The sequence below is a fragment of the Danio rerio genome, chromosome 5 (genome assembly GCF_049306965.1).
Source record: "Danio rerio strain Tuebingen ecotype United States chromosome 5, GRCz12tu, whole genome shotgun sequence".
NCBI classification, from domain to species: Eukaryota; Metazoa; Chordata; class Actinopteri; order Cypriniformes; family Danionidae; genus Danio; species Danio rerio.
This window is the reverse complement of record NC_133180.1, coordinates 52385379-52457467: the sequence shown is the minus strand read 5'-3', so window position 1 is coordinate 52457467 and position 72089 is coordinate 52385379.

Here is a 72089-nt window from a genome sequence, read left to right as displayed (position 1 = left end):
ATCTAACTATCTAAGAAACAATCAAATTATACCCTATCCTTATGAACAAAAAAAAAAAAAAAATGTAAATATTTAAGTGGAATTATATGTCAAATATTAGGTATAATTTGTTTCTGACATCAACAGCAATTACTGACTGTAGTGTTTACAAATTTAACAGATACAAAAATCTCATATTGCCATCTAAAATATTCAGTGTTGTGTTGGTTGAGTAATTGGACTTTTATAGCAATAAATTGGTACTTTCCTTTGCATCAAGTGATCAAAACTAAAAATATGACACTGATAAAAAAATAAATAAAATAAAAAACTTCGAAGAAAAGGTCAAACATCACGTAGACCCTGATCGCACCTCAGAGAAACCTAAGATGCATTTTCATCAATCTAATAACAAGTGGACAATGCTAGGTACAGGTGTGATTCTTCAGTCTGCTTTCAACTGAAAGTGGGCTGGGCTGGACACCATGGGGAGGTATATATATATATATATATATATATATATATATATATATTGTAACGAGCGCACACATGCCACGTCGCCCTGGTCGCTAATTCAACCCAGCTGGACCATCATCAACTCAGGATCACTCACAGCTGGACGTCATCACACAGAGGCATATAAGCCAAACCTACGCCAGGAGAAGATGAGCTTCATTCACCCAATGACTCCCTGTGCTAATGTTTGTCTCTCTGTCTCTCCTTAGCAGACTCCAGCTCGTGACGATCCTACACCCGACTACTCACTGTCCTTCACCTACTTCCTGGAGCACCAGAGCACCTCACGCTGAAGAAGAGCACCATTTACACAACCTTCACTTTGTAAATAAAGCACCCTCCGGGGACTTGTCTGTAAACTTATCCAACTGTGTCGCTGTTTTCCCTCTGCCTTGCTACAACTGGTGGAGAATGCGCGCTATTTCAGAGGGAAAAAATTCAGAAAACAGCACTTACCAGTAAGAAGAAATAATCGCTGAATTTTTTCTGTTTCTTGTGTTTACAGACAGGCATCCGCTCTCTCTCTCTCACTTACGCTCTCTTGCTCGGCTGTCATCCTCTCCTGAGTCATACATCGAAGAAGTAGTACGCCATCTAGCGGAAATCTCAAGAAGACAACAAGTGATAACTGAACAGCTCACCGCCAGACAAGACCGAATGGAACAACAGCTCTGCCAAGCGGCCGGTTCCAGCCAGTTTCCTGAGGTGAGCGCTCACAGCTTTATCACTAAACTCAGCGACCTGGACGATATTGATGCTTACCTGCACACTTTTGAGGTAATCGCTGAAAGAGAGAGATGGCCGAAGGAAAGTTGGGCGAGGATGTTGGCGCCATTCCTAACTGGAGAAGCTCAACGAGCATATTTTGCATTAGAGACACCGAAAAATGATGACTATAAAGCATTGAAGAAGGAGATACTCGCCAGAATGGTACTCTCCAACATAAGCGCAGCACAACAATTCTCTCAGTGGTCATACGACGAAAAGCAGCCGGTACGTACCCAAGCAGCTAATTTATCTCGATTGGGAAGACTATGGTTGCTGGGAGGAGATCCTACCGCAGTCCAGGTCGCTGAGAAAGTGGTAATTGAAAAGATGATGAGGGCGCTACCCAGACGGCTCCGCACACTTACCAGCATGAGGAACCGCTTTGGTGGTGGCGGTGGAGCTGGCAGAAGCTCACGTGGCCCGGGAGACTGGGGAGAGAGCGGCTCTGCCACCCCGGAGGGTAAATGCGCCATGGCGACCGGTGGAGGGCACAGCACGACCAGGCAGCAGACCGGCGGTCCCCAGCCCAGTCGACGAGCCGATGCCCACAGAGCCCACATCACACTCGACCCCGGCCTGGACGGCAGGGTGCGTGGTACATCGCAACGTCCCTCCCGAAGCTCCCACCGGAAGAGTATGTGTAGACGGGAAAACGCAAACAGCCACGTTGGATACAGGAAGCGCCATAACCCTGGTTCATCCAAAAACATTAAAGACCCATCAGGAAGGAAAAAGCCGAATCCCTATTACGTGCGTACACGGAGATACCCGCCACGTACCCTCACAAAGATTGACCATCGCGACGAAGTCGGGCAGCTGGCGCATCGAAGTAGGAGTGGTTCCGGATCTTCCCGTACCCCTCCTTCTGGGCAGAGACTGGCCGAGGTTCGATGATCTCCTCACCCAACATCAGGCTCGATCGGCTCGTCCGAAGAGAAAAAACAAAGGACGGGCTCAGCGGGACCGCCAACCAGCGCTGATGGCCACGGAGAGCGACAGAGGGGGTGAGTCATCATCGGCTAACCTTTACTTTGATTTATTTCAACAGATAACTGCAGGTGGCGATTTCGGAAGGGCACAACGGGAAGACGAAACATTGAAACACTGCTGGCCACAAGTCAGGATCATTGACGGTAACGACCGGTTTCCCAGCCCTCACCCCCTCCCACATTTTATTGTGCAAAATGGTCTGCTGTACTGTGTCGCAGAGAGGCGGGGGGAAACGAAGACACTATTGGTCGTCCCGAGGACCAAGAGGGAGACGGTTCTGGAACTGGCACATACTCACCCGATGGCAGGACATCTAGGAGCAGCCAACACGATTAAAAGGATCAGAGATCGGTTCCACTGGCCCGGGTTGGATGGAGAAGTAAAAAGTTATTGTCAGGCATGCGACATCTGCCAAAGAACGTCTCCCCAACAACCACCCCCCAGCCCTCTGATACCATTACCCATCATCGAGGTGCCCTTCAACCGCATTGGCATGGACTTGATAGGGCCTTTGCCGAAGTCGGCCCGGGGACATGAGCACATCCTTGTCATCCTCGACTACGCCACCAGATATCCAGAAGCGATTTCCCCAGAGAAAAGCCACGTCATCGGCAATCGCAAAGGAGCTGTTTCTATTATGCAGCCGAGTAGGAATACCAGCGGAGATACTGACCGACCAGGACACCCCATTCATGTCCCGGTTGATGGCAGACCTCTGCCGCCTCCTAAAGGTAAAGCAAATAAAAACATCCGTTTATCATCCACAGACTGATGGCCTGGTGGAGCGATTCTACAAAACACTGAAGCAGATGCTCCGCAGGGTGGTGGCAGAGGATGAGCGCGACTGGGACCTCATGATCCCGTACGTGCTTTTTGGGATCAGAGAAGTTCCCCAAGCATCCACAGGTTTCACCCCCTTCGAATTGCTGTTCGGCCGCCAACCACGGGGTCTATTGGACGTGGCTCGTCAAGCTTGGGAGCAGGAGCCAGCCCCACAACGGTCGGTAATTGAGCACGTACGGGACATGAGAGGACGAATTGAAAAAGTCATGCCCATCGTCAAACTACATCTGACCGAAGCCCAGCGCGCCCAACAGAGATTATATAACCGGCCCGCCCAACCCAGAGAGTTCCACCCAGGGGACAAGGTAATGATCCTCATACCTACCACTACATCGAAGTTTTTGGCATCTTGGAAGGGGCCATATACAGTGGTAGAAAGGGTAGGGCCGGTAAACTATCGAGTCCGTCAGCCGGGACGAAGAAGAGAGGAACAACTATATCACATCAACTTGATGAAGAAATGGGTTGCAGCTCCAGGTCATCTAGTTGCCTTCTCAGAAGAAACTTCTCCCGTTGTCCATATAGGTGAGCAACTCTCACCGAATCAGAAGGCGGAGCTGCAAGCCTTGGTCGGTCAGTTCAAGGATGTGTTCTCAGAGAAACCGGGCCGAACCACCATCATCCAGCACGACATCATCACCCCACCTGGCACCATCGTCCGGCAGAGGCCTTATCGAGTACCAGAAGCTCGCCGGCTGGCTATCAACGAAGAGATCCAAAAGATGAGGAAATTGGGAATCATCGAACCATCTCGTAGCCCGTGGTCCAGCCCCATAGTGATGGTCCCCAAACCCGACGGCACCCTCCGCTTCTGCAACGACTTCAGGAAGCTAAACGAAATATCTAAGTTTGACGGGTACCCCATGCCTCGGGTGGACGAGCTGCTGGATCGGCTGGGTGGAGCCCGATTCATATCCACGATCGACCTCACCAAAGGCTACTGGCAATTACCACTAAGTGAAAGCGCCAAGGAGAAAACCGCCTTCTCCACTCCCGGTGGGCACTGGCAATACCGGGTTCTTCCCTTCGGGCTCCACGGGGCCCCAGCCACATTCCAGCGAATGATGGACATCCTGCTGAGGCCCCACCAGCCGTATGCAGCAGCATACCTTGACGACCTGATCGTCCACTCCGAGTCATGGGAAGAACATTTTTCCCGGTTACGGAGGGTGCTCCTTGATCTTCGTAGGGCTGGGCTCACAGCTAATCCCAAGAAATGCCACCTGGGTCTAGCAGAAGCCAAGTACCTCGGATTCCACATTGGTAGAGGTCTCATACAGCCACAACAGAACAAGATCAAAGCACTACAAGAAACTCCACAACCCACCACAAAGACCCAGGTACGTGCATTTCTGGGGTTAGCGGGCTACTATAGATGTTTCAATCCTAATTTCTCATCCATAGCCAGCCCTCTGACAGACCTGACCAGAAAGGGGCAGCCGGAGAGGATACAGTGGAACAGAGAAGCAGATGGCGCGTTCCGAGCCCTGAAGACGGCACTCACATCCTCACCGGTACTGCACGCACCTGACTTCGGCTGCCCCTTCATTCTACAAACAGATGCTTCCGACTCGGGCCTGGGCACGGTCCTCTCCCAGGTCCACGGCGACGAAGAACACCCCATCATGTACGTTAGTCGGAAGCTTACCCCTGCAGAGACCCGGTACGCAACAGTGGAAAAGGAGGCCCTGGCGATTAAGTGGGCAATCCTGGAGCTCAGGTATTATCTACTTGGAAGAAGATTTACCCTGGTGACCGACCACGCTCCATTACAGTGGATGGCTATGGCTAAAAACAACAACGCTCGAGTCACCAGGTGGTTCCTGTCGCTCCAGGATTTCAACTTCACAGTACAACATCGAGCCGGGGCCTCCCACGGAAACGCCGACGGGCTCTCAAGGCTCTGGTCAGGATGGGCAGGTCTGTCAAGACATTCTACCCCCCCTCTCAATACTGTACCTTTCCTCCGCAGGACACCCAGGACCAGGACGACGCTAAGGGGGGGGGGGGGGGAATGTAACAAGCGCACACAAGCCACGTCGCCCTGGTCGCTTATTCAACCCAGCTGGACCATCATCAACTCAGGATCGCTCACAGCTGGACGTCATCACGCAGAGAGGCATATAAGCCAAACCTACGCCAGGAGAAGATGAGCTTCATTCACCCAATGACTCCCTGTGCTAATGTTTGTCTCTCTGTCTATCCTTAGCAGACTCCAGCTCGTGACGATCCTATACCCGACTACTCACTGTCCTTCGCCTACTTCCCGGAGCACCAGAGCACCTCACCCTGAAGAAGAGCACCATTTACACAACCTTCACTTTGTAAGTAAAGCACCCTCCGGGGACTTGTCTGTAAACTTATCCAACTGTGTCGCTGTTTTCCCTCTGCCTCGCTACAATATATATATTGTATATATATATAATTATTATTTTTATTTTTTGTCACTTTTATTCCTGTTTATGTAAAACACTTTGAATTGCCACAGTGTATGAAATGTGTCATATAAATAATGTGTCTTGACTTGCCTTGTCTATTTAAGGCATTTTTATTGGTCTGGTAGGCTACTATTAATACTATTGTTATATTTAAAACAAAAATATGATTTTAGATTTTGTTTAGAATGTTAAAGAGAGTAATCCAGCCCCTGCCCAAAGACAGTCCCCCATTGGAGAAGTGGTCAAATTTGGATAAATGAGACACATTTAAATCCCAGGTGTGAATGGTCATGTATCTTTTTTTTTTTTTTTTTTTTTTTTGTCGACTTGTGATATGATTGGTAAAAATGATTGATAATACCTGGTGAGAACAGGGCCTAACTCTTGAAATATTCATCAATTCATTCATTTGGCTTAGTCCCTTTATTCATCAGGGGTCGCCACAGCAGAATGAACCAGCAACTTATCCAGCATATGTTTTACGCAGCAAATGTCCCTCCAGCTGCAACCCAGTACTGGAAAACACCTATACACTCTCATATGCACACACTCATATTCTACGGCCAATTTAGTTTATTCAATTCACCTCTTTTTTTGAACTATGGGGGAGCACCCAGAAAAAACCCATGCCAGCACAGGGAGAACATGCAAACTTCACACAGAAATGCCAACTGGCCCAGCATGGACTTGAACCAGTGACCTTCTTGCTGTTCGGCAACAGTGCTAACCACTGAGCCACCGTGTTGCCCTTGATCTATTTTTTTCAAATGATTTGCTTTCTGTTTCATACTAGAGGATGGCATGAGGTGTCTTTTAGCTGGTTCCTCATTATGTCGATGAACAGCATCAGACAGAGGTTTTGCCAGCTTGTTAACAGCTCATGCAGCTCACTCGTCCTTCTCACCATGAGCAAGCCAGACACGCGAGCGGAAACAGTAGAGGCTAATGGAGGCTCTCGTTTGGGGCGGCAGGGAAATGAGGGTCTGGGGCTGGGCAAAGGGGCTGATCCCAGGAGGCTCTGAAAGACTTTAATAGCGGAGCCAGGGAGATGCCTGCCTGCTGTGGTTTCTCGGTTGCCGATGATTTTAGTTTCAGGTGACGTGCATCATGCTCTATTAGCGGCCTCTTCCGACCACAGTTTTCTTTGGCATGTATAAGGCGCGCTGGAGCTCCGCTCTGGACGCGTAGCTTTTCAACACACGTACACACACATACACACCCATACACGTTTACATAGATGCAGGCCTGCATCTCTGCAAGCAAACACAGGAACGATAGACGGACACAAACACACACACGCACACATACCTACTGTATGTGCACAAGCTTTCAGCTCCTCGTATTTCCAGCTACCCCTAAAACACACATACAAACCGGACACATATATATGCACTGTTAGGAATATTTCTATCACTATTGACAAGATCTATCACTAAGTCAATCAAAAAATAAATGAGTTTTAAAAGTGACCTTAAGTCATCTTAAAGGAATAGTTCACTTAAAATATAGGGCAATTAGTCTCATTTTCTATCAAGAATACAGTTCTGACTGTACAAGCACAGTTTAGCCATTTTTTACTCATATATGAAGATTCCATTTTATAAAGCATATATGCAAACACACACTCACATAGGCTCATTAGAAAGACTAATAAACTATATGCATAACTAGTGTTTTTCAGCCAATGATGAACTTCCGTTAAAAGCTTCGTGACTATTTTCAATTTCATTTAGGTTCCATTTAGAGCATCCATGTTGTAATGTAATTAAAATACATTCGTTAACGCTTTCATTTAGTTGTTCAAGTGTAAAAAAAGGCGGAAAGGCTGTAACCACTAGCTGTCAGGATCAGCAGGCTAGCCCAAAAACTTAGTTGAAAATACTGAGGGAAAATAAACTGTCATATTTTAAGACATGACAAGGGAAAAACTGAATTGAATGCAGTGCTTCTTGTCTGATCTGAGACCCACTTTATATTGAATGTCTATCAGGCAGTGAAGATCACTGAAGAAATCGGACCTTAAACATGGCAGTTTTATAATGCAAAGACAGTTTACCAGGGGCCTCATGTATCAACACTGCATACGCACAAAAATGTTGCGTACACCTGATTTCACGTTCATGTTTGGATTTACTAAAGATGAAATTAACGTGAGAATGTGCGTTGTTCCACGCCAACTTCATACCAGGCATTTTTGCATTTCTTGTGTGTGTTTGTTTTATTTCTATTTGCGACTACTAGAGGCAATTGTGTTAAATTGCACACTACAAAGTATCTTTGAGCCATGCAAAGGCAGCTGTGTGGTACGCGATCATCCGCATGCCTAGCAGGTTTCTAAGGTTTCCTTACCATGCAGTTGACTAGCCAAACATTAAAGCGCAATTTGCAGCAATCGCCGGTTTTCCCAATGTAATCGAAGCAATCGACTGCACGTACATTGCTCTAAAGGCATCATCTGAAGACGCATATGCATACGTGAATCAAAAACATTTCCATTCAATAAATATGCAAATAAAATATGATGCTTAAATGCACTTAACATAATACAGGCACTTATTAATGATTTCTACTTGTCTTCCTTGTGATGAAAGTTGGCAAAATCTGATATGTAGCGGGGGAAAAAAAGAAGAATGAGTTCATCAGACGCTGGATTCAAACCGAGATCATGCTCGAACGTGTCAAAACATGTTGTCATGCACTTTACGAGCTACGCCACTCACGCTGCTATAGATACTACAAAATTTTACACCTTTACATCAGACCATTTCTTTTTTAATTCTCTCACAGTGTGATGTTCAGACCCCACTGCATTAACCGCGTCAGCTAAACTCTCCCCACTCTATTTTTTTTTTTCTTTTGTGATTAATTCCTGAGGACAAACTTGCAAATAACACTGTTTTTCTCTGGTCTACCTCCGAAAGGAGCACCTCCAATTCACATTCTGTTCAAAGTTTCTGTTTTTGCTTGCTTTTGCTATTAATTTTTCGTTTGGTTTTGCCAAAGTACAGTCATTACCATATTTATATGGGAAGGAGGCAGGGAGGGGTTTTCGTGTTAATTCAGATGTACAAAGAGAATATGCATGGGATTCGGCGTACGTAGTGTTTCATAGATTTGTATTTTTTACTGCGTATGCACATTTACAGCTTTGTGCGTATGCAATGTTTTAGTATGATTTCAACGCAAGTCTTCGTACATGAGTCTGTGTGCATATACCCTATTGTCATCCAATGTATGCACTTTTTCTCTCCAAAATCTTAAGGCAACGCTCTGCAAATTTCTCTTGTGACCCCTTCTAGAGCATAATTGGTTTATTAACCAAACAAAAACTGCATAACCTGACAAGTGGATTGAAAAACATGACCAGATAAAATAGTATGTGCTTACTACACAATGTTCAACAAATACCATCTGATGACCTTCAGTTCTATTTCAGAATATACACATTATTGAGTGTAAGAATTAATTAGTTCAATCATTTTTTATGAATGAATGCTTTTATTTATCAGCGGGTGCCACAGCAAAATTAACCAAATTACCTAGAATATTTTTTTTTAAGTAGTGGATGCCCTTTCAGCTGAAACCCAGTACTGGGAAACACCCATATTCACTCACATTCACACACATACACATCAATTTAGTCCATCCAATTCACCTAAAGCGCAAGTCCAAAATCAGTGTTTTGAAATGATTATTCAAAAGTTCAATCTACTATCATTCCGAGTATTCTATTCAATCTACTATTTTCATTAGAAATTTCAAGTGCAGATCCATGCATCATCTAACTGCTGATATTGCCCACTTTGGACATGAATAGAACTTAAAAAGGTAAAAAAAAAAAAAAAAACTGCAATCAAAGATTATGGTTAAGAGAAAGTCTTTGGTAAAGATGTTTGAATTTTTGTTATTTATTAATATTAGCCTAATTTAATAATAGAAAATGCTTATTTTTCCCTTCATCATCATCATCTTAAACAACAATGAAAAATTGTATAAACAAATGTTTGCTCAGTAATCTCTGAATTTATCATTAGAATCATAATAAACAGGAGCATCTCCAGTACAGCAGGACACAAATGTGGATGATGTGACAATATTAATTTTATCATGAAGGGACTTTGGTAGTATGTCCCAAAACTAGCATTCTCTGTTACAAACTCTTACTCAAACTTTACTTTTCCCAAATGGTAGGCAGAAAACTTAATTTAGTGGGTGATTTAAGATTAAGATTTAAACAATGTGACAACCATAAGTAGCACACAGCTTAATTCAGTATATGCTTTGTTAATAGTGCACAAAATCACTCCCTGAGAGCTTTCACCAACTTACAAGTGCCGATAAGAAATGTTATTTATTCAGGGAATACTGTTGAACACAAAGACTATACTACTACTACTACTACTACTACTACTACTACTACTACTACTACTAATAATAATAATAATAATAATAATAATAATAATAATAATGATAATAATAATAATACAACTGTTATTGTATAATACATAATGACTTCTGTCAAAGAATTATAGGATTTTTTTATTGTGTATTTGAATTAATAGACATTAACAATTGATATATATTCACAAGTATAATTTTTATTTAATGTACAGAAGCCTTTGCTAATGGGAATAAAAAGTCAAACCTGAAACACTTTCCAAAACATAGAAACCAAAGGATATCGGCATCAACTGTTAGCCAAAATGAGTTTAAATATAAATATCTATGTTTAACTTCTCTATTAGCTTTCTCTTAGAACATAAATTATGTTAATGAAAGCCACTGTACCAATGAGGATAAAAGACCAATCTCACATGCACAGGAATGACTTAACCTCTTGTCTTTGGCAGTGGAGCCAGATGAGGGATCAGACACGAGTGTATTTACACCACACAGAGGTGTGTCCACACGTCCCGTAGCGGCTGTGTGAAGTGGTCGGATGTTGGTACCTCATGTGGTCCTTGCGAGTCTTCCAAAATCCTGGGTGGCTATGAATTTCACTGTAGCTCTTTTTCCTTCCCCTTCTTTCCTTCTTAAAACTAACTCATTTTTTTCTTTCAATCGAAATGAAGGAAATTTCCTGTCTGAGGCATTTCTTTGTTTGTGTCCTCGGATGAGGTGGGAAAAAATAGTCTGAAAGAGGAGGCAGTGCTCGTATGACACTGCCCAGCTAAACATTAGAGCCTAATATGTCATCTGAACGGACCCTGAATGGAAATTTACAGTGGAACACACTGTAATGGGCTTCCCTTTTTACTTTATTAAGGCCAACTGTAGAATTAAACTCAGTCATTTAGCCCTCTGCCAATATTATAAAAAATGTACCTTTTTACGCAGCTAAGATAATTAAATATACATCTATACATAAGTATCTATACAGTACTTTCAGTATATAGATTTTAGGACACTTTTACACTTTTTAGGACTACATTCCAAAGCTAAATATTGTCGTTTTACTTAATTATGATTTAAAAATGTAGTCCAGTTGAACATTATTTTGGACTGGAGATGTCATTGCTTATTTAATTGTAAACAAAAATCTGAATCTTAACCTCTTCTCCTAATTCATGAATCATACTAAATTGATTTACTATAGAATATTAATTAATTTGTGAAATAGACTGATCTAATATCATCTGTTGACAAGTCAACAACTCACTGATTCAAATGTTTTGTTTAGGGGGAGTCACTGATTCAACTGAACCATTCAAACTTTACATTTAACAACTGGATGACTGAAGTGATCTAGTCAAAGTAAGTGTCTAGTTTACAGTTCATTGAATTAGCAATCAGATTTAAATTTTAGAAAAAATCCAAAGTAGTTCATTTACACATTTATGCTTGCGATTGATGTGCAGAAATGTAAATAACGGGGGAAAAAAACAATGCTCAACTTTAAGATTTTTTATGATAACTGTGAATCATATTTACAACACAACTGGCAATAGTTTGTGAAATGCAAAGCTTTTTTTTTTTTTTTTTTTGAACAATGTGTTTATTGTTTTTGATTATGCAAGACAGGTAACAGAAAAACACAATTCCATTTCGTCGCAATTATTTCCCACCCCAACAAACGAACATCACTCTCTTCTCCCCTATACAAACACACAGAATTCTCTTACAAAAACCAACTATACCTTACTGTACTTTACACATAAAAGTTACATTATCCAACAAAACAAAATAAAAAACACACAAAATAAATAAATAAATAAATAAATAAAAACACTATACTTAGTTACACTTCTTGTAATAAATAACCAATATTATTGTTGTTAATGTAGTAATTAAACGGCTTCCATATTTTTTTTATATTCATCCATTTGGTTTTTAATAAAATGTTACTTTTTCCATGGCCATACACTGTGCCATGGCATTAATCCAAGTTCCAGTAGATTGTGGATCAGGTCTTTTCCAGCTAAGAGCTATCATTCTTTTAATATAATTTATAATAATATAAATTGTAATATAGCATAATTTATTCATTTGCGCTGCTGAAGATTTAGTTTAAGGTTCTTTGGGGATAAATGTCGCAAAATCATTTTTGCATCTAGTGGAAAATTATATTTGTAATAATAATCACTTCCACCCAAAAGTCTCTTATAATGTTGCATTCCCAAACACAATGCACAAATGAACCCTGAGCCTCTCTGCATTTAAAGCATGTAAAAATGCAAAGTTTTGTTATAAAACTATGTGCACACAGGCTGATAGGTCATCTAATCTACTCCTGTGTCATTAACTACAAGGTGCAGGTGATTGGTTGTTGTTGCCTCAGCAGCCAATGAGCTTGTTTGCCAACTTTTTTAAACATACCAGTGTTGTTTTATTCTAGCATAAATCAACACTTGTGACACTGTGGTTTTAATGCTAAGCCAGTCAGCAAGGTAGCCCAAGCTCACATTGTCTAGTTCACTAATGTTAAACTGGTCGGGAAGGTGGCCAAAGCTCACATACAGTTTAGTTCACTATTGATAAGCCTGTTGGAAAGGTAGCCTAAGTACGCATAGTCTAATTTACTAGTTTTAAGCCATTCGGTAAGGTACCCCAGGAACATATAGTGTAGTTCACTAGTATTAAGTCAGTTGGCAAGACAGCCCAGGTACACATAGTCTAGTTCACTAGTATTAAGCCAGTTGACAAGGTAGCCCAGGTACACATAGTCTAGTTCACTAGTATTAAGCCACTTGACAAGGTAGCCCAGGTACACCTAGTCTAGTCTATTATAATTAAAGCAAGTCAGCAAAGTAGCTTACACTCACACACAGTTTAGTCCACTAGTGTTAAGCTACATTACACTGGTTGGCAAGGTACCCAAGGTGCACATAAATAGAAAAAATGTGGTTACAAAGCCATGGTGGGAAAAGCAATCATGTTTTGACAATAGATCTGCTTGTTTTGGGAGGTATTAGATTTATTTATTTCATTCAACTTTTGTGGTTAACTGTGTGTTGATAATACGATGGTTAGTTTAAACAAAGATATATTTCATTTGCTCAGTTTGTCTTCATGTTCTCCTGTCTTGTTTTTTTTTTTTTTTTTTTTGGGGGGGGGGGGGGGTGAATTTTGTGAATTTACTTGCAGTATCAAGGCTCGGTACTTGCTCCACCATAATAATCAAAGCAGCAGCAGCAGTGTGGCAGATCTATGTCATCAAGGCCAAACATATTAACATTGACATATACATATTTACATATTTATTTCCTTTAGAGTTGTCATGACAGAACTAAATCTGCTATACAAAAGCAAACTGTTTATGTCTATAAGTAGAAAGTTATTGAATGTATACATGACGTCCATATCTGTTTGCTTATTTATTTATTTATTTATTTATTTATTTATTTATTTATTTATTTATTTATTTATTTGTTTGTTTATTTATATTTTGTGTTTATTTATTTATTTATTTATTTATTTATTTATTTATTTATGTTTTTACTAAATAATGTTAACTAAATTAATGTTCATGCATTGGCAAGTCAGCCTGATCTCACGAGTAAATGTAAGTTTTGTCAGTTTAGTGGCTAATTCGTATGAAATCATATGAGTTTAGTCGTACAAAAATTTACGATTTTTAAAAGAATGCATGGCAGCCAACCCAACCCCACCCCTATCCCCAATCCTCATTGGGTGATGAGCAAATTGTACAAAATTGTACATTTTGATCGTATGAATTCATACAAATTAGCCACTAAATAAAAAAGTTATAAATTGCCGTGAGGTTGCATTGACATAACAGATAAAGCTAGTTTGGCAACATCTTAAAATATGTTAAAAATCTTAATACATTTTACTCTTTTCACTACTGAATGTTTGTCAGCACATAATCACACACCGTTTATCCATTTATGTTATATACTTGAGTTATAATAAATTATTGCAATGGTTATTCATAGTCTTCTAGAAGCTGTTTAACTTCTATAAAATTACGCAAGAACTTTTGTACTTTGCCTCAAGTAAATTTTCAAAAGAAGACCTGATTTTTTTAGCTGGGTATATGTACTGTTACTTAAGTGCTTGATTTACTGTTTATAATGCTGATTATACTGCTGTACAATGCTATTCTGATTATGCACTCGTGAAGCCATTTCACATGTAAACACCCCATTTGAGCCACAAAGGATTCACACACAGCAAAGACAGAATCCAGAGCTGTTCCTCATATGAACTGCTTTCATATTCTAATAAGAGCAGTCAGAACATCAAAGAGCCGTATGCAGATGAAGTCATTAATGTAGAGAACCTGTTAGTTGAGCTCGTATGTGCGCAGTTACACAGCAGATCATCTGTGCGTCACGCGCCATGAACCAAAGTGAGAGAAACTGCAGACAAATGAGCCCAGTGGAAAGTCTTTTTTTTTTTTCTTCTTCTCCTTTTAAGTGACTGGAACGGGTCGCACGAAGGGTGTCTGTTTAAACTTGTCAAGTTTTAAACTTATATATTCTTACAGAGCGTGTCAGGGGCAATGAATAACATGGTTGTGACAATTCGAGCCCACAGTCCGTAACCGAATGGCAGAGAGTGAATGAGTTGTTTGGTCAATACACCAACTCCTTAGCAACCATTTTTGTGGCTAAATGGAGGGAATGTTATGCTCTGGCCTCCACCCAATGCACACAAAGCCGACTACGACTTCATTGCGGCGAGTATAAAAATAATTTATTCTGGCCAAAGCGTTTCGCCAAATCTTTTAATCACCGTAAAGACCTTTCAGGATGCGTTATGTCGCAGATTCCTTCAGATGCCTATGTGAAATATTTATGATGTGGCCGGGATTTATTCCGCGAGGTGAAGGAGAATGCTGTAACACTGGTTTATGTCGCAGATGACCTGAAATCGCATTTGACACTTCAAGCGTTTATGAATCACGTGTTTGGAAGTTGTTCGCAGCATGCAGTTGAAATTTTCAACCGAAGCGTCCTGTGATTCTCAGCCCAAGCTGGAGTAATTTGGTTTATAAACAGTAGCCTCAGTCAAATGTTGAAACTTGAATCAGTTTGTATCCTTATGTTCAAGAGAGCCACTGCATTGAAAAGAGCAGCCCACCCTGTTGGTCTTGGCAGGACGGTGTTTTTTCTCTGCTTGAAATGCAGCGGTTCAAACCCCACTCAGAGCTTTGATGTGCAACTGTTATAAGTCTGTTCAACTGCAATATATCTCTGTCACCGTGTCTCATGCATTACTACCCCGATTCTGTATAATCAAAACAAAAATTGTCACACCCGGTTCACACATACATATTTTTGACATTATCTCGTCTGTATGCGCAGAAAACACTTTTTTTTTTCTCTCTCTTCTTCTTCGCCTTTATGAATAATGCAAAGGAATCACATGCTGTCTCCTGTATTTAAAGAAAGGGTCAAAAACATCTCATCTCATTAAGTAACCCTGTTAACCTCCGGTTCGAGAGTCACGTGACTGGAGCGGCATATGTTATTTACGTTCACGGAGCGGGAAGATGTTTGCAGAGAAGGATAATTTGACAGTCCGATAAACCAGCAGACAGACAGATAAACAGTCTGCCTCGACGCCACAGAGATCTCATTGTCAGTCTTACTGAAAACTTTGTTTCTCACTCCATCCCAACAGCCACGGGGCAATATTTAAGCAGACAGTCAGAAGACGTCCAAATATTGAACAACATTTTCTCTTTATTTCTAACCTTCTGCCTTTTTTTCTATTACTTCTGTAGCTTTTTTTTTTTTTTTTTTGGCTGAGACCACAAATCCCAAACAAACAGGCCGGCCGGGAGAATGGGCTGACTCATCAGAGAGAGTGAGAGATGGAGAATGTAGAATGTAGAAGACCTCTCTAGCCTTGCAGAACCGAAGGAAAGGGAACCAACCAGTGCACAGTATACAGCCTTACAGACCACCCAGGACTCTCGGCTGTAAAGTAATATTGCTGCAGCCACCTCCAATGAGCCACTGGTTAACCTAAAGGTATGAAGTTATTACAGCCATCAAGAAAAAAATACTGACCACCACAAAATAGACACAGCACTTTGACAAGAGCAAAAAAATTATTATTATTATTATTATTATTATTATTATTATTATTATTATTATTATTCATTCCTTCATTTTCTTGACGCCTTAGTCCCATTAATAATCCATGGTCACCACAGTGGAATGAACCGTTAACTTATCCAGCACATTTTTTACGCAGCGGATGCTCTTCCAGCCGCAACCCATCTCTGGGAAACATCCACACACACCCTCATTCACACTCATACACTATGGACAATTTAGCCTACCCAATTTCTGTGTGGAGTTTGCATGTTCTCCCTGCGTTCGCATGGGTTTCCTATGGGTGCTCCGGTTTCCCCCACAGTCCAAAGACATGCGGTACAGGTGAATTGCGAAGGCTAAGTTGTCCTTAGTGGATGAGTGTGTGTGTGAATGTGTGTGTCGATGTTTCCCAGAGATGGGTTGCAGGTGGAAGGGCATCCGCTGCGTAAAATCTTGCTGGATAAGTTGGTTGTTCATTCCTCTGTGGCAACCCCGGATAATTAAAGGGACTAAGCCGACAAGAAAATTAATCATTAAATTATTATTATTATTATTATTATTATTACAATATAATAATAATAATAATAATAATAATAAGAAGAAGAAGAAGAAGAAGAAGAAGAAGAAGAAGAAGAAGAAGAAGAAGAATTATTATTATTATTATTATTATTATATAAAATATGAAAATAGTTTTTTAGGTATCTAAACAGTTTTTTTCCAGATTCTATTCAAAAATTTTCCTTCAGCTTCAATGACCAACTTTTCCAGCAAATGGTTCTACAATGAATGTCCTTCCATCTGCAACTCAGCACTGGGTAACACATATAAACTCTCATATACACACATACACTTGTACACTACGGCCAGTTTAGCTTATTCAATTCACCAATAGTGCATGAACATGGGGAGAACATGCAAACTGCACACAAAAGCCCAACTGACTATATATATGGTGGCACTGTGACTCAGTGGTTAGCAATGTTGCCTCACAGCAAGAAGGTTGCTGGTTAAAGTTCCGGCTGGGTCAGTTGGCATTTTTGTGTGGAGTTTGCATGTTCTCGCCGTGTTTGTGTGGGATTCCTCCTGGTCCAAAGATCTGCGCTATAGGTGAATTAAATAAACTAAATTAGCCATAGAGTGTGTGTGTATATGTGTGAATGAGTGTGTATAGGTGTTCCCAGTTCTGGGTTACAGCTGGAAGGGCATTCGCTGTGTAAAACATATGGTGGATAAGTTGGTGATTCATTCCACTGTGGCGACCCCTGATGAATAAGGGGACTAAGATGAAAGAAAAAGATTGAATGAATGAATAAATGAAGACCTAAATCATGTTAGTTAATTTTAACTATGCAATAAGTAATGTTAAGTAATGTTGCACTGATTAATAAATGCTTTACAATATTACGCATACTTTGGTAATGTAAGTGAATATATTAACTAGCGGACCAGTATTCTGAAGTGTTATCACATAACTTATTTAGAATAGATACAAAATATTGATCTTGTATATGGCAATGTCAACAATTATTAAGCAGATCTATCCTTACTTTTATTGTCTTGATTCTTTGTGTGTGCATGTGAGAGTGTATGGGTGTTTCCCAGTACTGGGTAGCAGCTGGAAGGGCCTGTGCTATGTAAAAAAACATATGCTGGATAAGTTGGCGGTTCATTCCGCTGTGGTGACCTGTGATGAATAAAGGAACTAAGCCAAAGGAAAATGAATGAATAATGTGATTTTTAAACTAATGTTAGTAAAGGATATTTAAAGTTGGGTCAGTTTTCAAAAAGATCCACATTTCTTCTATACAAACACATTTATTTACATTGCCTCTACATTTTATTAAAGATGAAAACAAAATGAAAGGGACAAGAAAGAAAATCTGTGAATAGGATCTTGTTTTTGAAGTTCCCCTTTAATTCCATATCTGAAAGCGTTTGCCAATAATTTGATGATTATACATTTCCAGTGTTTGCTGTGCAGTCTCCTCTCCGCGCTAATTGTCTGTCTGTTTGGGTAGGCACGGATGTCATTGCTATTCCTTTTTCTTTTCTTCTGGTGGCCTTTAGGGGAAAGGCTAATATCTTGTGTGTCAATTCACAGCATGGAAACTTTTAGATCTATATAAGGTTACTCATTTCAGAACTTATTTTCTAAGAGAAAGGGAGGGGAAAATAAATACATTATTTATGAACATATTCCCAGTCCAATGGTTAATTGTTTATCTTTTCACAATTGCTTTGATGTAACCAGAAACGTAATCCATAAAAGAAAGAAGAAAGTTTCCCTGTTTTTTTTTTATTTCCTTTTTTTTTTGCAATCTATGTAATTGTTGCTGCATTTTCTACTCATTTGCTTTTAACGATTTGTGACAAAAGGACATAAAGGTTATTGTAAAAATGATTCCAGTTTCTCTTTCTGTGTGTGTTATGAACGCGTGTGTGTGCCCCGAAGCCTCATCAGTTTTGATTAAGAACATCTCCTCAGATGCCTACTCTCATTAAAGCTGCCATACGATAACATTGTAAAGTTATTATATCTCCAGCTCAACTGACCATGTCCACAGAGTTTTTTATTTTATTTTATTTTTTTTTTTTATAATGAAAGAAATTAAACATTCCTGGGTTTGTTTTTGGACTTTAAGCACTGCACACTCAGCCTTTTTCATGCATAGCGGTGGAGACAAATTCACAGCAGAAGTCAAACATGGATAAAAAGGCTGAAACAACAAAAATTATCTGGCAGTACTAACCTTAAAGTGGAAAAAAGTGAGAGAGAAAATTGTCACTTTGCAACCTACAAAATAAAACTATTTTTTGCTTGCCAGGTGCACAATATATTAGACGTTTTGCAGCAGAGACAACTGTAGTAGTCTCTTAAGGAATATGGCGAGGTCTGTCTCGCCAACAGAGCTGGCAGAGTGCGTCCAGTATACGGCCACATATACACCGCTGTCTGTTTATGTCAGAATGAGAGATGGGGGATTTTTCTCAATGACTCTTTTGTTCGTGCCATGGCAGTAGTTGCAGTAGAGCTTACGGTATATGAGGTACACTCTTCATATCCTGTTAATCCTAAATGTAAAGAAGTGCACTTTAAAATTATGAATCACATTTATCTTGCAAAAGAATTTCTCGTGGTAAAATTCAATATTGGTGACTGAAATGTGTGTGCCAGTTTTTTTTTTTTTTTTTTTTTTTTTTTTTTTTTTTAGATATTGAAACATTTGAACACTTGTTTTTCCAATGTAATTTTGTATAAACATTTTGGAGCGAAGTATTAGTTTGGATGCAACAGAAAATATCTGTAAGACTTATCTTCTCATGGGAAATGATCAAGTTTGACTTAATAATTAGTCGCTATTATTAAATGTTATATTCAAAAATGTAAATTTTTCAAAATCCCTCCAAGACTAGTTTAAAGAAGAATTAGTAACATATTAAAAGACATTAAAGGGCACCTAGGTTACCCCTTTTTTTTCAGATTTAATATAAGTGTTTTGCGTCTCCAGAATGTGTATGTAAAGTTTCAGCTCAAAACACCCATCAGATTTTTCATTATATTTTTTACAAGATTCTGTTTTATACATTTTTCCACCAGAGGGGTGTTTTGTCGTACTGCGCCTTTAAGTTGAGTCCTCCCCATCTACTGTATCTATGTGTGTATGTGACAGGATACAGGCTAATCTCTGCTGTATGGATATCTGTTTATGTACAAAATAAACCTGATTTAACATCCACAAACCAAGATTGAAGCGTCTTCCTTTATAATTGTTTTGACACACGGCTGTGTTGATGAAGCTGAAGTAAATCGCTGTACATCATTACACACGTGAACTGTTTTAAAACATTTTAAACATGTGAAACTTACTCTTAAACACATTTGATGGGGATTGATGATCCTAGCGAATTAAACGGACCTTTTTTTCCCGGTTGCTTTGCGCACGTCTGGTCTTGTTGACATGATTATACACGTGGCTACCGGGACATGCTACGCAAAGCTGTCAATCAATTCTGTGAGCGGGGGGGGACTGGGTGTGTTTATAGCACCCCAACATGACGGTCTATACACTATATCTAAACATATGTCTCTCCAAACAGCTTGAAAAGTAGATTTTTCACCATAGGTGCCCTTTAAGAGAGATGAAAAGCCTAACAGCAGGATATTTATATACATCAGAGGATTTTGGTTTCATATTCTGAGAACTTCAACTCCCCTGCTACATATTTTTTATCACTTATTTTATTTGTTATTGTATTTATTTATATATGTTGTATTTTTATTATTATTCAGGATGGAAAGATTGTGAATGTAAATTGATTATGTCTGTCTTATATGTCATTTTAAAAAGTATTGATGCCTTTCTGTTATTGTTCAAGCATTGTTAATTTAAAAAAAGTACATTCTAAAAATTCTAAATGTATTGCAAGAATATGTATATTGAAGGCATGCATTTTGTAATTTATTTTATTTTTTGCTCTTAAAAATAAAATATTACAACAATGCATATTAGGAAAATTGATGATAAGATAGTAATGTGAATTTTGAATAATTATTATTTTAAATATGAAGATGTTTTATCTATAGTAGTCAAAATTTTGGTGAATCAAAAGAGTTCAAAATTGTCCTGGGCTGCAACATCATTAACCAACTAAGGTCTCAAGTTGCGTCGTTACAAAGTCCTTTGATTTGCCGTTTCACCAAAATGCATCAATCCAATGAACATTCGCAAGCCGCGTTGCAAACTTTGTAGATTGCAACTTACGTTAGATAAAATAAAATTAGATAAAATTATTAAATAAATAAACATGATCCTACTTATTATTATTAATAAAAAAATAACATTTCTTAAATAATAGCTTACTGTAAATTACAACCATAAACTTAAAATTAAATTTATTTTTATATGAGATTAAATTACATGTTAACTAAGTGGTTTTATATTTTAGAATAAAATATGGAATATTCTCAATAATATTCGTAAAGGAAACATAGGCCCTATTTTACTATTTATTATTTTTAATATTGATTTTTGAATATCTGTGCATGATAAATTATGAATTTTTTCTTTAAAAAGGTTGTTACTCCAATCCGTTTAGAGTGTTATTATGAATGTTTTTTGAAACACTCATCACTACATCGTTCTTATCTCAAATGATGCATTGCCCTATGATAGTTCAGCCGCGAGTTATGTTGTTGTTTTGGGTAATGAGCCCCTGAATGGGTGTTGTTCGATAGCTGTGAAACAGCTTTGATGGAAAGTTTTGATCCACCTAAACTGTTGACTACTGTATAACTGTAACAGAGCATTACCCTACTTAATAATATTGTAAAATTACATGATAGTTATGATTATAGCCATATTCATGTTATATGTTAAACTGTATTTTAAACTAGTATGTTGTTGAACAAAGAGCAAATTAAAAGCATTAGACCCTATTTACATGTTCGGGTTTTCCAGTGGCGGAAGTCATCATAGTTGGGAAAACTTAAAGCGCAGTGAATGAGAGAATACAACATATATATATATATATATATATATATATATATATATATATATATATATATATATATATATATATATATATATATATATATATATATATATGTTGTTTTTTATCAAAATTTTTAAAACTTTTAAAGAATTCAGATGTTGATGACCATTAAACGCGTCATAAAAGGATTGTGAAAGGGTTCATTGTTTTAAAAGCTGTAAAACAGTTAGTACTCTAAATAATGAGTAAATATCGTGTACACTATTAATTATATGCTATAAGATGGTAGTAACCACAGCATGTTTAAACAAAGTGGTGTTTTTATATTTTAGCTTATTATGTTCCCCTTTATATTAGGTGTCATTAACTATTATGTGTTTATATCCACAACACCAATTTATGTTCATCTTGTATCAAAAATCACTTGAAATGCTATTGAGATGGAAATAGTTGAGTTTAGTAGTATGTGTAGATTTATTGGTGGGTGTAATTACAGGTGTGATTATAGATTTAATTGCAAAAACTAATTACAGATGTAATTACTGACAAATATATTTCTAAATAAGCACAATGAAGAAAATAATTGTACAAACACAGTAATCATATTTTATCAAATTATTAATTTAAATGTTAGTAATATAGACAAGTAATATAAATTAGATCTGAAAAGTATTTTTTATTTATTTTATTAATTTAAAGTCTTGTAAATTGTTTTACTTTTTTATTTTAACAATTGTTAATTATTTCTAATAAGTTAATTCACTTAAAATAAAAAAGCCAAAATAACATCTAGACAAAATGTTAATCCTTTTTCCCTTATTGTGCTAAACATGCGCTGTACATATTAGCCCCCCTGTTTTTTTTTTTCTCAATTTCTATTTAACAGAGAAAAGATTTTTTTTTTCAACACATTTCTAAACATAATAGTTTTAACAACTCATTTCTAATAACTGGCTTATTTTATATTTGCCATGATGAAGGTAAATAATATTTGACTAGAATTTTTTTCAAAACACTTCTATACACCTTAAAGTGGCATTTAAAGGTGTAACTAGTTTAATTGTGTTAACTAGGCAGGTTAGGGTAATTAGGTAAGTTATTGTATAATGATGGTTTGTTCTGTAGACTGTCAAAAAAGATTTATAGAGTTTAAAGGGGCTAATTTTGTCCTTTAAATGGTGTTCAAAAATTAAAAACTTTATTCTAGCCGAAATGAAACAAGTAAAAAGTTTCTTCAGAAGAAAAAAATATTATCAGACATACTGTGAAAATTTCCTTGCTCTGTTAAACATAATTTGGGAAATAGTTAAAAAATATAAAAAAAATCAATGGGGGGCTATTAATTCTTAAGACTTTAGCTGTATATATATATATATATATATATATATATATATATATATATATATATATATATATATATATATATATATATATATATATATATATAAAAAAGTCAAATATTAGCCGTTGAATTATAAAAATTTCCCAGAAATTTGAATGTAGGTAAATTTCTGTAATTTAACAGCTGTTTTTTTTTTTTGTTTTTTTTTTTGTTGTTTTTTTTCGCCACTCCAGCTGCCAGAAATGACAGATTTTTTTTACAGTGTATATATAGTAACCACAGCATGTTAATACAAAGTGGTGTTTTTGTATGTTAGCTTATTATGTTCCCTTTTATATTAAGTGTCATTATGTGTTTATATCCACAACACCAATTGATGTTCATCTTGTATTAAAAATCACTTGAAATGCTATTGAGATGGAAATGGTTGAGTTTAGTAGTATGTGTAGATTTAATGGTGGGTGTAATTACAGGTGTGATTATAGATTTAATTGCAAAAATTAATTACAGATGTAATTACTGACAAATATATTTCTAAATAAGCATAGTTAAAAAAATTGTACACAGTAATCATATTGTAGTAAATAATTTATTTAAATGTTGGTACACAGTTATAACAGTCAATTAAAATAAATTAGATCTGAAAAGTATTTTTTTAAGTAGTGTCAGAATGCAAAAATTAATTACAGATGACAAATATATTTCTAAATAAGCACAATGAAGAAAAAAACCTTGTACAAAGACAGTAATCATATTATCTCAAATTATTTATTTAAAACTTAGTACAGAGATAATACAGACAAATAACATAAATTAGATCCAAAAAGTAGTTTTATTTTATTTTATTTTATTTTATTTTATAAGTCTTGTTAATTCTTTTGCTTTTTTATTTTAGCATTTGTTAATTGTTTCCAATTAGTTAATTCACTTAAATTATAAGACTTAAGTTTTTAGTTGAATGAAATTTACTTTTTCTAGTCATCTCAGCTTACATCAATCAAACAACCAGTATTAGTCTATACTATTATATTATTAGTTACCTATTGCTGCTGCTAAACCTTTGTATAAAAACAATGCTTTTCCACTCATTTATCTTATTGTGCTAAATGCTGGTCCCACATGAAGAACATTAAACCCATTGTATACTATATATTGTATATCTATAAACAAACTGTAAAAAGGTCTCTATCTTTACTGTAACTGTTTGAACAACATGAATTACTAACAATCGCCAGTTTCTTATTTTATGCTGATGTGTGTTTAATGTTTAAAATATTAATTTATCTTGCACCACCACCTCTCAAACAATGTGTGATTGTCTGCAAGGACAATATAAGACAGACTTTAGAAGGTGTTGAACTCAAAAGAACTGCTTTTGGACAATTAGTTTTTTTTTTTGTTTTGTTTTTTTCAGTCAGAGCAGCAGAAAGATGGAATAACATACCAGTGCATATTAGAGAGATTTGGCTTAAAGAAAATCAAATATGCAACCATTTCATTTTATTGACTGTGATGTGTAATCTGTGTATTGTACTGTAAGTGTTTATTGTTTTAAATAAAATAAATTAATAAATAAAAATTAAGTTAAACTTTGTATGACTTCAAAATTGAAACCTGACTAATGTATTAAAATATATCAAATCAAATTTGTTGTCTTGACTTTTTGTCATTACATTTTTTACATTGTGTCCTTAGCCATCAACTTGCTCCAGACAGCAATACCAGTGGTGTTTTCTGGTCTACAGCACAATAAGAACACAGCCTGAAGGAGTAAAGCAGCGGCCTGACCGTATGGAAGGATGTGCTCAAAACATACCAAACTCTCAGAGTATCAAGCATAACCTTGTAGAAACACCTCAACATCTGTGCTCTTTTCTCCGCTCAGGTACTTCATTCAAGCCCCCCTCAGAGATATGTGAAATAGACTGACTCTCTTTCTCTCTCTATCCCTCGCTCTTCTTCTTGCTCACTGTTTGAGTCGTCTTCTGCCTCTCTTCCTCCACGCTTTCATTGTGCGTCTGTGTTTTTTCTTCCTCTGATCTCATCTCTCCTCTAGACATCAGTGTGGTAGACTACGGAGGGCTCTACGAGTGAGTCTCTCTTTCTAAACCGTTGGCTCATTAAGCAGCATGTTTGTATAGGCAAACTTAGTATTTTTAGTGTGTTGTTTGTTTTACGTGCCCTCTGTTCTCACAGTGGAAGAGAGGATGCGGCTTTTCGCTATGTTACGCTAAAGCCGAGTTCTCTGCGCTTTTGCCACACTGCAGGGAGGAGAATTGCAAAACTTTTTCGCCTCTCATTACGGCTGTGTTTCAGAGCGTCTGGGAACGCTGCGCTGATGGCACGCCTTTGGTCGCTTCCAAAATTACCCCACAGCAGGTTCTGTGATGTGGTGTTTTCTTGTAAACAGGTTTGAGGATGGCTGCTCCATAGGCTTGGAAAAGTAGGTTTAGTGTAAAACTTTCACCGTCATCTGAGTTCTCAGCACGCACACACACACACACACCTCCAGGGGCTGCCTGAAAGCCAGACGTGTTGGTGTAGACCAAGGTGGGAGATCTAGTGGTCTAGAAGCCGTCTGACTCAGCATATTACTCTGACTCAAAAGTGATTTTATAAACACAAATTTTCAGAATCCAGATTAAGTTATTTTGTTTTTTGCAGGTGTGTCATTTAGCTAATTAACATATAATGCAGGGGAAACTTTTAGTTTACCTAATTCATGATTTAGTAGTTTGTTTCAGTTTCAGATTTTTCAAGATCAGTATTTAAACTCTATACAGAATTTCATTTAATTATTTGTGACCTAATTAAGGAATAATAAATGAAATACATGCATATTTTTTTTTTTAAAATACAAAATGCAGAGGCAAAAAAAAAAGTACATTTAGAAAAAAAACTTTTAACGTGCAAGTACTGTTGATTATCCGGTTATAGACAAGTTATAAGTTATAGACAGGTTAAAACTAATTTAGCTTGCTGCAGTGCAATATTTCATCCCATTTTTTACACAGTCACCATCAATCCAGGCCTGTAGAAATTGTTCACTTTCAAGACTACAAATCTGTAAACATATGGACTACAAATCCTGTCATGCACCACACGCTCACACCTGTTTCAGTTTTCCACTGATTGCTAACACACACAGCAAAAGCTGTTCAAAACTGTTTACGTGGACTTTAAAAGCAGCACCAACACACACACCAGTTCCTAAAGCCTGTTTCATACGCGAGCAGCACGCAGGCGCTGGGTCTATTTTTGCCGTGCTGCTCACACTTAATTAAAGTGATGGTGCATTAATAATGACCAAAACACATTAAATTACAGTATAAATTAGCAATTTTACTTAATAAATTGCATAAATAATATCTAAAGATTTTTATATAGTCAATCTTGAGAAACTATACATCAGTCCAAAGCAACAACCCTCAACCAGCGATTGTAGCTAGTTGTTTTTCAATGAGAAGCTTATAAAGAATGTATTTGCTAAATTTGTCTAAGTTGTACACAGTGTTGGGCAGTAGCATTGCTACAAGTAGTGATGCTACTAGCTTAACTACACTTCTCTGTAGCGTGGCGGTAGCGTTGCTACTTTCTAAATCAAATAGCTTTACCATAGCGAAGCTATTTTATTAGTCAAGTAGCACAGTAGCGTTTTCACAAGCTACATTTAACAATCGCCGATCAATAAGTGACGGCACCGACTTTCACGGAGCTGTGAGGGCGGTGTGTGGATGATGAAAGTAAATCCATATGATGGTGAGAAAGATGATTTCTTATGTTTTTGGTGCGTTACTGCTACCTCTGGTTGGCGATATCACCAACTGAAACTTGCTTGATGGAAAGATGACGGAGGGAGAGGAGCTATTTCTGAAGCAGGACTCCCCGTGACCATACCTCGAGAAGTACAAGATAAGATGCAATGACTTAATTTCTGATGCTGTGCTCAAAAAAATACTTTAGTGTTTATATATATATATATATATATATATATATATATATATATATATATATATATATATATATATATATATAGTATTAATATAATAAATTTTTCTCTTTACTATAAATTACTATAGTATTTTAAAAGTGTAACACCTGGTTTTATTGGATTTTTTTGCTGTCAAATACTATAATTTGTTTCCGTTTAGTACAGCATATTAATAATAGTAAATAATTGAACTGAACTATTATGCCTCATATGTTACATTGACATTTTTTTTTTAGATCACTAAGATATGATTGACTTGGATTTAAATTGCTTCAATTAAAAAATTCAAATTGTAAAAATAGCTTAGATGTAGCTAAGCTACTTTTGCCATGTAGCTTTTAGCTTAGCATGCTACATTTCCCAGAGGGTAACTTTTAGTGTAGTTAAGCTACATTTTAAGCAGAGTAGCTTATAGCTTAGCTCACAACATTTTTCAAGTAGCTTACTTAACACTGGTTGTACAGAACACGCTTAGATATGTACTTATCATCGTAATAACAAGACACATTCATTCCTGTACATCAGGGTTTATTTTCAAAGGTAAGAATCCTCAGAACAACATCCCATAAAGCACATTTAGTCCACCGACACACTTGTGTTGAATTATGGATGGTTATTCATTTGATTATGACACCGTTTCCACCAGAGACCTGTTCTTTACATTGTTTACTATGTTACTTACACGCGAAAATGGCTTCTTTGTAGTAAAAGGCAAGTCGGTGTCATTCCTTACAGTGTTACAGATAACATGAGACCACGGACTGAATAAAAAATAAAAGTTATAGTTACTAAAACCTAAACAAAGCAGTCGAGTGTTTTGCGAGTTCTGCATATGCTACCAGGGGTGTCAAAATTGGTTGCTTCTTTGGTGCACCACTATGCATACGGCGCTAATTTGGTATGTGTTCAGTAATGGATCATAACTGTTTATTGCATACTGACGTCATTTATCTTATGTGCACTATTTTGCGGTAGCTTACTATGGCGAGGGAGGTGAGCCTGAGTAATTAAAACACTCCAACTACTAAAAAACAGAAAAACTGTGCACAATTCACTGCATGTAAGTTACAGCAAAAGCCTCTGCTTTGGAGAAAACTCCATCTCTCTCTCTCTCTCTTACTCTCTCTCGACCTTTGACCAGCTGGTGTGAGTTAACTATTGTTTTCTTCTTGGCTGTTATACTAGTTGATCCAGACACGAGCGTGTGTCTCCATAGCGAGTTTCCTCCTCTGCGTCTATCATGAATCTGCTCAGATCGCTATTGCCGTTTATCAGTTTTTATCATCGGTGAACATCGGCAAAACCAATCACAGCCATTTCTGTCAAGTACGTGAGCAATCAAAGGGGTGTAAAAACTCGCTTGTCAATGCTCAGAAAGCGAGCGGGATATTTATATTTACTTTCTAAAAATGCTCATGTTGATCAGTGCATGTATTTGAATTTTTAGAGGTACAGTTTATACGTCTGACTGCTTGTATTAAAGGACAAAATTGTATTACAGATACAATATAAATAAATGTATACTTTTAAAAACAAGAATTGTTGTGCTATGAGGTACAATATAAAATTGTGTATAGAAAGCATCGTCAATGCACCATTATGCACCGAGATATCGAATTGAACCCAAACGATGGCATAATAATTGTAACTAAACCAAACTAAACCAAACCAAACCGTGAGACCAGTGTAGGTTCACACCTCTACCAGTCAGTCACCATCTAGTTTGACTGATGAAAAATTTAGCCAATGGCTGCATGACTCTTTCAACATAGTGGTGACATTTATTCATTCATTGGACACATTGTTGTTTTATTGCACTCTTTGAGATGTCACTTGTTCAGTGACCTATCGATTACTACGCAACCCTACCCTGCACAGATTAAAGCTGTGGTCACACTAGAATTTGATCATGCAAAATTCAGTCGTACAGTGCTTTGAAAAGAAGTGGGATTAAACGAGATGATTAGACATTAAAAAAAGCAAGTGATTGGTCCATATTTAAAATTTCTGTACAGAGAGGTCATATTTTGATTTTTGATTGGTCTCACGCCGTCAATTGATGCGATTTCTCTGGTCAGAGTTCACCAAGCTTGAACTTTCCAATGCAGCGAACTGCAAAACTTGAGGCACAACCTTGAGTTTCCGGTCTGATGTATTCACGTGCGTGTGAATGGAAGTCTATGGGGAGAAAAGTCCAGTTTGACTGCAGCTTTATGCTAACAGTTCAAGCCTATGACAGAGTAGCTGGTTTGCAAAAAGGAAACAAACAAATTCAATCAATTCTGAATCTAAAAAATCAATTCTCCAATACAGGACTTGCAATGTAAAACTAATAAAGAAGAAGGAGAGTGTCATTTCATTTAAAACATTTATCAAATTAATGTAAAGTTAAAAGGAAAATAATGTATAAGTTCAAAGGTTTCCCCCTCACTATTTCCGCTAGAACAGCTTCGTTTTGTTTAGTTAACGGTTGATTAACTAGAACATCCATTTCTCAGAGAGAATCCCTTTCCTTTAGTCACAAAAGGAATGGAAAGAAATATTTAACAAGAAGTCCATTCTTGTATGTTGTCACAAGACCACATCCTCTCTCTTAGCGGACAACAGACTAAATAATGGGCCTAACCGTTTACGGTAGTTTCCTTCACTTTGTGGTTCCGGCAAGTGGCCCGTTTGCTCTTTTCAAACAAGCTGAGGATGACGTCTACCCAGACGGTGTTACCTCACCCTATCATAATACGCTCATCTGACAAGCTAACCCAAAATGAACAAGCCTCTGTTCTTGTCTGGTTTGACCAGAACAATCTATGACCCATTTTTGCCGCATTCAGAAATTCCTTCAAAGAGAACATGGTGATGCCTTCAGTCCAACTGTCACAAATCACTGCAGTAATAACTGAAATTATCTTTGTGGGTACAAATGATTCATCCTAGCTTGCTTGATTTTGAATTATATTATTCACATGAAGCTTTTTTTTCCAAAGTGTATTGTTCCAGAGCAAACACTTTAAACCTTGCTGTTGACTTGTGTGAACAGAAGTATATCCTGAATGGTGAGATTTGCTGGAAGGTTTGTTGCAAACAATCAATACTCCATGGCTTCTCCTGTTGCCCGAGGAAACCACAAGTGCTCTTAGATACTCATCCTCTCGCTCCGGTGAGCAGTTTTGTGTTTTCTTATAGGAATGACTTCAGTTGCTTTTAGTCGCGGATGCCTGTTTAATAAACCCCATCTAGATTGCCAAACAATAAGTAACATGTTGTGTTGTGTTTTCCTACTTGTTGTATTGAGAAAGACTAAAAGGAAGCCTGCAGCAGCATGATGTGATCTTTTGTGTGTTTCACACACTGCAAATTTTCTGACACTAAAACAAGGGGTAAATATTTTTGACTCTGAATCAACTTGGTTTATTTTCAGTGAATAATTTATTTTACTAATAATGCATAATTTTAAAAGTGTATACATTTTAGGTATTTGAATTTAGTCTTTTTTGCAAAAGACACTCCCCCACTGGCTAATGTTTACCCGTCAAGGGCAACGTAAAGCAATGTCCAGCTGCGAAAACTAAATCCTTGTTGTATTACTTGAGGTATTATGGCCATGTAAACACACTGGGTAAACAATATCCAGTGCTCAGCATATATAAGTAGACCCCTCACAGATCTATCTTTTAAAATCATATTTTAATAGGAAGCTATACAATATTATTTGTGTGCATATACATTAGATTAGTCCCAATGTCCTAATATTTCCGACTTTATGTATTGAAAAAGGCTAAAGGGAGGCCTGTAGCAGCATGATGTGATTTTTTTTTTTTTTGTGTGGGGTTTTCACACACTGCAAATTTTTTGACACTAAAATGGGGGGAATTTATTATTATTATTTTTTTTGACACTGAATCAACTTGATTTATTTTCAGTATTTTTTATTTATGGGGTTAATTTATTTCAGTAACAATGCATAATGTTAATAGTGTATATATTTTAGGTGTTTGCATTTTCTCTTTTTTTTTATTGCATTTTGTCCTATTCTTAAATATGTTTTATAATCACACAAAAACAAAACTCACAGATGTAAACTTTAATTTTTTTATGAATGATTATAGAACAAAGTACAGAACCATACACATACAAAAAGAAAGAAAACTAAAAAAGGTTCAGGGGTGTAAAAAACACAAAATATAAACGAGACAAACACAAATATGTTAAGTATGCATACTAAGAATAGGTAAGGGCCTGGTGGGCTTACAGAATCTTAAAGGCTTTAGGTAAAAATGGTTATGATGGCTTTTTTATCAGTGCTTTGTTTTATGCTTTGTGTATAATGTTCTATTTCTTTTAGTATAGCAAGACAAAATGGTTTTTGGTTATTAAATTTGCATCTGTATGTTCTGTGAAGTGGTCAAACAAAACAAAGCAAGGTTTAAACATGGAGGTGAAGGCAACCTTGTAATGTTCAGGCAAGCGTTGTAATGTTCACTAACAGTATAACAAGACTCAGCAAAGAGGTGTACGTGTGTGCTGTGCATATAGTCTATGTAATCAGTTCATGAGCAGCTCCCAGCTGTGAGTGTGTGAAATCAATAGAATGAGGAACAGGTGCATGTGAGCGGTGCATGACTGGAACTTGTAGCCCAGCGATATGTCAGGATTTGATTGCAGGTGATGGTGACTATGTGAATATGGTACTTAGTAAATATTATAAAAAGATTAATAACCTAAGCTTTATTTTATTTATTTATTTATTTATTTATTTATTTATTTATTTATTTATTTATTTATTTGTTACAGTTAAAAAGGGGAAATTAATTGTTGATGATGAATTTGTAGATCTTGTACCATATTTTCTTTGGTAATTGCCATTTTCAAAAAATATGCAACACAGTTTCTGGCTGTGATAAAAAAAAAAAAAAAAATTAACAGTTGTGATCTATATCATGTCTAAACTTGGACAGGAAGTGTTTGACGGAGTAAAATTTATGCAGAATTTTAAATAAGACTCTTAAAATTTGTTTGCAATAAAAAAAACCTCTGATGAATCTCGAACAATAAGAGATTATAAAGGGTTTACTGACTTTGAGTGATTGAAATAAAGAACATATGGTCTTATTTTGGTGAAAAGAAAAACATTGTTTCAATATAATATCTTGAAGGTGTAACAAAGAAATATTTTCTGAACTGGAGTAACTTAGTGAGAAATTCTTTGTGGGATACAGGAACATTTAAATGTCATAATAAAAGTTTTATATGTCATTAACTGATGTAAACTTTGTTGAACTTCTTTGTTGAAAATCTTCATATGCAATAAAAATCAGCCAGTTACTTGACTTCCTCAATGTTAAATATCTGTCTGTCTATATATATGGTTTAGTGCCATTGTCGCATTGATTAGTGGCATTGTTGCATGAATAGTTCCATAGGGAGAGCCATTATTTCCTGCATTTGCAGGTCTGATTTTTTGAACGTGAAGTTTTGACATCACCAGGTAGACTTGTGTGGGTGGACACCTGTAATTTGTATCAGGGTGGAGGCGATGGAGGAGGACGCAATCGTTGTTGAGATACACAAAGAATATTAAATGGAATAACATGGCCAGACTAGCACAGCAGGTCGTCAGGCCCCAGTACTTTAACTTTCATTAGAGAGCAATTGGTCATGCTCGCAGCGGGGATCATCTTGCCAACTACACAGTTGAACATTGTCGGTGGTTCCAGAGTAAGTTGAGTTTTTTGTTGATTTCTATTTCTCTGTCTTTCACATTCTTTCTCTGCTCAGAATCGGACAAATACAAGGAAATAGATGGAGTGCGAACGCGGTTGTGTGAGATTTAAATGCTGCTTGGAAGCACTGCTGTGTCCTTGAATATGGCCAGTCACTGAGAGCCGTAGGCGGCTGGTAAAGAGAGGGGGTTGTGTGGAGGGTCCCAGCAGGCCGTTTGTCTGGACGGAGCTGTCTAACCCTCCCCTCCAGCTGGGCAGGGCTGTGAGAAGTAGAGCCCTCACTGACTGATTAGGTCTCATGTAAAGTACCACCTGGGGAGCCTATTAGAAACACCAAAGTCAATGACAACGCAGACAGATGACGCACCTGCATGGCCACGGAGCATCCACGTTCCCTCTGTCACTTTGCTATCTGCTGGTGCTCAGGTTAGTTTTGCAACTGATAAACTTTTGGTTGGCACATTCTTCTGGTGTCTTACGCAACACTGTATACCAGGGGTTCTGAATGTATAATGTCCAAATCTAAATTTTTATGTAGGCCAAAGGTTTACAGAACAATTGGTATTACATAACTTGTTTTTCATGCATCACAAGTAAACACTATTTATTTTTCTTCAAATAAAGTGGCATTTGAATTCAAAACACATTAAATACAATGTAAATGTGGCATGACCACTAATATAAGTGCATTTGTTTGTACAAAACGCAACAAAAGGTAATCCCAATAGTAACTGGATGCAGCCATGATCATGTCAGACACAATGGAGCTAGTGACGTCACTGTGAGGGGTCGGGTTTGGAGTGGGCAATGAAAAGTATTGCATGCAGGCCAACTGCTCCAGGTCTGCATCCAGACCTTTCTTAAAAAAAAAGTAAAATATAAAATGTGTGTAATGAAAACATCAGGCGTTGTACAGTACTTTTACAGTCCTTTTATCTGTATTTTGTGGATACTACCTTTCAAAATGTCCATGTTTAGTTTTATAGTGACATTTTCACTCTTTACAACTCCAATCGTTTCATTACAACTCAAGATGAATGGCTTTTTGCTGGTTTGTGGCAAGAGAAGTGCATACTTATCTGGCCATTCAACTTTGAACTGTCTATTCTCTTCATCAAGTTTTCTTTTCCATGAGAACGGCATCTTTATCCATTCAAATAGTTGCTTTGCCTTGATGCATTAAAGCAGGTAAGTGCGAGATTAGCCCGCTCAATCATGTGAAGCCTTGTATGATCATTGGATGTCATGACAACAGAGTCAAGCAGAAAAACTTTGAATATTTTGCCTTCGATTAAATTTTTTAAACAAAAACACAAACAACTAAACAGCTGATTTACAAGGTTTATGCATTTATCAATGAAGAAAACCCACAATTTGAATCATTCACGCTTAGTCTTGCAATACAAAGTAGAGTCAGGTCTGGATTAAATACCCTCAGGACCCTCGGGACTTTGAGAAGCTCTGCTGTTTACCATTAGTCTGACCTGTATATAAATCTGAAATATGACAATTTATGCAATTTATGCACACTATGACACCTATCAGATGTTGAATTTTGGTTGCCATACCTGCCGGATAAAAATACATCTATATGACGTTAACTTGACACTGGATTTTAGTCACTTTACATTACAACCTAAAATCAGCCAAATATGAACATCATTTGTCATCGTTATCAAAATAGCTTTGTCCTTAGACACGGACTAGACATTGTATTTTGGTCACCCGACATCAAGATCTAAATCTAACCAAATATATGTAGTGTTTACATATATACAGTATATATATATATATATAATATATATATATATATATATATATATATATATATATATATATATACGTCCATAGAGACGACCTAAACTTCACTGCTATCTGCGAACCCCCAAAACCCCCCCACCCCCCCCCCCCCACCCCCCCCCCCCCCGGGCCTCCCCCCCCGGCCCCCCACCCCCCCCAACCCCCCGTCCTTACCTTTGTCAGCGCCACCCCCTTGGCCCTGCCCCCATGGGTCCTCACTTTAGTCCATGATACACCACCACCCCGCTAATCGCTTGCTGAACTGGTCACTTCTGTTTTCACTTTCGGGTTGATCGCATGATTGTCGTTTGTCCAGAGCGTCAGTTGAGCTTGTTCTGGCTCTGCATATACAAATAATTATAAAGAACATATTTTAGTACATATATGTAATTCCAATGGTTGACAAGAAAAATGTAAATTAAAATTTTTCCAGTATTTTAAAATATATTTACCATATGTAAAATCAAAATATGGACTTGTAGGTTCACATTTCATTTACATATTTTCCATGTATGAGATTTTCACATGGGGGATTGTTTCATTCAACTTCCACAGTTTGATTTGGATCTAAGCACCAGTTACAAATGCAATTGTAGTGTGAATGAATTGAATGAATTGAAGGGAAGTTCATAGAAAGATATTTACTGATTATCATGCTTACAATTAGACAGACGACGGTCGGACGGACGGACGGACGGACGGACGGACAGACAGACAGACAGACAGACAGACAGACAGACAGACAGACAGACAGACAGATAGATAGATAGATAGATAAATTCTCAATTTTCAATTTCACAATTCAAAATTTTGCCCTGCACTACTGCACGCCTTATTTATCCTCTCTGTCTTCTTTTGGTGTCTACCATGCAGAACACTATGTGACTCTGTTAAACAGGAAGCCATTGAACAATGAACGTCTGCCTGGCCAGATCTGTAAGCAGTAAAAGACAACTCTTTGTTTCTAAAATAAGAACTGTGTGACATTTGAGAGGAGACTCAGCCCGTTCCTATGAAGTTCGCCGGCATCGGAGCACAGACCGGAACCCTTCAAGCTATTTCCAGCCTCAGTGAATACCAGTTATTGTGAACGTGTAATTACAGGCCTAGACGCTGCACTTAATTCCCAAACAATATGGTGTACTTATACACAAGGACGTCAAATTATACTCAACCCACCATCTAAAAAATGCTGTCAGACCGTGGATGCCAAAGCTACCGTACAGTGGTCGCCAAACCCTCTGCCACCACCCTCTTCTGCTTTCTCATTATCCCAAAGCCCTGCTCCACGGCCCTAATGATGATGATGGAGAGGAGGCTGCCTCCGACCGACCACAATGCCTTTCACAGCTCAAACAATATCATGCCCATGAAACGGCGACCGAAATAGACAACACAACTTGTTTGTTTAAGGGAGAACACTTCATTTCGGCAAAGTGGGGATTCAGAAAATTGATTCTGAACCTGTCGGAACAACCTTGTTTTTATCACTCATGAAGTGATCAGAGTGTTGTGAACGGGCATCCAGTTTTAGAACCTCGCCAAAAGCAGCAAACAACATGAGGCATCCTGCTTCTTAAAAATAGAAGGGCCGTCGTCACAGAGCAGAAAATCGTGCCATCTAAAAACAGTAGTTGTGTTTATGAGTGAAAATGAATTGTCCCCTCATATAGCTAATGACCTTTTACTTACGAGGGACTACGGGGGCTCATTTTGAATGCAGTAATGGAGGACAATGAAAGTTTGTTCTGGGTCCCTCCTCCTCTGAAATGTGAGTTAATGTGTTTGCTTTGCCTTCCTGATCATTTTAGCTCTAACTTGCTCTGCTGTCAGGAGGACTGAATTGAGACTCCCTCAATTATTAGAGGGAATGACAAATAGGTACACCATGCAGAAGGAGCAAATGCAAAAGGACGCAAGTCAGATTTTTCAGGAGAGGAAATAGGAGAAACATACTGTAATATGTGGTTGTATAAAGAATTGTGTGTTTCAAGCACTCAGCTTTGGAATTGTAAGGACTCTGGGTCTCTTTTTCCCCTTGAGTTTTGTCTGTCTTTCTTGGACAAGCTGATGAAGTTTCATAATTGCCAAGCAGCCCGTCAACAAACCCCTATAATTTCCCATATGCCTTGTGTCCTTCAAAGGACATTTGAAAGGGAACCCTTTTTGAAAGGCTCAGTGTTTATCCTCAAAGCCCATTTTGGTAAGAAAAGTCGTCCCTCTGCCCTTAATTGGTGGAAATGTTAGTTGAGTTTGGTGTAGATCACAGAGGGCAGCAGACAGTCGCCGTATTGCCAGCCCATTGGCTCGGCTCTCATCTGTGCCACCAAGCTAGCGAGGCTGCCAGTCAGCATTAGGCCAAGGATTCCCTGAAGAGACAGCCATTTCACGCAACCAAGAAATTACGCCGTTTGAGAGCAGAATTTGATAATATGCTTATTTTCTCCGCAGAGCCGCGGGGAAAGAGAGAGAAAAAGGGGAGTGGTGGAATTATATGCTACGTTAACTTTGGAGACATCTTTAAGGCGGCGAAAAACGTCGGAGAGCATTTTTCTTTTCTCAGACCGGCTGCTGTGAATTGAGAGAGAGTCACTGCGACTTAACCGTCTCTGGAGACTCATACACCCTAGTTCTTTCTGTCCTCTAGAAAATGTGCATGTGGTTTATGTTCTTTGAAGTGACACCACTCGGCTCGTGGATTGAAAGAATATGCTGAATTTACATGCTTAGATTTGCTGTGTTGCTGGAGAGGAGTTTGCTTTGATGAGAAAGAAAATGAGTTATGTAATCAGAAAGCAGGTTTTTAGATTTGTTATTTTTAATTCTGATTGAATCAAAAGACAAACACTGCGAAGAAAATGAAAGCACACTAAACAGAAAGACTGTTGTCAAAATAATTATCTCTAGGTGGTTCATTCCGCTGTGGTGACCCCTGATAAATAAAAGGACCAAGTCTGAAAAGAAAATGTATGAATTAATGATTCTTTCCACAGACACAGGGTCAATATTAAACATTTTCATCAAAGTTCTTAAGATTATCTTTAAGATATTTAATCTATTTGTGTTGGGACAACATGAATAGTGTGGAACCCTGAATTTTTACAGTGTAGACATCCCCCTAAAATGTAAAAAAATGCTGGGTTCCAAAACAATTTTGTTCTTGTTGTCTCAACTCAAGCAATCAAGTTGTCAAAAAAACACAAAAAAAACTTTGAGAATTGTGCTGATTCAACTCATTTTAAATAAGTAGTTTGATTAATAAACAATAAAACTGCAGGATAACCATGTTTATATATAATAAATTTAACAGTTTAAAGCTATTAGTTACTGGTATCTATTACCCTTGACTTTTCTGATTTCTCTCTACAGTCACACTGTAAGAAATTATATGAACTTTGAATTAGTCATGACAGCATATGTTTTTAGTTTGTTGTAACTTATTAAACTAAGTTAATCATGTTCTAACTTAATTTTAAAAGTTATGCAAGCTGTTTTAAGCCAGTTTAACATGATATAAGTTCAATCGACTCAGAAGGTTAATTTGTTTCAGCTTAAAAATTGTAAGGTAACCAGCTTTGTTATTTATTTATTTATTTATTTATTTATTTATTTATTTATTTATTTATTTATTTATTTATTTATTTATTTATTTATTTATTATTATTTCACAAGAGGGTCAATATTAAGCATTTACATCAAAATGCTTAGTAACCTTTAAGATCCAGATCTGATTACATTTACATAATATCTTTATATATAACCCTGAAACACAAAACTAGCTATATGATGTAAATTATTTACAACTATTTTACAAATATTATACAACTATTTTAAAATCTGAATTCTGACTGTTCTGATAAAAACACTTTTAAACTAGTCCAAATTAGGTTCTTATCAATGCACATCGCTGTTATTTGGCATATTACTGTTTCCATATATCTATGGTAGGAAATTTACATAACATCCCAAGGAACAAAGTCTAATGTTAAATATAGTAATGATTTTTTACATGGGTGGCACGGTGGCTCAGTGGTTAGCACTGCCACCTCACAGCAAGAAGGTTGCTGGTTCAAGTCCTGGCTAGGCAAGTTGGCATTTTTGTGTGGAGTTTGCCTGCTCTCTCTATGTTGGTGTGGGTTTTCCTTCGGGTGATCTGGTTTCCCCTACAGTCCAAAAACATGCGGTACAGGTAAATTGAATAAACTAAATTGTCAGTAGTGTATGAGTGTGTGTGCTGTGGCTGGAAGGACATCCTCTGTGTAAAATATATGCTTAATACTTGGTGGGTTATTCCGCTTTGCCGACCTCTGAAATTGAGAGAATGAACGTTTTTGACATTAAAAAAAATCAATAATTAGGACCCATACAAAGTATTTTTGCCCATTTTCACACTCACAAATATACATGTGCAATATAATTCAGCCACATATAATCAAAAAAAAAAAAAAAAAACATTTGATTGAATAAAATATGTTTAAACATCAACAAAATTCTAAAAACAAAATTCTCAAAACAGAGACAATATCAATTTCAAAAACATACATTCTGAAACTCATTTTCAAAAGTCTAATTGTCATGTCAGCTTTTGGTAAAAAATGCATAGAAAAATATATTTCTGATTGGTGTAGGGTTCAACTAAGTTCGCCAATAGCATGCTGGTGGTCAAACTGAAATGCTAAATGTAGAATCTCTGCCTCTCCAGAAGTCAACACAAGATAGTAGCTGTCTCCTGGAGCTCCGGCATGCACACAACTAACCATGCAGGTACCATGTGACTTGTTCTTGCTTGAATACAGGTATTGAGCGCTGAATTCCAGTGGGTACTGGATTATACTGCACATTCAACAGCAACAGGGGCTCTTCAAGGTAAACATTACTGCCTGCCAAAAGAAGTCGACCATTTTGATTTCATTTCTCTTCTGTAATTTTGCACTTTGCGCTTCGACATTGATGACTTGATTCTAAAAGACATGCATTTTGTGAAAATTACCCTTTCACACCAGGTTAACTAGATCTAATATGAGCTGTCAGAAAGTTTTTCTCTTGGGTTTCTAGCTGAAAATAAAAACATGTTTGTCTGAAAAACAAGTAAAAAAATTCAGAATAGACAGAATTAGTCATCACTGTGCAATCAAGCCTCATTTTCTAGCCATCAATCAGGATTAGATATAAATGCTGAAGCTAAGAATTACATTTTTCTTCTGTGGTTTAATTAATTCTACACGTGAAACAGTGAATAATCACCACTGAAAGGTGCACTTCATTCTAGCACTGAGGAAAACTAGCTTCATCACAGTCATCTGAGGCACATTTGGACATAAACAAAAGATCAACACGAGGCTGTGGAGAAGACAAACACATGCTGGAAATATAAACAAAACCACAATGTGCTGTTGCCGAGCGGCTTTATCTCCATGTGTTCCTGTTTGTTTGTTCTGCTGAGCAGAGGGCTGTGGATAAAATGTCATGAAATGATAAGTGAAGAGCTCTTGATTGCATCGCTGTCACTCTATGCATCACAGATCTCATAGGGACGATGAAAATCGTAGCATGAGACAGATGCAATTTCTGCTTTACCTGATCATGTGCAAACAAGAACAGAAGCCAAATTACCATTGCCCCACCATCAATTTATTTTGATTAGATCTCCGTGATGTCAGATATCCATGCTGCTGACAGTTTTAGAATATCAGCGCCCCATAGGACATAATCAAAAAACCCATGAGGGACAGGTTGGCGCTCCTCTCACCAGGCTATAATGGAGTCACCTGGGAAAACCTGTTGAGTTTGACAAGGTGAATCCCAAAAATGAGCAGTTGTAAAATGCACGATGGCCAACTACCCAGACCATATATGAGCAAAATTTAAATTGTTGTTGGTTTGTTACTAAAGCAAACATTCAGAAGGTTGTTCTTTAAAATATCAGATTTACTGTGCAGGCGAGGCAGTGGCATAGTAGGTAGTGCTGTCGCCTTACAGCAAGAAGGTTCGAACCAGGGTCGCTGGTTCGAACCTTGGCTCAGTTGGCGTTCCTGTGTGGAGTTTGCATGTTCTCCCTGCCTTTGTGTGGGTTTCCTCCGGGTGCTCTGGTTTCCCCCACAGTCCAAAGACATGCGATACAGGTGAATTAGGTAGGCTAAATTGTTCGTAGTGTATGAGTGTGTGTGTGAATGTTTCCCAGAGATGGGTTGTGGCTGGAAGGGCATCCACTGCGTAAAAACTTGCTGGATAAGTTGGCGGTTCGCTGTGGCGACTCTGGATTAATAAAGGGACTAAGCCGACAAGAAAATGAATGAATGAATGAATTTAGTGTGCATTTGCAAAACAGCAAGTTGGAAAACGTTTTACAGTAATTACTTTATGTTTTATACTTTGCCTCTGTAAGTTCATCAAAAACAAAAGTCTATGATAATATTATTCACCTTCTTTTTGTTTGTCTGACTTCACAAACCATTAATACAGTTCAATGAGCATGTACACATACCTGCACATGGAAAAAAGTTACTTTTGTGCTTGTTTAAAGTACTTACTTTAAATAAGTTGAAACAACACAATTCTTAAGTTTTTTAGGACAACTTAATTGATTATGTTCAATCAACTTAAATTTGCAAAAACAATTAAGTTAACACAAACAAATTGTGCTGGGACAACTTAGAAGAACTTGAAGGGATTGTGTGGAATTCTCAATTTTTACAAAAAAAACAAACATTTGCTGCTTCTTAAAACTACTTATTTAAAATGAGCTGAAACGACACAATTTGTCAGCTTTTTTTCAGATAACTTGATTGTTTGTTTTTTTTTTTTGTGCAATCCACTTAAATTTGCTAGGTTAACTTAATCAATTTATGTTGGGACAACATGAATGACTTTGTTAGAATGCTGAATTTTACAGTGTAGATATCCAGGTTTCACACAATTCCTTCACTCAAACTGATTAGGTTAACTTAATAGATTTTAAAAGTGGATTAAATATACAACAATTAAGTTGTCCAAAAAAAAACATTTAAGAATTGTGTTGATTCAGCTAATTTTAATTAGTAGTTCGAACAAGCAGCAACAATATTTTTTGAGTTTAGATACTGTATAACTGCATGAGCACCACTGTATGTTTATATATAATAAATTGGTCACACTTTACAATGAGATTTCATTATTGTATTAAAAGTGTGATCCAATTATAAACAATACATGTACAGTGTTTATTAATCATAGCACAACATTTAATAATTATTAGCATCCAAATTCATGTTTGTAAACATTATTTAATGCACCATGCATGCACCAGTTTTTTTTGTTTTTTGATACCAACTAACAAGAACAAATGCTGTAATAAATATATTGTTTGTTGTGTGTTTATGTTATTAAATGCATTTACTGGTTTGTGGTAGCTAGCGGCGACCTTGCTACACTGAAAACAATTATTTAAAGATGGTTCCTTGGAATTTTATTTATTTTTTTTAAAGTTAAGTGGTTGTAAACAATTTATTTGGGCTGAATTTAAACAAACAAAATAAGTTAAACATTATTAAACTTAATTTGTTTGTTTAAATTCAACACAAATAAATTGTTTGCGACAGTTCTGCATGCAACACTTTTTCAGTGAGTACTGCAAACTTAATCCATTTGAGTCAAAGAAGCAAGTTGAGCACCGATAAATGAAGAGAACTCAAACCAACTGAGTACTGTAAAACCCAATAAGTTAAGGCAACTCAAACCGTTTGAGGAAACCAATTGCTACAAACCATTTCAGTTAAAAATCTAATCTATACGAGTACTGTGAACTTACTCCATTTAAGTTGAATTATGAGGTATTATAAAACTCATTACCTTAAACACTGAGTTCAAAATTTTTTTCAAATGAGTATATTTAAATTTCAGTAAATTTTGAGTTACTACGCTCAATTCATTTGATAAAGTTGACTGTTGGGTTTTTACAGTGTATTAGTTACCAATAAGTAAATAATAATAGCAGCTTTTCTGATTGTGTTTGTAATACATCATGTGCACCTTTTGTTAAACTGCTTGAAAACAATACTTTTTGTGAAAATCTCTATACAAACAAACTCGAAATTAATTGAATAGAATTTGTGCATGTCCTTTTATGACACTTTATGGTGCTTCTGTGTACTTTTTGAAATTTCAAATAAAATCTTTAAAGCCTGGGACTTGAAATATTGCATAAAACACCAGACCAGAAATATCTCCCTTTTGTGTTTCATTGAAGCAAAAAGTCATGCAGAAACACAAGAGCACGAAAAAGAGAGTTGTGGGTGTACTGCTGGGAAAAGTTTTGATTTCATTGACCTACATTTTAAGAAAAGGTGTAACCAACTAATTCTAATAAGAAGTTCCATATAAGAAAATGAGGTATATTTACTAATCACCTAATGTCACGATTGTTCAGCGATACAGCAAAACGTAAAAAGGATTAAAGTCTTTCTCCCTCCGCGTGGGCTACAGACTTCATCAGGTGCAACAACTGATCAAGAAAACTCACGTATCAGCCAGCCACGGCGCGCGGTCCAAATGCTTCAACATTAATCAAACATAATTGGTGCTTAAAGTCTTAAATTATTTATTATTGTGAGATCTGACAGTGCTGCTCAGAAGCAAATTGGGATCATCTTCCATGACCACCAAGGATTTGGAGATTAAGCCAGAACTAAGTTTATTTCCTCCATACGGCTTTTATCCCTGCAAACGAACCATTTAAACGGATCACCCGCGACAGATAACCGCGTTACTGTAAACGAGAAATGAGGCTGTTCCTCTTAAGATCCTCTTCTCTTTTTCCCCCCCTTCACCCTGGTCTAATTGTGCCGTGGATCCCCGTGGGTTTAGATGTTTGACACTGCGAAATGCTCTTAAATCCTCCTCGCTTCTCTCTTCCTTGCGCTGTGCTCACTATCTAGAGCCAAAAGGATGTATGTCGAATTCAGAAATTTATCACTTTGCAAAACGGTGCATTAAATGAGTACGGACACGCTCTGATTTGAAATGCTGACTTAAGAAAAGAAGTTCTGATGTTTCAAAATGAGTTTGGATCATGGCGCCAACCCTCCCCCCTCGGGCCTCCCCTCACACCCTCCTCGGCCTCTCATCTTCCGGCTGCAAACATCGCCAGTCTCTCTCTTTCTCTCTCTCTCTCTAGTCAATCTATAAAATCCACTGCCATTTACCATCCCATACATTTAAGCATCCCCCTTTTTAATGATTCACTTTTAAATGCAGTTGGTTAAACTGAAAATTAAGTAGATTAATTAAATAATATGTTGCTTTGATGTTATATAAGAATCCATTTTTATATGGCAGGCTCAAAAATGGCATTACAAGACATATTCACAGTATTGCTTTGCATTTAAATGACTACTAGAAGACAAACAGTCTTGTAATCCCTCTTAATCCATCAAAACTGCTATGTTAACTTGTACAAAACAATCAGTGTTAGCTTTATTTTCAAAGTGTAATCCTCTTGGTCCTATTCCATTGTGGCAACGTGGCTTTTTTGCAGTGTTCTTTAAACACTCCACAGGCCTGCTGGTACAACAAAGTTTTATTATTTTTCATTCATTCATTCATTCATTCATTTTCTTTTTGGCTAAGTCCCTTTATTAATCCTGGGTCGCCACAGTGGAATGAACTGCCAACTTATCCAGCACGTTTTATGTAGTGGATGCCTTTCCAGCCACAACCCGTCTCTGGAAAACATCCACACACTTATTCACATTCATACACAGCAGACAATTTAGCCTATCTAATTCACTTATAGCGCATGTCTTAGGACTGTGAGGGAAACCACAGGGAGACCATGCAAACTCCACACAGAAACGCCAACTGACCCAGCCGGGGCTCGAACCAGCGATGTTCTTGCTGTGAGGCAAGGCACTCCTACTACTTAGCAGCACTACCTACTGCGCCACTGTGTTGCCTATTAATATTGTTATTATTATTATTATTATTATTATTATTATTATTATTATTAGATTATTGTTATTATTTTTATTAATATTATTATTCATTGATTCATTTATTTTCCTTCAGCTTATCCCTTTTTTATCCCTTTATCAGGAGTTGTCACAGCAGAATGAACCCCCAACTAATCTAGCATATGTTTTAAACAGTGGATGCCCTTCCAGCTGCAACCCAGTACTGGGAAACACCTATACACTCTCACATTTACACAAACACAGACTCATACACTACGGCCAATTTAATTTATTCAATTCACCTATAGTGCATGTTTTTGGACTGTGGGGTAAACTCGAGCACCCAGAGGTAACCCACGCGAACAAGGGCGGGAACATGCAAACTCCACACCTGAAATGACAACTGACCCAGCATGGACTCGAATCAGCGACCATCTTGCTGTGAGGTGATATTGCTAACCAATAGTGTTTTAAAAGCACCAATTAAATCCAACCGACAACCAAAAAAGCTATTGACCTATTTTTACCACATTTTCAGATTTTACCACATTCTCACCTGGTTATTTACTTGTTTATTTAATTTTTTGGTTTTTGTTTTTTTGTCTTACCTGCTGTCTGGAACCATTGCCACATACGCATTGTTTTGATTTAATTTGTCAGAGAGAGACCTCACATTTACTCTCTAAGTACCATTTCAGTTCACTTCCAAGTGAAAAATAGTAATTAAATGACTCACTCTTTCTAATCTTCAAGAAGAGTTTTTCGCCGATGCAGCGGTCAGCTGGAAAGAGTAAAAAGGAACGGCGTCATAATGTCCTGCAATGTTCATTTTAAAGACCAAATGCAACCATGCATACTTCTGGCATAATTTGCAATCTCCAGAAATGTATATAGGGCTACATTTTTGGAATGAGCCTATGTTGTTTAACATAAACTTCCATTAAGTAACTCGGTCAACACAAAACAAAACTTGTGAAAAAATTCTAATACGTTTATACGTTATTTTAAATTTTATTTCCTCCCCATGGTTTGTGCAGCCACATATTGCACAGTTAACACACTGAGCCAGTTCTGCAAAGCTCACAAAGCAAATAAAAAGCCTATTTGCTTTCTTTGGCCGTACACGTACGTTCCCTCTGATATGTTCCTTCTTGGATTGCAGATAAAGTTGCAGTATAAATCATGCTTTCTGAACCTCTCAAGTCCCGACCAAGTGAAAAGAAATCTGTATAAAGTGTGAGTGAACTTCTGCCATAGATTCAGCATTCTCAAGAGACATTCAGACAAGACTGTGAAAGCCTTTGATGACAACCAAGACCAAAAGCTCCCTTTTCCCGGACCGATTTGCACTGGAATCCTTTTCTTTTTTTTTTGCATCTTTGGTCACCGTTTCATTCTTGTGTGTCTTCGTTTGTTTGGACAGCGTTGGAGAAACTGCTACAGGGCCTAGTCTAAACCCATAACATTGCTTGCTTTGTGTGCAAGGTCATGTTGAACACATAATATAGCTTGTCTGGCAAAGCAAGGTCAAAACCAATGGTCTGTATAATAATATAGTGTCTAATACACATCGCCGTCCCATTAAATCCATACCCTAAACTGAAACACCACTGCACGGGACGTGCTTAAATGATGTACTTAGAATCTGCGGCAGAACCTCTCCTCTTTCCACAAGTAAACAAGCCATAATTAATTGTACAGTGTGTAAATTTAGCCCAGAGGCACGGAGGCCATCTAGACCCTCACCGCAAGGAAAGGTCTTGGCAAACAGCCAAACAATATTTTTAATTTGACCTTTTCCTGTTGGACCCAACAACTGGGTTCTCTGTGCAGAGGCTGTAACATATAATCTACAATGGGATTATAATGAATTTTTCAGTGTTGCAGATGTGTTGATGAATTAATATAAAACATGAGTAACACTACAAGACTTTGAATCATATGATGGCCGCGCAGTGACAGAAGTGTGAACGATGTCATAGATAGCTCTCACAATGTTTACAGTATGCGCTTCTCAATATAGACAGTGTTAAAGGTTATTATGGGAGATCTAGTCAATCTGCATGCCGAGACAAGCTTATACATGCATTCAGACACTTTCATCTAGACATGAATATGACCTTCTGCTTGATTTTCAGTTTTTCCAGTCAAGAATATTATGATTTAAAGAAAGAAAGTGGCATTTGTCAAATAAATAAAGTTAAATTATTAATGTATAATCATTCAAAGGGTTGTGGTGTTTATACAATAGTGTCTAAAGATTTGATTTAGCTTGTTTGACAGAAAACAAAGATTAATTCCAAAATCTGAATTGTTTAGGACATTGTTAGGTAACCTCATTGTGTATTAACAATGTATTTATTTGGTTATTATTCAGTAATAAGATATGTATTATATATAATAAATATATGAGGCTGGTGACAGGGTGGCACAGTAGTTGGCACTGTCACCTCACAGCAAGAAGGTCACTGGTTCGAGTCCTAGCTGGGCCAGTTGGCATTTCCCCTGTGTTTGCGTGAGTTTACTCCTGGTGCTCCAGTTTTCCCCACAGTCCAAAGACATGTAATATGGTTCAATTGAATAAACTAAACTGGCTGTAGTGAATGGATATGCATGGGTGTTTCCTAGCACTGGGTTGCAACTTGAAGGGCATCCACTGTGTGAAACATATGCTGGAAAAGTTGGCGGTTCATTCCACTGTGGTGACCCATGATGAATAAAGGGACTAAGCCGAAGAAAAATGAATGAATGAAATATATAAGACATTGTGTGACCTTTCTGTGGTAGATGTAACATCTCAGTTACTGCCGTAAGCCTAGCTCCCAGAAGGAGGGACGATATTTCACCATACTGTTGTTCCGACTTAACTTTCCCGACCTCAAAGGGAACATCAGATTACATGCTGCACAGTTGTCTATTGACATTTTTCAGTGGTTAGGTCATTGGTATTACATGTATGATCTAAGTTGTTTTCATTCTAATCCACCTTTTGTTTGAATCAGTTAATTAGTTGTCTTCACCAGTGTTTGGTCTACAGTAGTTTCATTTGTATGCTCTGTACATTTAAGCAAGTTATTTATATAAATACATGAGAGATAATACAATTCAATACATTGTTTAATGTATATTGTAAAACACCCCTTCATTTGTTCATACATGCATTCATTTGTCAATTGACTGCTACAGTAGTAAAGAGGAAGAGATATTTGGATAACTAATTATGTCTTTTAAACTGAGCTACAGTAATTCTATCCCATCACATCAACACATTATTCTTTATAATTTGTAAAATACTTTAGTGGTGCGGTGGCACAGTGGTTAGCACTGTTGCCTCTCAGCAAGAAGGTCACTGGTTCAAGTCACACCTGGGTCAGTTGGCATTTTTGCGTGGAGTTTTGCGTGCATGTTTTCCCCAGTGTTCTCCCTGGGTTTTTTCCCACAGTCCAAATGCATGTGCTATAAGTGAATTGAATAAATTGGCTGTAGTGTGTGCTTGTGTGTCTGAAAGTGTGTATGAGTGTTTCCCAGTACTGGGTTACAGCTGCAAGGGCATCCAATGTGTAAAATATATGCTGGATAAGTTGGCAGTTCATTTCTAAGGCCCCTAATGAATAAAGGGACTAAGCAAAAGGAAAATGAATGAATGAATGAATGAATGAATGAATGAATGAATGAATGAATGAATGAAGAGTGTTCAGTTCAAACACTAAAACATTATCAAAGATAACAAAAACAAAAGTCAACTCGGCATAGATACTGTTGTTTGTTTTAGTCATTTTTGTGGATGCTTATGAACAAGTATTAATTGGACATTGTTTGAAGGGACAAATTTCCAAAAAAATGTAACATAAAATCTTTCAAAATGCTATATAGACCAACTTTAAAACCAGCTCATTGTAGCTTCAGACAGATTATGGTGTGCGTTGTGTTTAATGCATTCCACTCATGATTTAAAAAAAATAAATAAATCTTTCCTATGTACTTTATTTTAGTTACATGTCCTAAATATCTCAAATTTTGCACAAAGTAGTGCACTTAAAGTTGAAGCAAGTAAGATCATGTCCTCAAAAACTTGATCAGGTCATCTGGCCTCGGTTCGGCCCTAAATCAGTACAAACGAACTGATTATTTAAGCGTAAAATGCAGTCTGTGCCAGGTGCGTGCTCTCAAAGGTGCGTTAGATGGAGCAAGTCAAGGCGTTAACATAAGGCCAGAGCGTGGATGTAGCAGCAGGGTCTTTGAACCCTCCAGGTGCAGCTGTATGTTGACTGATGGAAACAGGCTTCGGCCAACGAATGCAATGCGGATGCACCAAACAGGCTCCGAGAGGAAGTATTGTTACACTTTGACTTGTTTATCAAAGAATAAGTTACAGAACGGTGCGATTTTTTTCCAGGAGATAGCTAAGGTCGAGAGTGTGTGTTTGTGCGCGTCTGAGACACTCCAGTGGGGTCTTATTTGGCAGTGGGAAAACACAACTGCATCTTTTGTGAACATCCGCAGGCAAGTTCGCACTGTGTTTTCCTCTGTGTGTACTTGCAAAAACGCTCTTTCTTTGAGCAAAGAGTGTGTGTCAGTAGGTTTGCGCACATGTGTGAATCCCACCGGGCCTATAGTCTACGTCGAGCCCCATTTTATCCCCTGTTGTTTTTCTATTCAAAAGCTGCTGTCCTTGTCTCCATCTATGTGCCCACATACTCATTAAAAACAAATATGTCCTCATTAGCGGCAAGGCATAGATTACACGTGTACACATCAGTCTGCCGAACGCTCTCGCACAAACATAACAGCCCTCCTGTCATGGATCTCAAAGCTGTTTTTCATTTTACTTGTTTTATATCTCTCACGGCGGCGTGATGAACGCATTAGTGTGTGGTTATAGAAACACTATACCTTTCATCATCTTCACCTTATTTCCTTTCAAATAAGTCACAGGAAATATAATCAGCGCTGGTTCTAGCACTCAAGTGGAAAAACCGTAGCTGGAAGGTTCTGTCGGGTCAGTGGAGCTAGGGAAGAGTGAAGGTGAATGAAGGAAAAAAAATCAAGTAAAGCGAATCTCCTCTGCTTTTGCCCTCTCTTTACTCTCTCCCTCCTCCAGATCCAGCCGTACCCGGCAGCGCAGCACGAATTGAAGAGAGCAAGAAGCAAGCGCTCTGCACTTATCGCCTTGGGCCACGCTGTGATTTCCTCCTAAACCTCTGCGAAGCTTCTGGTGTCTCTTCCTGCAGATCTTCAGAAGCATCTAAGCGCAAAGTGGAGTGGGATACGTTAGCGGCGTATAAAGGTAAGCTCGACACAGATGAAAAGAAGGGGATGGTGGAAGAAGCGGCGGTTTGAGGTTCACCGCTGTGCAAAGGACACAGGTTGAGATCCAGCATGAGCTGTAATTAGCGAGGCGAAGCTCTGAATACGAGCCCCACTGCGCAGTGTGGGGAAGCAACATGTTAATTGCTACCTTTATCAACGCACAAAAATACAGCAGGAAGTGTTCAATCAAACCTTATGAATGCATGAAGAAGAAACAACTGAGACAATAGTGGACAAACTGTTTTTGGAGACATTGTTGACACTCTTTCAATAAATGGCAAAGGGGATTAAACAACTCCATACAAAATATTAAGATTAATCATTAGCTTACTTGATCTGCACTGTTAAAGAACATAGACAAGGAAATTAAATTTGAGATTTACAGACGTAAAAAAAAAAAAAAAAAAAAGTTCAAGACACTCAAATTCAGGACATTCAAAATAATAATAAATCTAATTTCTGTCAGGTCCTAAAATTTACTAAATAAAACCTCTGTTGAACAGCAACCTATATCATAAACAAAAGTCTGGCACAGTTGATCAAATGTCTAAACTGATGTTTAGAAAAAGACTGAATAGAATGTTTATCTGGAACCTTCAGCCTATATGTTATTGTTGTGAGGAGTCAGAAGGCATTGAATCCATTTGCAAGCTTTATTAAGAGCACACATACAAACAAACACAAAGGGGCAATCCAGGAGACAGAACGTGGGACAGGCAAAAGTTCAAAGGCAGGCAGATATCTTACTGGTCAGAATAACAGGCTGGAGATCAGGGGCAGGCAGATGTCTTTCGTAATCGTAGAACAAGCACAGGGTCAGAAACACAGATCAGTCCGAAGCAGGGAGTATGGAACGCTCAGAAATGACAGCCAGGCAAATCAAGACTTCGCAACGAACCGGAGCGTGAGTGTGGTATATATACACGAGAGCTGATGAGTTGCACCTGGACCGCAATCAGTGCCAGGTAGCAGGGCTTATGGGATTTTGAGTCCGTGAGTCGAATCAGAATTCTGGCGATGGTTCCCTCTGGTGGTGCACAAGAGGGTTGGCATCGCCCTCATTTACAACAGAACCCCCCTCCTGCGAGCGGCTCCTGAAGCGAGAAGGCACCTGACGCCGGGGTCTACCGCGCTGTCGGGGGGCTGGTTTCTCTGGGAACCTTTGATGAAACTCTTCCGTGAGAGTTGGGTCTAGAATATCTCTAGCATTCACCCAGGACCGTTCCTCTGGACCGTACCCTTCCCAGTCCACCAGATATTGGAGGGCGCCACCCCGACGTCGAGAGTCCAGCACTTCTCGAACGAGGTAAGCTTCCTCGCCCTCGATCATGACAGGTGGAGGGGTCCTGGTTTCCGATTCCTCCTCAACCGCCTCCTCTCGTGGACCACCAGCGGGTTTGAGTAATGACATGTGGAAAGTAGGAGAAATACGATAATGATTAGGCAAGGCTAAGCGAAAAGACACTGGAGTAATCTGGCGTACAATTTTGAATGGCCCTACATACCTGGGACTGAGTTTGCGGCAGGGCAATCTCAGACGAAGGTCTCGTGTCGACAACCACACCCACTGCCCCGGTTGATACGTGGGTCCCTGGCGTCGGTGACGGTTCGCCTGAATCTCTCTCCTCCTGACTGCCCTCATGAGATGTCTGTGAGCCTGGTTCCAGACATCCTCACTCCGCTGCAGCCAATCTGTGACAGCAGGTAACTCAGTGGGTTCTCCGGACCATGGAAACAGGGGTGGTTGGTAGCCAAGAATACATTTGAATGGCGTAATACCCGTGGCTGGCTTTATTAATGAATTTTGTGCATATTCTGCCCACATCAGATAGCGACTCCAGTCGTGCTGTTGCTGATGACAGTAGGAACGTAGAAATCGAATGACTTCTTGATTCATACGTTCAGTTTGGCCGTTGGATTGAGGATGGTACCCTGAGGTGAGACTAACATTAATATTTAGATTTTTACAGAGAGCGGACCATACCCGGGAAGTGAATTGGGATCCCCTGTCTGAGACGATATCATCAGGTAAGCCAAACATTCGAAATACATGATTGCACAGGGCTTCTGCGGTTTCAAAGGCAGAGGGCGATTTGGGCAACGGTATTAGGCGACAAGCCTTGGAGAAACGATCAACCACCGTGAGAATGACTGTGTTGTTCTGGGAAACAGGGAGATCCGTAATGAAGTCCACCGCTATATGGGACCAGGGCCGTTGCGGAACCGGTAGCGGTTGTAACAGGCCAGCAGGGGTTTGGTGAGATGCCTTCGTGCTTTGGCAAATTTTACATTTCTGAACATAATTAATTACATCCTTCGTGAGGGACGGCCACCAGAAACGGGCTTTGACTAACTCCAAAGTTGCAGTGATGCCTGGATGCCCCGAACTGGGAGTGTCATGAATATGGGTCAGTAATCTGGTACGTATGTTATTGGGTACAAAAATCAGGTGATTCGGACAGTCTACTGGAGGGTTGTTTTCTCGGTTGGCCTCTTGGATCTCGGTAAGTATGTCCCACTGTACTGGAGCCACTAGTAAGTTCGTAGGAATAATGGTTTCATCACTAATTGGGGTTTTATCCTCTGATAGCCTGGATAGTGCATCTGCCTTACTGTTTTTACTCCCTGGTCTATAGGTGACAATGAAGTCGAATCTGGTGAAGAACAAAGCCCAACGAGCTTGTCTGGGATTTAGACGTTTGGCTGAACGAAGATATTCCAGATTCTTGTGGTCAGTTAATATGGTGAATTGCTGACTAGCCCCCTCCAGCCAGTGTCTCCATTCTTCCAGGGCTAATTTCATTGCCAGTAATTCGCGATTTCCCACATCATAGTTTCGTTCTGCGCTGGTCAATTTACGGGAGAAGAAGGCACATGGATACATTTTGGATGGTTGACCCTGACGTTGAGATAACACAGCACCGACTCCTGTGTTGGATGCATCTACTTCCACAATGAAAGGTAGGTCTGGGTTGGGATGACGGAGAATAGGAGCTGTGGTGAATTGAGTCTTCAGATCGCTAAATGCTTGGCGTGCTTCAGAGGACCAGGAAAGTTTGTGGGAATTTCGTTTGGTCATGGCTGTTAATGGTGCGGCTATTGAACTAAAGCCTCTGATAAACCGTCTATAGAAGTTGGCAAAACCTAGAAATCGCTGCAACTCCTTGAGATTCTGGGGTAACGGCCATCGTTGAACTGCCTGTACCTTCGTATCATCCATGGTAATCCCTTCTGCACTGATGACATATCCCAAAAAGGCGATCTGTGTCTGGTGAAATTCACACTTCTCTAATTTGGCGTACAGACGATGTTGAATCATGCGTTGCAACACCATACGTACATGTTCAACATGTTCCTTCATCGTGTTTGAATATATGAGGATGTCGTCGATGTAAATGATGACCCAGCGATCCAGCATATCCCGGAAGACATCGTTCATAAAAGATTGGAACACGGATGGACAGTTTGACAGGCCGAAGGGCATTACCGTGTACTCATAGTGCCCCCTAGTGGTGGAAAACGCGGTCTTCCACTCGTCACCAGCACGGATTCTGACAAGGTTATATGCACTGCGAAGATCAAGCTTGGTATAATATCTAGCCTTTCTTAATTGTTCCAGGGCAGGAGGTACGAGGGGTAATGGATAGCGGAATTTTACGGTGATTTCATTGAGCCCTCGGTAATCAATACAGGGACGTAAACTGCCATCTTTCTTCTTTACAAAGAAGAATCCAGCTGAAGCAGGAGATGTAGAAGGTCGGATGAAACCCTTGGCCAATTCCTCGTCGATATATTCAGACATTGCCTTGTGCTCAGGTTGTGACAGAGGGAATATTCGACCCGTTGGAGGACTTGAACCTGGAATTAACTCAATAGCACAATCACTTGGTCGATGTGGGGGAAGTTGAGTAGCTTTTTGTTTGCTAAAAGCTTCATGTAAGTCATGGTACTCAATGGGGATTAGTTCATCAACGAGTTCAGGTAACACATTGGTGGTTCGTAATGGAATTTTGTGAATGGGCTGGATGCACTGTTTCATGCATGACTCACTCCACTGCAATATCTGTCCGTCCCTCCAGGAGATATGAGGATCATGTCGCCTTAACCAGGGCAGTCCCAACACCAGTGGATGATTAACTGAATCAATAATGTAGAATTGCATTTCTTCAATGTGTAGAACACCAACTTGTAACTGTAGCTTATTCGTAATCATACGGATGCGTCCTTCACCCACAGGACGACCGTCTAGTGCTTCCACTGCAAGACAGGAATCATATGAGCTGAGAGATAGTTCGTGACATAAAGCAAATTTCTTAGATATAAAGTTTCCGGCAGATCCAGAGTCGACAAGAGCCGTAGTATTAATCATTCTTTTATCAAATTTAATAATCACAGGGATCAGTACACTGAAAAGTGCAGGAACATGGGAAGGACTCACCGATTGAACTGGTGTCTGAGGTCGTACGCTGCAGGTGGATTTCCTGTGCCCTGATTGACCGCAGTACAGGCATAGATGATTTTGCAATCGATGCATTCTTTCTTCATGGGTGAGACGGGTGAAACCCAGTTGCATGGGTTCATCAGGGGGCGTGTCACTTGAAACATGGAGCTGTGTGCGAGGATTTCTACGGCTGCGAATCAGATGATCAAGACGGATGGTAAGTTCAATGAGTTCGTTCAATTTCTTTCCTTCGTCACGGCAAGCCAATTCAGATTGTAGATTGGTATTCAGACCCCGTCTGAATAGTGTCTTCAGTGTATCCTCAACCCAGTTAGTTTGAGCGGCGAGAGTGCGAAATGACAGGGCGTATTCTGCAGCTGTGTTACGCCCCTGTGTAAGAGAAAGTAACTGCTCACCGGGGCTTCTCCCATCTGCTGGGTGCTCGAACACTTCCCGAAATTGCTTGAGAAAAGTTTCAAATGTGGGATAGTTACATTCCTCCTCCTTCCATATCGCTGTAGCCCATTCCAGCGCTTTCCCCGTTAACAGGTTGCATACAAAAGCCACCCGACTAGAATCAGTGGGATATAATGCAGGTTGTTGGTTAACAAATAGTTTGCATTGCAATAAGAAGCCTTTGCAGCGAGAAGGTGACCCATCAAACTTTTCAGGAAAAGCTAATCGGGGACTTACGGTAGCCGGAGCATTGGAGACATGCGTTGGTTGAGAAGCTGTCATGGTAGCAGGCGGGGTAACTGCAGGATTCGGATGACGGAGTTGCTGCATAGCTCTCACCAGTTCCTCCGTGAGAGAAGTTAGATGGGTGAGTTGTTGATGATGGGTGGCTAACTGAGTGGCTTGAGCGGAAAGTTCAGTCGAGACTTGTGCTAAAGCTGCTGGATTCTGTAGTGGCGAAGTCTTCTGTTGTGAGGAGTCAGAAGGCATTGAATCCATTTGCAAGCTTTATTAAGAGCACACATACAAACAAACACAAAGGGGCAATCCAGGAGACAGAACGTGGGACAGGCAAAAGTTCAAAGGCAGGCAGATATCTTACTGGTCAGAATAACAGGCTGGAGATCAGGGGCAGGCAGATGTCTTTCGTAATCGTAGAACAAGCACAGGGTCAGAAACACAGATCAGTCCGAAGCAGGGAGTATGGAACGCTCAGAAATGACAGCCAGGCAAATCAAGACTTCGCAACGAACCGGAGCGTGAGTGTGGTATATATACACGAGAGCTGATGAGTTGCACCTGGACCGCAATCAGTGCCAGGTAGCAGGGCTTATGGGATTTTGAGTCCGTGAGTCGAATCAGAATTCTGGCGATGGTTCCCTCTGGTGGTGCACAAGAGGGTTGGCATCGCCCTCATTTACAACAGTTATCTATGGCTTATGGCTTATGACTCTGCCCTGATGCACGTGTGTGTGCTGTTTAAATAGTCCTTGTAATCAGTCCATAAATCCTTCTGCTTTGTGTGTGATTGTAATCAATATAAACTGGAACAAGTGAATGTGAGTGGTGCATGACTGGATATGTAGTCTAAATAACAGCGGATTTGTAGTTCTATAGTGATCTGTGTGTTTATCAGCGATGTGCAAGGATTAGATCACTGGTGTTTGTGCCAGTATCATAAAACACTGTAAAACACTGTAAAAAAAAAAAAAAAAAAGGCTGTTATTTTAATTACAGGAATTTACCCTAAAATAACAGGCGTTAAATTAAGGAAATTTACCAGAAATGTCAATTTAATGTCTGTAATTTTATGGTAAATTTTAGTAATTTTAAAGCACCCCAGCTGCCGAAATGTAATTGAAAGATTTAACAGATTTATTTTACTGTGTAATTTAATGGAACTGAAAAGAATAAAAAAAAAAAAAAAAGATCCCTACTAATGTCAACAAAAAAAGTCTAAAAAGTGTTATGCATGGAATTCTGGGAAAGTCATTTTATTATTTTCCACCATATATATATATATATATATATATATATATATATATATATATATATATATATATATATATATATATATTAATAAAACCTACTGTCAACTACGTTACATATTTTACTGTAGCACATTTACAGTTTTTACTAATAAAATCACAGTATTTTAGACAGCATTTGGATGCTATTGTGGCAGCATGGTGTCTTAGTGATTTTCACTGGCGCCTCACAAGAAGGTTAGATGGTTTGAGTTCCGGCTTTGTCAGTAGGCATTACTGTAAGGAGTTTGTATGTTCTCCACATGTTGGAGTGGGTTTCCTCCAGGTGTACTGGTTTCCCCACAAGTCTTAAAACATGCGCTATAGGTGAATTAAATCAACTAAATTGGCCATAGTGCATGTTTGTGAATGTTAGTGTGTATGGATATTTCCCAGTACTAGGTTGCGGCTGGAAGAGCATCTGCTATGTAAAACAAATGCAGGAATAGTTGGCGGTTCATTCCGCTGTGGCAACCCCTGATAAATAAGGGACTAAGCCGAAGGAAAAAGAATGAATGAATGAATGAATGAAAGCTATTGTGTATTGAAAAACATAATTACATGTGGTCTCACTCTTATTTCTGCATTATTTACTGTAGTACAGCATTAAATGTCCTATTTTGCTAGCGCAAGGTATACACTTGCTAGTGCTCTCAGACAAAATCTGACTGTGTGACAAGAATGACTGTGTCACACTGATGTACTCGTTCTGTCAGATTCTCATTGGCATTTTTACAAAGGTCTCTCGTGGGCCCTCCTGACTTGAAACACGTGTCCATGGCCAATGGCATGCCTTCGAGCGACACACTACACTCACTAAAGCTCAAGGCTCAGCAGAGATGTCAGTCATTGATCCCTGTAGCGTGGACATGGTCAGGGGACAGGAATATCATGTCTGGGCTGATTTCGACTTGCCCCTGGAGACTCCAAGCTGGTTGTTTTGTCTTGGGAAGCGGCATTCGCTGCTGTGATGGAAGCCAGTCGGTTTGTTGACATGGTGGTATGGAATGTTACACCTTGTCATGTCACTTCAGTCGAAGAAATTCTGTCTTTCAGCGATGGTGTAAAGAGATGCCTCAGGATTTTCTTTGTCATAGATACATGAGAGGAATTTTTACAAAAGAGTATTTTTTTAAAGCCAGAACTGAATCTGTTGTGGTCTTATTGCTCTATTCACCTTTTTTCGATGTGTTTTTAAATTATGAGTTGCACTTCTAGTTTGATGAACTAGCATTTACAGTATAATGGCAAGAAGGTCACTTGTTTAAGTCCAGGCTGTGTGAAGTGTGCATGTTTTCCCTGTGTTCATGTGGGTTTCCTCTGGGTGCTCTGGTTTTCCTCACACCACAAAGACTTGTGCTATAGGTGAATTGAATAAACAAAATTGTTCATTGTGTTTGTGTGAATAAGTGTGTATGGGTGTTTCCCAGTACTGGGTTGCAGTTGGAATGGCCTCCGCTGTTTAAAACACATGCTGGATAAGTTGCAGTTCATGCAGCTGTGGTAAATAAAGAGACTAAGCTGAAGAAAAATGAATGAATGAATGAATGAATGAATGGTTGTGCAATTAATCCTACAAAAAACATCTAAATCTGAAGTGAACACTATGTGAGAGGTACATTAGCCTCTGTGCTTTGTTTTTGTTCGCAATGATAAAGGGTGTTTTTACATATTTGGTTGAATCGCACTAGAGTTCGTTTTCCCCCTTGGTGCGGTTCACTTGGGCAGGTGTAAATGGAGCTATCCCACTAGAGTGTGCATCAAAGCGGGTCAAAAAAGCATACAGAGACCACCTTTTCTGGGACCCTAGAGTGGTTTGTTTGTGGTAAGAACATGATCCGAACTAAAACAGACCCAACGACAAAAAGTACTGCACCTTTTTGGACTAATCCAGCTGCCGTAGTCCAATGTGCTGTCCCATCTTAAGGGGTTTGGAGAAAAAAGATTTGTTGACAGCACTTCACCCACAATTTTAAACAGAGAGACAGAGAGTGAAAAACATTACCTGATGGATCGTTGATATTATTTTGAGAAGGGTCTGGCTGCAGAGTTGCACTTGCATCTTCAGGCTTGCACTCTCGGGCTTGCACGCTCAGGCACCCCAACTTCCTATGCAAGTGACATCATTTACAATCGACACCTGCACCTGTCACGTCAATTGAAATCAACACAAATAAACCAAAAGTAAGTTTCCAAATCGTTTGGTTGACAGTGACGACATTGTCAAAAAAATTATAAGTACTTCAGTTATACACCATGACAGGTTGTTTTCCAGTTGCAGCCAGGCTTCATTCTTAAAATGTATACTGTGTCTTAAGTGATGTTTACAAACTATACAGTTTAGTATGATCAGGGAGACAATCAGCCAGTGCATTCGCCCCTCCATTGTAAAAAACAACATTTTGTGTCTGCCGGTTTGTTCACTTGCAGGAATTCCATTGGCATTTTCCCACACGTTGATTCTGACCATTTGAAAAAGCAGTTTAAGAAATGCGTTCAACAACATCTGGCCAATGAGTGACGTGGATTTTGTTAAGCCGATTTAATATTACACTGTAAAACAATTGCTGTAAAATGTACAGTATTACTGGCAATTGTGGTTGCCGGTAATACTGTAAAATTTACAAGTGCACTGTAAATTAACAATTACAATTGTGCTGTAGTTTTACAGCACAGTTGCATTTGTTGATTTACAGTGTTCTTGTAAGTTTTGCCAGCAATACTGTACAATTAATAATTACAACTGTAAATTAATAATTACAATAGTGTTGTAAAACTGCACTATACTTGTAATTATTTATTTACAGTACATTTGTAAATTTTATAGTATTACTGGCAACCAAAATTGTCAGCATCACTGTAATTTTTAAGCAATCTTGTTAGCAAAGTAGAAAATTAATGCACTCCCAAAGTGGTGATGCTACACTTCAGGTATAGATTTATACCGATTTGTACCATTCATTTATTCATCTATAACACCTACCAAACCTAAAGATGTTATCAGATCTTGTATTTCTAAACATTTGTGATGCTTTTTATCATGTTTTGTGCTAGATTCTTAAGCATTTTAAGCTTTATTTTTTGTTTTTGTTTTTTTGTTTTTTGTGTTGTGTTGTAAAGAAATTAGAACTAACTGTTGATCAACACTGAGTGGTTATTAGTGGTGTAAAATAACACATTACAAATGCTCAAATTACTGTAATTGAGTAGTTTTTCTCAAGAATTGTAATCTTCAAAGTAGTTCTAAAAATGTCTACTTTAACTTTCCCTTGAATACATTTTTAGTGCTTTATCTTTACTTTTACTCCACTATTTTCCTTCAACCTGCAGTCACTACTCTATTTCTTTCTTGTCTATGATGATTGGTTAAAGTAGAAAAAATCATTGTGATTCCTGTCCAATTAAATCGCACATAGAAAGTAAATTGCGTCATACTGGACAACCTCAAGACATTGGTGCTTTAAAAATGCAGCAAACATGGAAGCTTGCAAGCTTTAAAAATGTCCAAGAAGATGTCCAAAATCATCACACGCAATAACCAGGAGACTTTTTATAAACTGCATGCCACAATGGGAAAAATTAAAATGTCGACTGTATGATGACTGAAACCACCAAACAGCCTTAAACAATCACTAAATGGAACGAATGAAGAATGGAAGGAAATGCTGAATAAAGGAAGGACCAAACAAGAAATGAAAAGAAGGATGGAATGAAGGAAGGAGAGACCAAACTAATGAAGGAAGGAAGGATCAACTGAATGAAGGAAAAATTCAAGGATGGACTGAACAAACCAAGGAACAAAGGAAGGAATGCACGGATGAATGAATAAACAAAGAACCAAATGAGGAAGGAACAAAAAAATGAAAAAACGAATAAATGAGTGAATGAAGGGAGGAACAATCAAAGGAATGGCCAAGTGAATGAAGAAACAAACAAACAAACAAACGAATGAATAAATGAAGGACAGAACAAAAAACAATGAAAGGAAGGAAGGAATATATGAAGATCAATAAAGGCACTACAGAATGTTACGTTTACACATCCCTGCACAAACTGCATGTAAACTCATCAACTTTTCACAGTGTAATACTCACTTCTCACTACTCTTGAGTACTTTTAAAAGGGCTACTTTTTCACTCATACTTAGAGTAATATTTACAACAAATACTTTTACTCTACTTGGGAGTTTTTGAGGTCATTCATGGTCAGGTGAGAGAATTGTGTCTATTCTAATAAATTAAATTTTAATTATGCAATGGGTGAACTGAGGAGACTCTTCAATGCACTTTATTATTCATTTTATTTATTATTATTTGTTTTACTTGTTTTATTTTTTTGCAATCCGTTTATTAGCTTGTTTACAGTCTAATGGAATTTACTTCTAAAAATCCCACAAACCTTCAGTGGTGTTAGAAAAAGGTGAATATGAGGAGCAAACATGTCTAAACCAGAGCAGATTTTAATTCAGTAAACTTTCCAAACATGATAACAAGCTGGAAAAACACTGTAAACAGCCCACTTATCATTAGGTAATTGAAAAGGGAAAAAAAAAATAAAATGTAGATTATGTTTCCTTCTGTGCAACCCTCTCTCCCTTTTTTGACATTTATCTTTGGTTAGAAAAGGCGAGCATGTAAATTGCCAGAGACAAGTGTTTGCAGGATTATCTTTACATACTCTCAGATTAGTGGAGGATGTTACGCCATGGCTGTCGGGAGAAATTAAAATGAATAAAACAAAGAGCTAATGAGAGTATGGTGGATATCTTAAATACCTTCTGCACCTGGGTTAACTGGGTTTGAAGTCCTTTTGAATTTGGTTTTGCTCTGCTGAAAGTGTCAGCCTTTTGAACTGGATTTAAAGGAAAATATTTAAACAAGTTTATAATAATATAATATAATATAATATAATATAATATAATATAATATAATATAATATAAAATAAATAATATAATATAATATAATATAATATAATATAATATAATATACTATAATAAAATATAATATAATATGATATAATATAATATAATATAATATAATATAAAATAAATAATATAATATAATATAATATTATACAATATAATATAATATAATATAATATAATATAATATAATATAATATTATGTAATATAATATAATATAATATAATATAATATAATATAATATAATACAATATAATATAATATAAATTAAGCAGGGTTATGTAATATCTACATTTCAGCAAATTGTAGATTAACGAATAAAACTGCTTAGTTTCTTTCTCCTCTCCTACCAAAACACATTCAATAGCAAATTACTGATAGTTATTCTAATTGCTTGACTCATTAAAATTAAAGAAAACAATTTAATTGTATTCTGTTTAAGTACTAACACAGTGTATGTCTTGAAAAATAATCACCGCCATTTGTTTTTATACAGTTCCTCAATTTAATTACACATCATTAAAAGCTACAAATTTATAGTTTAATTTTCATGCACTGTTAAATTTAATGTGGAGTCTTTTATATAAGTAAAAGTAATTAATTTGAATCAAAAACCTCTCTCCAGTCTATCTGAAGCAAATGAGTGCCAAACTAAAGCTTGTTGCGTGCACTTACGTCGGATGTTTTAGTGTAATTGCACTCTTTAGACGATATTTAAGTAATATTTTAGGTGCAATTTAAATACAAATTAAAATATGTGTCAATTAAAACACTGAATACGGGCTATACAGAAGTGCTTCAGACGAGCTGCACAAGAGCATATACTGGATCGATTTGGAAACTCTTAAAATAACTCTTGTGACCAGAATATCTTTCTCTGAGTCTTGCAGGCACAGTGAGGAATCTGATGAGGTAGTGTTGCATTTTTGTTTGTGGCTCTGCTGCAAGACGCTGTCCTGGAAATCTCTGCAGCACCAACATATATAAATATAACCCATGCCTGAACATCATAAGGGAATGTTTTTTTTTTTCTTCTTCTAAAAATCTCGAAAAACTTTTTCTTTGTGTGTATGTACATATATACGCATGCATGTATGTATTTTTTGTTTATCTGTTGGTGCACATGGCAGATGACTTGTTGAAAGGTGTATGAGCAACAGCAAACATAGTCGTGCTTGATATATCCAATACCTATATATATGGCCACACTGTAAGAAACAAACAAACAAACAAACAAACAAATAAAAAATATAATAATAATAATAATAATAAGAAGAAGAAGAAGAAGAAGAAGAAGAAGAAGAATAAATATGCCTTAAATTTATGTTGAATCAAACAAATAAGTTGGAAACATTATTAACCTGGTTTAAGATATTATTAACATAAAAGCATTTGTCGTCATGACTTATTGATTTGTTCATAACTGCACATTATATAAAAACTATTACATAACAATTAAGTACTTCAACATGTACTGTATGTAAGTTTTTTGTCTTTTTATTATTGAAAATTAATGTATGTAAACACTAATTTACATATATGAAATTTATTTTTAGATCTGTGAAATCCTAATGAACTCATGTGTTAAATATGTGATTTGTATCATTTACCATACAGTATATCAGATTTCTATATAACGTATAGTGTTGTTCATTGCAGTGTGAAGAACACTTCATCAATACATCGTCACACAATCAGTCAAACACAAACAATGAGCCATAAAACACTGGTACTTCTGAATGATACCATCAAATAAAACTTTTGTATTATGCATGTAGACTTGAATGGGAATTGTTAAATAATCAGGTTTTCTAAAGGGTCATAAAGGGTTAAGCATAAAAATAATTGAAGTGTCATACAGTTTTATACAGGCAATACAGTGGCGCAGTAGGTAGTGCTGTAGCTTCACAGCAAGAAGGTCACTGGGTCGCTGGTTCAAGCCTCGGCTCAGTTGGCGTTTCTGTGTGGAGTTTGCATGTTCTCCCTGCTTTCGCATGGGTTTCCTCCAGGTACTCCAGCTTCCCCCACAGTCCAAAGACATGCGGTACAGGTGAATTGGGTAAGCTAAATTGTCAGTAGTGTATGAGTGTGTGTGAATGAGTGTGTGAGGATGTTTCCCAGAGATGGGTTGCAGCCGGAAGATCATCTGCTGCGTAAAAACGTGCTGGATTAGTTGGCGGTTCATTCCGCTGTGGCGACCCCGGATTAATAAAAGGACTAAGCCGACATTAAAATGAATGAATGAACAGAATTTTTTTTTTTTTTTTCATATGAAGAGTTCCGATGCCAAAAACCCTCAAGTGCCATTTGAATTATTGTTCTAAAATCTTTATTTTGTCAGCTATTTATGTTTATGTTCATTTATTTTTCTTTTTACTTTATAGCCAATGAAACGAATCTAATCTTTTTATGAAGGTAAAATTACTGAACCTACAAAAAGGAGCCTTATAAAAATGCATTTACAAATATGAAGTTTATAAGCAAGAAAAATGTTGACTAAATTTTTCATTTAAAATGAGCATTTTTCTCGGACTATAGTGTGTAGTTTTACAAATTTTACATTTAGTGCAAAGAATAGGTTATTTCCATTGCCTTTAAAGTGAAATAATGGAACATAAACATGAGAGGCTAAGAAAAACACACATTTTTGCAAAAAAATTTTAGATGGCACTTACAGGTTTTTGCATCTGAACTATATATATATATATATATATATATATATATATATATATATATATATATATATATATATATATATATATATATATATATACAAACATTAGTATTTTAAAATGTCATCAGATGATTTTTGTTCTAAATATGCCAGACAGATTTGTTTGTGTTTATAAAAGTCTATATTACTGTATGACATGTAGTATGAGTCTGTTAAAGGATCATAGTGCACAGCCCCAGAGTACTTATTCAATTAAATTTGAAACCTGTATACTTTTCTACCTTCTTTTAGATTATAGGTTTAAATCAATTGTCAATTAATTTGTGATCATCTAAAATAAATATTATTATTATTATTATTATATTATTATCACATATTACTTTATATACAAGCTAAATAATACATCTATAATATAACACAGAAGAGTCTGTTCAGTATCCTTTTTGGACCGAAATAAAAGTAGATATTACTTATTTACTTACTCCCAGGGTCATTTATATCGAAGTTGATATTTAGCCACACCATGTTGGTGTTTCATAATATCTAATTTTTACAAGGTGGGTCTTTAGTCTAACGCTCAACCCCAATCCTAAGGACCAGGAAATACACAGATACACTACGGACAATTTAGCTTACCCGATTCACTTGCACGTGTCTTTAGACTGTGGGGAGAACCGGAGCACCCAGAGGAAACCCACACAAACACAGGGATGGGCTTGAACCAGTATCTTATTGTAAAGCGACAACACTACACACTGCACCACCATGCCATGTTGTTATATTTTACAGACAATATTATTTCAAATTACTAATTTATAATAATAAAAAATATCACCTTGTCAATACCCAGCAAACAATTTTGCCTTTAATAGACATCTAATAGACATCTAAACATTGACAGCTTGGCTAAAACAAGGCCAAACTTGGGCTGTCAGTGAAAATCTAATAGGTGTCCAAGAATAGTTTAAAACTAGACTAGTCATCAAATAGACAAATTAAACAGACTTTATATGTGTAGTCATTAATTTCTGTTTAATTGATGACTAGTCTAATTTTAGCCTATTTTCAGACGTCCATTAGATTTTCCCTGACAGCCTAAATTTAGCCTTGTTTTAGCCAAGACGACTATGTTTAGACATCTATTAGACATCTATTCGACATCTTTTAAAAACAAAAAAAAAACACTACATGGAGTTACACTTTATTCATAAAAAGTTTTATCAATAAAACCAACACCAAACTGCCATTCATTCATTCATTCATTCATTCATTCATTCATTCATTCATTCATTCATTCATTCATTCATTCATTCATTCATTCATTCACTCATTCATTCATTCACTCATTCAGTCATGTGTAGTATTTTATGTGCAGCTCAGAATATGTTATTCCATTTTACATCTGACTGTCCATGGATCATTATTTTACCCATTTTCACATTTCATTTTTGCAGACGTTATTTGAAACATTAAGGCAGACACTTTACTTGCACTTAATATTCTTTGAATGTACATAAAATCACATTTGCTAATTTAATTTGATGCAAACCCCAAAATGGGGACCCATTCGCAAATTTCTCTGACAACCTGCCATTGTTTAATGAATCCCACGAGCAGATTCCAAACAGGTGGCGTAAAACATACTATGCCATTAATATTTTAAACCCAAAAAGTCAGGGATTGAGATGAACATCAGCGCGGATCTCAGTACTATTTATTACCCCATTATAAGAGTGCCCTGGAAGAGTGACGTTAAGTATAACACAAAGTGTTGGCTTAAAGGATGTCTAACAGATGGCTTACAAAACCCAGGATGTTTTTGAAGGGAAAGACCTCAGCTTACATTATTAAGCTGTCACGTCTGCACATAGCAAATACGCTGGCAGGGATAAAATCAAACGAACAGAGAAGTAGCAGGAAGGGAGCAATGTGGAGTAAGGCAAAAAAAAAAAAAAGAAAAAAGAAAGACCTGAGCAAATCTATCTCTAGCTTAGTTAATACAGAGGTCAGCACTGCGCTTGCCAAAGCCAGACAATTGCTTCTAAAACACACACACACACACACACACACACACACACACACACACACACACACACACACACACACACACTCACACACACACATACACCACACACAAATAAATGAATGAAAGAATGAATAAATTAATGAATAAATAAATAAATAAATAATTAATGGTCTAAACGGTCACTATTCAACACAATCTAAAATCAACCAAATATAAACATTATTTGACATTGTTATAACTGATTAAAATAACGTTGTCTCTAGATTCTGTCTAGACTTTGAATTTTGGTCACCTGACGTCATGACTTAAACCTAACCTAATATTAACATCTCATGATGTTGTGTGCCTGCTGGGAAAGAACTAAATACACAACAGAAATGTTACGTTTACACATATTCACAAATTACATGTAAATGCATCCACTTTTTATAGCGCAATACTCACTTCTCACTACTCTTGGGTACTTTTGAAAGGTCTACTATTTGCTCGTACTTTGAGTAATATTTGCAACAGATTACTCTACTCGTGCTACATTTTTAGGCAAGTAGTTGTACTTTTACTTAAGTATGATTTTTAAGTGCTCCTTCCACCACTGCTGAAACCTAAAATAAATGTTACTTGTTTCAAAACACTGATAAATTGTGATTTATGACAAGTGCTGTACACATCTTTCTTTTAAAAGATTTAGGTCCCACTTTTTATTAAGTGGCCTTAACTAATATGTACTTACACAAGATTTAATAGTTTGTTACAATGTACTTATTGTGTAAATACATGTATTTATTGTGTACTTATGCTTGATTAAATACCTGTATGTAATTACATCTGTAATTAACTTTTGTAATTACATTTGTAAATACACTGCTGACCATTCCCTATACCTTAACCCACCCTTAAACCTACCCATACCACCAAACCTGTCCATAACCCAACCACTATCCCAACTCAAGAGCACCACAAGTGTTCTCAAATACATTATGAACACAGTAAGTACATTGTATTTATTTTTTGATGCAACTACATAGTAGTTAAGGACACGTAATATAAAGTGGGACCAAGGTTTAATTTTGTATACAAATTTTTGTGGATTGAAATCAATAGAATTAAAATCTCAAAATTTGTGTTGCGCCGGCTCATTTTAAACTAGTAACTTAAACAAGCAGCGCAAATAATTTCCTTGAGTGAACCCATCGCTGGAGCAGCTCATTGAAGCCCTGCGGAGAAGCGACCTCAGTCTATGTCATCAAACCCAGGTTCATCTCGCATGGCCTGGCAGCCCATCGTGTGCAGAGCAGATGACTTGGAACAGGTATTTGGTACAAAACCGAAAGCAGATGTTTCGCTTTAAGACCTCTCTTAGATGTCTAATGAATCCGAAAGTTAAGGACCGTTGATCCAGAGCTGTTTGATTTGCCAGTGGAAATGGGGCATCACGTTCATAATGAGCAGCATTACCTAATCACAGTGTGGGCTGTGGGGGAGAGTTGGACTGTGAGGAAATAAGTGCGTCTAATGCCTGCTGAATGTTGCGAATGAATCACTGGTGCTGAGTACACACTGCAGAGCCCAATTGATGTCTCATTTCCTTTATCCTACCGGGACATGGAGAGCACTTCAACATTGCAATCAGGGAGACCTTAGAGAAAATCACAGAGACCTACGCAGACCTTTGAACGGTCATGTAACTGAGTGTTTGTTATGTAAGGTTTGTGAGACTGTGATGGTAAAAATGTGTACTGGGAGTAAGACGCGTTTTTGTTGTGTAATTTGTTTAAATCAATGAAATATTACAGGCAAGTAAATTTTTTTTGGAAACTATTTAGTTATTTGGGGTCAGAATGGGGTCAGAATCAAATAGGTTATTGGATTATGAATCAATCAATTTGCATTATCACAGAAAATTCCCTACACTGCATGAACTGAACATATATGATATAACTATGATTTAAAAAAAAAAAAATCATCTGCCAATTAGTACCCAATATTTACCCAATTATTATTATGTTTGTTGGACTTTTAATATATATATATATATATTGCTTAGCACAATTGAGGACAACCCATTTTGAAAATTAATATTTGTATCCAATTCTCAGTGAATTTAGGCAATGTTTTTCGTGAATTTTAACAGAACAGATAAATATATTCAACCAATATTTTAGTTACCAAACATAATTAAAAATTGAAATAAAATACAATTAATTCAAGTAGGATATTGCAAAAATAAAAAAATTAAAAATACAACCTACAATTTTCAACTAAAATATTTATATTTGTTTGGTTCTCTTGTATTTTCCTCTTTTATAAATGTGTATATTTTTCTATAACATAAATTTGGGTGTAATAGTTTTTGCATCGTTATTACTTATTTTTTTTAGATAAGCTCCAGATTTGGCTTCATTACAGAATAATCTAATGTATGTACAAATAAATATTGTATAACTTCCTATTTAAAAAGATAATAATATATAATATTAATCTTAAAGATACATTTCTGATATACATATAATGACTATTATTATTATTTACAAGCTATTTTCTAAAACTTGTATTCATTTGTTTAATTATTCATTTATTAATTTTCCTTCAGCTTAGTCCCTTTATTTATCAGGGGTCACCACAGCGGAATGAACCACCAACAAAACCAGCATATGTTTTACTCAGCAGATGCTCTTCCAGCCATAACCCAGCACTATGAAATAAAACTTGTATTGCATCTTGTAAATTAAACAGCCTGTTTTAATATAAAAATTATTTAAATATAAATGTTATCAGACAAAAAATAATAATAATAATTATTGTGGCACCTATAAGTAAAACAAAATTGGTTTAGGTTGAGATACAAAATTAAATAAAGATAAAAAACAAACTAAAATTGACCAGAATTAAAAAAGTAACAATAAAAACTGACCCAACCACATTAAAAGTTTTATTAATAATACAAAAATAACATCTGATCTTGCACTATACGGCCATTTGTGCAGGTGTATTTGTTATTACTTATAATTACACAGTCTTAAATAATGATGTCTAAATGTGGAAATATACAGCCTCATAATAGGTAAGGAATAATGAGCTTTAGAACATTGGTCATGCCAAAACAGAATACTGTTTTAAAAACCAGTGTAGACACCAAAGAAAAGTATTTCAGAAAAAAAAAAAAAAAAAAACGAATGGTGAGCATGCTTTAAAAAAATCACATTGACTACAAAAAAAAGTTCTGGAAATGCAGAAAATGATGGTAAGAGTAGCATTTTAGCATTTTATTTATTGAATTTATTTAAGTCAAGCCAAAGATGATGATCAGTTTGTGGTTTTATTTCTAGATTTATCTCCCTGTAGTAACATGTCCTTCAGTTTGTGTGTCTTGTGGTTTATGCACTGACATGTAAGCGACTCTTCTTCTCAGTGATACACAAAAAATGTATTGCTTGTTCAAACTACTTATTTAAAATGAGCTGAAACAACACAATTATTGTGATTTCTTTGGGACAACTTAATTGTTTTACATTCAGTCTACTTAATTTTGTTACGCTAACTGATTAGTGTAAAGAAAACATGAATGAATTGTGTGACACACAGAATTGCTTAAACACTAAAAATACTGGGTGCCACACATTCCTATATTTTGTCCAAATGCAAATCAATTATGTTAATTGTTTTTGCAAATTTAAGTAGATTGAACGTTAAACAATTAAGTTGTTCCAAAGTAATCAAAATAATTGGGTTGTTTCAGCTCATGTTAAATAAGCAGTTTGATCAATCTGGAAAAAATCATTTCAGGTCAATATAATACTGAATATTGGATCGGGACAAATAGTGTGCAGGCATAATTTTGCTGAAGGAAATCTTTTTTTTTTTTTTTTTTTTTTGCATTTGGTGTGACAGAACTGACAAATTGTTTCATTTCATCGCATCACATTTTTTTATTGTTTAGCATTAGCATTAGCAGTGACAGAGGCAACCTTTTTTTTTTAGATCCACATCTGTACTACACAATATGAATGGGTCATTTTTTTTTTTTTTTTCAAAGAGAGAGTCTTTTTTTTTTTTTTTTTTTTGCCTTTCAGGGAGAGAGAGTCTACAAATCTATCACTCTTTGTTGCTAAAAGTGTGTCGTGAACTTCACTCGAACCTATTCACCCAGCCTTTCAGGTCATTGTCCATCATATTCTCAGAACAGCAGCCAGCTCTCGAAACGCGTGTTTTTTGCTATTTGTGCTCTTTTTGGTAGCGAAGTGGTGAACACTTTAACCTAATAGACCTTAATGCTTATGGCTCTCAGAGGCAGTAATTGCACCCCATATCTGTCTGCCATGACCTCTTTCACCACCGCTGTGCTTCCACAAGAGCCGCTCTTTCAGCTGCGCAAGTGGACTTACTGCCAGCAGAATGGAGATGAAGTCTTTTGTAGCGTTTTAATATTTCCTTATTTATATTGTTATATTATACACTCACTGGCCACCTAATTAGGTACACCTGTCCGACTTTTCGTTAATGCAAATTTATAATCAGTCAGTCACATGGTAGCAACTCAATGCACTTAAGCATGGCATATAAACATGGTCAAAACGATCTGTTGCAGTTCAAACCGAGCATCAGAGTAGAGAAAAAAATGATTAAAGTGACTTTGAACGTGGCATGGTTGGAGCCAGACAGGGTGGTATTTGAATATTTTAGAAAATGCTGATTTACTGGGATTTTCACACACAACCATCTATAGGGATTACAGAGAATGGTCTGAAAAAGAGAAAATATCCAGTGAGCAGCAATTCTGTGGGTGCAAATGCCTTGTTGATGCCAGAGGTCATAGGAGAATGGCCAGACTAGTTCTAGATGATTGAAAGGCAACAGTAACCCAAATGACCACTCGTTACAACCGAGGTATGCAGAAGAGCATCTCTGAATGCACAACACATCCAACCTTGAGGCGTATGTGCTACAGCAGCAGAAGACAAAACTGGGTGCCACTCCTGTCAGCTAACAGGAAACTGAGGCTACAATTCGCACAGGCTCACCAACATTGGACAATTGAAGATTGGAAATGAGTTTTGATTTCTGCTGCAACATTCAGATGTCAAAATTTGGTATCAACAACATGAAAGCATGGATCCATCCTGCCTTGTATTAACAGTTCAGGCTGGTGGTGGTGGTTTAATAGTGTGCGGCATATTTTCTTGGCACACTTTGGGCCCATTAGTTCCAACTGATCATCGTGTCAATGCCAGAGCCTACGTTAGTATTGTTGCTGACCATGTCCATCCCTTTATCACCACAGTGTTTCCATCTTCCGATGGCTAATTCCAGCAGGATAATGCACCATGTCATACAGCACAAAAATCCTCTCAGACTGTTTTATAAAACATGACAATAAGTTCACTGCACTCAAATGTCCTCCACAGTCAACCGATCTCAATACAATAGAGCACATTTGGGATGTGGTGGAATGGGAGATTTGCAACATGGATGTGCAGCCGACAGATCTGCAGCATGATGCCATCAGGTCAATATGGACCAAAATCTCTGAGGAATATTTCCAGCACCTTGTTAAATCTATGCCACGAAAGATTAAGGCAGTTCTGAATGTAAAAGTGGGTCTAACTCGGTACTAGTAGGGTAAACCTAATAAAGTGGCCGGTTAGTGTTAGTGTAACATGCATCATGTTTTTAAATAAGTGACATCTTAGAAAGTACTTTATACTTAAGGTGATTAAACATCTTTTTAATGAATACGTCTTCAAATTTAACTAGCTGTGACAGCTTACTATAATTTTTGACTACGTTGTCATTATTTATTAATCATATTTTAAACTATAGAAAACATGTCGTGTGTTTTCTTCAGTTGCCGTGGCAACCTGAGTGAACGCTATGCTATTTTGTGAAGAAAGAAACACTATAATTTAAACATACACAGTTATAATAACATACACATTATCATCATCATTATAATTCATCAGTTTGTGAAAGTTAAAGAAGCGCTGACCTTTGACATGCCTTACACCTCTGAGCCTTTCATCCCGACGGCTTCATTTGTCACTCTGCGGCACCGTGAAAGCAGCGTCAGCTTTGGTGAGATTAGAAAATTACACAAATGGAAGGGTGGAAAGGTATAATTGAAAATGGCAAAGGGCTGAATGGGGAAGACATTTAAAATGAGCGCTCTGTGCTGTTAGGCTGGCAGGATGTTGGGACGCCTTGGAGGGGCATGCGAAAGAATCATTACACTTTGTGACAGGGCTCCAGAACAGCGCCCGTCGGAGAAAGCTGGCATGTCGCGCCCAGACAAACAGGAGTAGAGTTTAATCACGGAGATTACTGCAGTGCCGCTGCTGCCATGACAGGGACTAATTGAGGAAATACAAGACACCTTCTAATGAACATCTAATTAAAGACACACAATGTTCCAAGAAGCATCTC